Source organism: Melospiza georgiana, chromosome 1 (genome assembly GCF_028018845.1).
Source record: "Melospiza georgiana isolate bMelGeo1 chromosome 1, bMelGeo1.pri, whole genome shotgun sequence".
In the NCBI taxonomy this organism is placed as follows: domain Eukaryota; kingdom Metazoa; phylum Chordata; class Aves; order Passeriformes; family Passerellidae; genus Melospiza; species Melospiza georgiana.
In genome coordinates, this window is record NC_080430.1 from 48659826 (window position 1) to 48731914 (window position 72089).

The 72089-nt window shown below is 41.1% G+C and overlaps 1 protein-coding gene across 1 annotated transcript; it reads left to right on the top strand.

Moving 5' to 3' along the window:
- The first annotated feature begins 6800 nt into the window (after window positions 1-6800).
- Window positions 6801-37962, top strand: DCLK3 (doublecortin like kinase 3). The gene is made up of 5 exons (XM_058029625.1): window positions 6801-6964; window positions 19939-21800; window positions 29869-30001; window positions 30910-31077; window positions 32032-37962. Exons 1-5 carry the CDS (start codon window positions 6904-6906, stop codon window positions 32226-32228), a joined length of 2421 nt encoding a protein of 806 aa, XP_057885608.1. The 5' UTR covers window positions 6801-6903; the 3' UTR covers window positions 32229-37962.
- Window positions 37963-72089: the final 34127 nt, after the last annotated feature.

Consider the following 72089-nt stretch of genomic DNA (forward strand, 5'->3'; position numbering starts at 1 on the left):
ACCAGACTGGAGATTGCACAAAAGACAGTTTTCAAGTATTCTTAAGGAAAGCACAGTAGAGGATTTTTCTTATAACGACGCTAAAGTCCACATTTTGTATTATTTTGAAAGTTTCTCAGATAAAATCTACAGTTTTCAAATTCTTTCTCTTCCCACCAACCACAGGCATTGTTTGCATGAGAAGTCCTTATTTCAAAAGAGAAGTGAGCAAGAATTTAAGGAAAATCTGCAGCTATATTACACAGAAGACTGACTGCAGTATCTTGGCTCCTCCCTTTTGCATGTATGAACATGACAGGTTGTGGCCACATTTCCCAAAGGTGCAGCAGAGGCTGGGCACCTGGAGTCCTCCTCAACCACTCCTGAAAACAGAAACACATTCCTTGCTCTGGCCTTTTCATTCAGTGCAGAAGTGAGGAATAGAATTTATTCATTAAGCCTAGCTGCTGAACATGGGGAGAGAAACATGTATTACCCCTCAGTTTACCTGAAGAGGTGCCCTGAAAATCGGTGATGCTTCTCTTGCCTTTCCCAGTAGAGCCCCTTTGCTCTGGCGTCACTCACAAGTCCAGCCTGTTCATCAGTACTGACCAGTGTAGATTAAATGACCTTGGGGTAAAACATTATGTCAGATTGGTATTGCTGTTTCTGGCTTACTGATCTGTTTTTCCCACCCATCTCTATTTTTCTGGTAGTGTTCCATTTCTACAGTAACAATACAGACATAATTAGTAAGTATGAGCTGCCTGCTTCCAAACACTATGAATTGTGTCATTTAAAAATGTATCTGTACAAACACTGTCTCACACTGTTTGCAGCTAAATTTTCTGTTGTCTGAGCCATCAGTGGCAGTGAAAACCAGTGTCTCCAAGAAGCTAAGGTTCCTCTTCACTTTACATGAGGCATGAAATAAGCTGATATGTAGCAAATATAAGTATTCACAGCAGGAACCATGTTCAAAACTTCAAAGCAAGGAAGGGAGAATAACTTCTAAGCAAGGAGAGGAATATATTTTTAAAGCTATACTGTCAGCCAGGGGATGAACTTCTAAAAAATCCATAGAGAGCTTATGTAGGTGTGTAAATACCCAGGGTATTTTCAAAAAAAAAACCCCACATTCAGCATCAAATATTGTAATAACAATGGCGAATATTGAGGCACTCAAAGTCAGGCAGTTGAGGTTTGGATTCTATTTCTGTGACTTGCTATATGACCCTCATTGAGTGTCTCCATGTTTGAAACATTTTGCTTTTAATATTCATCTAAGGTACCTAAATACAGTTTATGTACCTTCACTATTTTTCTCCAGCTCTAGGTTTTGATCAGGTCATCTATTGATGAAGTGCCTACGTGCCTTATTGTGCATTGTGCAAGGTTTCACTGAATGTTGATGACCTTTGCAATACCTGAATGGAAGACATTATTAAATGTAAAATATAAATAAAATATAAAATGTCTCCTTAGAGAAGTGTCTTAATGATAAGCATGCCATTCTCTGAGTTTTACTAGAAGTTGTAATTCTGTATGTATTGCTTAGCACAGGTAAAGCTGAAATCTGGAGTGTCGGGGGATGTCAGGCAGTCGCAATTTCTACTCATTTGATACCAATGAGTGTCTCTTTAATACATGAACACTTCCCAAAACGAGTCATGGAGAATTATCCTACATCATCAAAACATTGCCATTTATAGTACACCTATTATCAATGCCCTTTTTCATTGCAGTTTCTAATTATCTGAATTTGACACTGATTAAGTATTTTCATGACTTAGAAGCTGAAATAAGGGAGTATGTTAGAGGAAGATAACAGACCTTACTTTGGTGAGAATACAATTCTCTTTTCTAAATATGCCCTTTAAATAAAAAGTTAATTCTGGCAAGAAGTAGTCAATTGTGTTCATTATATTCTTTCTTGGTTAGGTAATAAGTTGCCAAAGTCTAGTTTTCACTTTGGATAGCTGCTGGCCTGCTGACTGTGGCTGAGGAAGCTTTGAATACTGAGTTTTTAATTTGATCTTGTGAATTTGTTCTGTGCTGTTGTTATGCAAATGCCCGTAGTATCACTGTTCTGGCAAAATTATACATTGTCTTGATTCCACTCTGGTATTAGAATTTGGTTTCTATTGGGAACTCTTTCCTTCATGGCATTTAAGGAGGAGCATGCATATAAACAGATTTTTTTTTAGATTTAGTTTTGAGAGTGGAGGGTAAATCCTGTGTTGTTAACATATAGCTTGGCATTTGTTTTTTGTGATTTGAATAATGCCTGTCATTTTTGGTATTTTACTTGTGGAGAGCCTGGTTCAAACATGGCTTAAAGAAAGAGGCCATGAAAGTATACAGCTGATGGAAAAGTAAAAGGCAGCTGTAAAGCAGCAGTTCCCAGGCTTGATTTTGTAAATAACTAGGTTCTCAGGCACATTTTTTATAAACAGCAGGATTCTCAGACAGTCTTCTCATAACAGGTAAACATTCTGTCCTTGGCTGCTCTGGGAACAGATATGAAGGTTTTGAGAACTTTTCATATCACGGTGAGAACACAAATCTTGGTTTCAATAAACAAACCACAGGTATTGTAAACAAAAGGAGGGGTTAGAGTTTTCTCTGTAACCTATCGTGAGCTCAGATTTTGCAATATGCATGAAGTTAATTAACACTGTTATAAAAGGTGACTGATTTGATCAATAAATCGGAGTCGATGCTCATCAACAAAAATGGGTCGTCTCCCTTCACTTCAACATTTACTGATGGCTTTTGATTTCTTATTGAAGAGGTCTGAAATATTAGCTTATGGAGCTCTAACAGCAGCAGACTGTTAGCTACCCTCACCTTCATTTAGATTAATTCCTTCATCTTTAGCCCCTTGTATTTCATATACTCAAGCCATAGAAGATGAGATAGAAATGTGGTTTAGAGAGAACTCAGTATTATTTTTAGTCCTCTGTAAAGGTCAGGGGTTTTTTTTGTCTCGTTCTTATATTAAATGCACTGGGTTTCATTTTTTTTAAAGGAGCTATATTAACTGCTGTCTTATTTACAATATAGGTATTTTTGGCAAATATGAAATAATCCCTGATGGTTCTGCCAGAAGCAGCAGTGTCAGGTTGCCAGTCACAGCATTTCAGCCTCTGTATTTCAGCCTCTGTGTCAGTGGAAGCTGCCTTACACCACATGATGTGACAAAGTTTAATGCGCCCCAAGCAACCATTGGCTCCTGGGTGTTTGGAATATCCCAGTGCCATGGGATATTCATATTTGTTTGAAAACGATACACACACTTTTCTTTCTAAACTAAAGCAAAATTACATTATAGCATTGGGCTCTGAGACTTCAAGCCTAATTTGCCACCCCAGGGACTATTAGCAAGTTGGAAACCCACTGTGTATGAATGACTATCACATAAAAATGATAGACTAACATTTTTGGTTTTGAAACCACATTATGAAACTGATATTTCTATGCCAATTTATTCAATATCCTAGATTAGATTTCTAGACATTTGGAAGACAGCTCTCATCAGACTTTGTGAATAAACTGATTAAATTTAAAGTAGCTGATTTTTTTCTTGTCACAAAGCAATCGTAATATCTTTTAAATTATGCAAAACAGAGGCAAATAAATATATATAGTAGCTCTTGCGACTTCTTCCTCACTTGGTATGGTGTGTATAGGTGGTTTATTACTTTCAAAGCAATGTATTGTGATAGCAGAAAAGATGATCCTATCTGGAGTATAACCAGATGATCCTAATTGGTAAATAGGTCCACTGTGAAAAATGTGGATTTATTTTTAGTGATATATTTATAAGAATACAACAAGAAACAAACAAAATGCAATTTCCGAGCATGATCACCTAGAGAGAATAATTCCTCAAGAAGATCAGGTGGAAATTTTGTTTTACATATCTCCTTTAATTTAAGCACACCCCTTGAAACAGAACAGGTTCCAGCAGAATCCTGAGTCTCGAGGGAGGAGAAAAGGGAGACGAAGAGGTGGTTTCTAAGGCTGAAGAAAATTGCTGATTTTAGGACAAGGCCAAAAGAAAGCAGGATTTCTTACTAAAAGAGACTGAATATCCCATTTCCAAGGGTGTACCACCACATCTGTTGTCAGTCATAGCCATCTGTAGATACTATGTGTGAGCTGGTGGGCAAAACACAGAGACGTGTATTTGGCAATTTCCTGCTGATTCATCTGTGAAATTCAGCTTTCTTACAGGTTAAAAAGGTATCATTGAGAAGCAAATCTCGTGGTTCTTGATTACACTTATTAAGAAATGGCAAGGAAGCAGCAGATAGTTTAACAGAGGAATGGAATGGTTGAAGTCACTGGCTGGTTAAAAAGTGGATTAAAGGAAAAACCCCTTCACAGAACTCTGATGAAGGCAGAGATGACAATTTTCCAGAGCTAAGTAGAAATGAGGTGTCTTCAGAAGTCTGTATTCACTCCTCATCTGTTTTTCATTTTAGGATAAGAAATGAGGGTGCCACTGACCTAGTGTTTATTTTTGGGTCATGTTGCATTCTTGTTTTGGAAGCCAACTGCAGAGTGATACTTAGCTGTTCTAAGGATTTTGCATCCAAAAACAGCAAATCCCTTTAACTGATGTTATTGACATTTCACATTGAAAAGGTCACACACAGAAAAGTTGAATGACCTGGTGGAGGAGTACCAGAGAGAGGAACTGAACACAGTCCCTGATTTCTTAAGACAGGGTTAATAACTGAGATGCCAACAACTGCAGAAATCAGCTGTAACACTGCTTGAAGGACTTGGTGAAAGATGGGGAATAGCAGAAGACACCTGCATTGCCTTTACTGCAGCCAGGATTTCACATGGGCATGGGGTGTGTCAGAAGAGGTGTGAGAAGAGGTTTGTGTTATGACACAACACAAACTGCACGCGTGAAAATGACTGAAAAGCAACACCTTGGTTATGCTCCTCCAGGCAGCTCTAATCCTGAAGATCTTTTGTTCAAAACTAAGATAATGATGATTGCATGACTGTAGCAAGCAATGAGCTCTAGATAAGGAAGTAAGGCAAAAATAAGAAAATAAGTTTGGGATTTGAAAGTTTCTGAGATTTTAAACAAATATGAAGATTTCAAAAGATGGTGAAATTATGCTATCTTTTTGGTATTATAATGTGTTGCAGGGTTTTGACAAACTGAGTTTTTACTTGTTTATAAGACAGCTTTTTTCTATGGTTTTATTTTACATAGTTTCACTTACTACATAGTCTAGCCAAATACTAATTCTCCATGTCAAAGAGTGAGTAAAGATATTTCAGCTTTATACCCATTTCTTTATAAATGCAGTGAAACACATTTCAGGGAAGATATTGTTCAAGATCTACTTTTACAAAGGTGGTTGTGTTAGACTCTGTTGCTCCCAAAATGATGAAATACCCTGGAAGTAAAATCATAGAAGACAAGCTATTAAAGAGGGCAGCTTTGCAATACTTTCAGTAAATGCAGTAAATGACAAAAATAAAAGTATAAGATAATATTTAGCATGTTTTGCTTCATTCTGTTCAGTTTGAGGCCAGAATGACATAACACTACATCTTTTCGTCTGACCTACTGGATATCTCGGGCCACTAAATTTTAGCTGTAAGTCCAACTTCTTTGTTTGGATACTCTATTTACCAGTTATTCATACAATATTTACATATTGTTTTCCACAGAGACATCTTATGTTATTAGGAGGTTTCCAAAGAATAGAATACAGCTTCCCTCCAAATTTGTGCCAGTGATTATTCACTCCCATCGATAACATTTCTTATTTGAATTTACCCACATTCAGCTCCCAGACATTGACTTTCTTGTTCATTTCAACTACAAATATGAAGGGCCTTTTAGTTTGTGGTATTTTCCCCTATGAAGGTATGTGTGTGCTGTTATTAAGTTAAGTTGCATCTCCTTTTGTAGCATGGTATGGGGACCAATCTCTATTTATACAACCCTTAAATAAGCTTAGTGGCTCATCACTTCACTTGCATATCTTTTTAGGTGTGCCGGCCATGTAGCCAGCATCCATGGGCAGTCTGGATGAAATAAACTCCTTCTTGTATTTTATATAGATGTTGGGCAACCAGTTGTTCATGCATCCAGCATGCACTTTATTTACATTGCTTAGTGATTGTCTTTTTTAATCCAAGCGAAATTGAAGTTGTGTCAGGGGAGGTTTAGGTTGGGTATCAGAAAAAGGTTCTTGCCCAGAGGGTGGTTGGGCACTGAACAGGCTCCTCAGGGAAGTGGTCACAGCGCCAGCCTGACAGAGCTCAAGAGCATTTGGGCAATGCTCTCGGGCACATGGTGTGACTCTTGGGGATGGTGATGTGCAGGGCCGGCAGCTGGACTCGATGATACTTGAGGAAGGATCTCATCCAGCTCAGCATATTCTGTGATTCTGTGAATGATTTACCAAGTCTACTTGGCACCTACAGGGCGACAATAAAAGCGTTTTCACTCGTGAGCGGGCTGGGAGCGATGCCCCGTATCCCGCCATCTGGGGACACCCGCGGGAACGGAGGGAGCCCCCGGGCACGCAACAAACACCGGTGCCCGGCGGGCGGGCACCCGGCTGGGGGGCAAACGAGGACACCCCGGCGGCAGGGGCCGAGCCGGGCGCTGGGGAACGGCGGGAGGCGGGCGAGCAGCGGGGCGGGGGCGGGCGGGCGCTGAGGCGGCGGGGCGGTGCCGCCGGCGGGGCAGCCCGGGAAGGGCTGCGGGGGTGCGACCGCCGGTGTGCGGCGCCGCCTCTCCTCTCCGCCGGGTCCCCTCCTTCCTTCCCTGCCTCTCTCCCGCTCCCCGACTGCCCTGGCAGGCGGGAGGCGGCGCGGAGGGAGCGTGCGGAGCTGTGCGGGCAGCCCCTGGCCGGAGCCGAGCCGAGCCCCCGCGCCATGCCGGCCGCCGCGCCGCCCCCGCTCCACCCCGCGGCGGGCGCCTGCTGCCACTGCCAGGGTGAGTGCCGCTGCCCTCAGCCCCTTCCCCTTCCCTCAGCCCCTTCCCTCGGCCCCTTCCCCGCGGGCAGCCGCCCCAGCAGGACCCTGCTCGGAGAGGTTCCGGGAGGAGGGGGCGAGCTGGCGGCGCGGCGCCCCGGCTGAGGGGGACGCGGGGCGGCGGCCGAAGTTCCTGCCCAGGTCCTTGCGGGGAGCGGGGAAGCTTTCGCGGGCGATTGGGCTGGAAAATAGGGCTGGAGACTGACGAAGGAAGGTGGGATGCCTCTCGGCCCGAGGGCTTTGGAGGGGGAGAGAGGTCCCGGAAGGTCCGGAGTTGGGGTGGCTATTTCACCGTGCTCCTTTAATTGCTGTATTTTGGATTCAAGAGGAGCCCCTTCGCCCCCACAGCTTTGTGTTGTAGGGCGGACTAGCGGAGTGGGCTGGCTGGGAAGGAAGCGGGTTGCTTTGGGAAGCCGCCGCGGCAGCCCGCCGCCGGTACCGGGGCAAGCTTTGGAGGCTGAGTGCGAACTCAGCGTTCGCCGCTCGGAAAGGCAGGCACGGTGTTGTCTGTGCTGCCGTGAAAATTGAGGATCTGAAGTAACTTGCACTCCTGATAGTCGGCATGAGAGTACTTCACTGGGAGCGAATGCTCGCGGGCTGCTCAGAGCACACTGATGCTCTGCAAAGGAAAGTGAATAGAATGCAGTGTAAGGGCTTTAAAGCATTGCACAAGTGTGTGTTAAAACCCGCTCGAGGCTGATCAATCTTCCCGCAGCTGGGAAATCACCACGGCTGGAGGTGCACGGGTTACAGGCAGGGGCTCAGAGTGGGGAGGGCTCTTGTGTCAGATGGAGATGCTCTGTGATATGTGGTAGCCAGACCTCTATCGGGGAGAATGCTGGCTGTGCCCTTGCATCCCCTGGCTTCTGTAGTTATATCAGTTGCTTCTATTTAATAACTGAGCAGGTATTTATAGGAGAACTACTCCATAACTTTTCCCTGTGCAGCATTATTTTCTGCCTTCCTCAGGGTACATTGAGTATGCAGTGTCAGCAGGACAGGACGGGCCACTGGTTTGAGCTAATGGAGCAGTTTTCAGGTTGTGAGACACAGTACTTGAGAACAGCCCCATAAACTGAAACTTTTGCTGCACTGAGTACTAAGAGGTTTCCTTTTTTAAAAAAGGACAAACCCCAAACCAACAAAAAATCCCAATGCCTTGCAATAGTGTAAAAAGTTTCTAGCTCCTTCCTCTGAGCATTAAGATTGAAACCCATCCTGTGTGAGAGTATAAACTGAGAGTTTCTCCTTGAACCTGATAATTTGTTATGCATGCTTTTGATATTAATTTTATATAGAGACATGAAAACATGCATCTATACAAGTTTGTCTTCCACCTTCTTGTTTCCTTTTCTTCTAGCCCCTCTTTTTTTCTGTTGTTGCTTCTTGTGGTTTTTTCTGTGATGTGAATGCAGTTTTGACACTTTGAAATGCTGAGAACTCAGCAGACTCCCAAAACAGTCAGCAAGTGAAATGAAGCTTACAAAACATATTACAGCTGCTTTATGTAGTAGAAGTGCAGTTATTATAGCGACTCATGCTCTTCTCAAGAGGTAACTGAATTTTGTATCTCAGGAAGGCACCCTTCAGCTCTCCAGATAAAACTGATCCTGCTGTGTTTAGTCCCTTTCTTGCAGCATAATGGGTGTGGATCTTCTGAAATAGCATGACCTTTTCCATGAAAATTTTTGTAGGATGTTCAGGCACATCAGCTGAGAGTTAGCTTCTGATAAATCTCCATCTGTGACTTATTATCCTGAATTGGCTAATTGGACTTAAACTGTCAGCAAAGATAAGTTGGTTTAATTCAAGTTAGTGGCAGCTGTTCCAACCTCTGAATTTGAGTGGTATTTAAGTTACCTTGTCTAGATTGGGTTTTTTTAATACTCAGGTTAATTCCCTTGGGCGTGCTAGGCTGACTTTTTTGAATGTATCTGGTAGTGTCACTACAAGCTTTGTATCTATCTGTTTTCACTGCTGCTTTTTCTGGTCATGTTCCGCAAAGCGTCACGATTTTGGCACCAGCTGGACTTACAGCGCGTGGTGACTAAGGGAAGTTGTGTGGGATTCATTTCCCCATTTCCAGGATTACCTAGCTTGGTTTGTTTTCTGCAGAAACATCTATAGTTTTGTAAAAATAAAGGAAGTTCATGGTCCTTCCTTCTCTTCCAACAGCTCTAGGGCGAATAGAATTGGTTTCTGTCACTGATTTTCTCATTTCCTTTAAGTTAATGATTCCTTGACATTTAACAACATTTGGAATTAGTGTTACATAGATTTTCTTGTAAATAAAATTAGAATCTTTCTTGTAAATATAATTAGAATCAGAACAGTATGGTGATTTTAGCTGCCTCAGATCTCACTGAAGCTAATGTGAAACTTTTAATTAGCTTCAATGCAACTTGGATCAGAGCTGAAAATATGGTAGTTGAAGAGGTGAATGTGACATTTCTCTTTATAACAGTATGCTGTTTTCCATGTTTTTCTCAATTTCAGGATATGGGCTCTGTCCTTTTGGAGTGTTCACTAGATTCTGGAAACAATGAGGAAAAACTCCTTGTTTTGAAAAACTCATTGTTTTGAAAAAAGAGTGGGAGTTACTGCCTTGATTGATTCTGATGTAAATTTGGAGTTTTGGTAATGCTTGCACATTGTCCCCCTTACCTAGCAGTAGTTGGCTTTCAGTGCAAGTGAAAGTCAGGCATGTTTACCATCTTCTCTCTGTTGCTAGCATTGTTTACACAGTCTAATTATTGTAAGAATACAAAACAATTGTGCCACATGTTCGTGGAGGAAGCTCTCAGCAGACACTCTGAAAACACCATCTCCCACTCCATCAATAGTGCTAGGCTGCACGTATTCTCCAGGTTTTAGTTTTCTCATCACTCCAAAGAATGTAGTTAATGGAAATGCTGGGAAATGTCTGGTGATGTGAAAATCATGATCTGCTTGTCATCATGCTTTTGAGACTAATTAGTGCTGGCTTACAGTTTTCCCTGAGAAACCCATCTTCCTTTAGAAGTCCTGTGAAACAATTTGTTTTGCAATGTTGACTTCAATATATGAATCTCTTCTGAAAAAGTAGTTCTGTAATAATGGGGTTGGGAATTCTGCTTTTGTATGTGAGTTAACATCTCTTAAATGTGCCATATTTACAAAGAAAAGTTCTGTGTGATTTCCCCTTTTGCAAACCAGATGGAGAATCAGACTCTGGTGGGTCTTTCCTTTAGTTATGCAACGAGGTTATTGGTAGTAAAGGATCTGGAAGCTTAATTAAACTCTCAGTGACACCTCTGCAGGCTCTTTTATTTTCACTGGGTTTGCTCAGTTGCAACCGATTAGTCATCAAGTTGAGATTTAGGAAGCAATGCAAATAATGTCTCCCACAAGAAGAAACAGAATCCTGCTCCTTTGACTGAGGCATTGTTGGCTAACAGGACTAAAAAGCAGCTGAAAGCTTACTTTGTAGTGAAACATGAATAATTAATTTGAAATATATGGTACTTCAGGAGTCAAGAGCATCAACAGTCAAGAGCTCCCTGTACAGTGAGCCCTGAGAAGCACATGGAGGGCTTTGCCAGATGGATTCTGGCAAATGCCACAGTTGTGTAAGATGTTTTTGTTTCCCTCTGTCAGTTCTACCCCTCTCCTGAAAGATCCTTGATGGAAAGTCCTGGACTGCAGAAGTGACTTCCCTGGTTACTGGGGCAAACCCTAAAGCAGGAAAACTACAGGAAGCAGCCATGCCTGTTCCAAATAAAATACACAGCCTGTCATCTTTGAAAGAAATTAAATAAATGAGCAGTTTCATAATATTCTTTTTTTGGTTTTATGCAGCTTAAACCAAGCCTCACACCTCCAAAGGCACTGATTCATTTCACGTGCAGTCTTACATTTCACATAGTTCTTTACAGATTATGCATCTGTATACTTCTCTACAAGACTTCTCTTTATGCTTGCTTCTTAATTTGCTACCCTTAAAATGTCAGAAAGAAGATAATGAAAGTGGGATTCTGCTCCAAAAAAAAGTAAATATGATGGCACTTGTGAGTCATTACCAGTCTCCATGAAATCTTTACCTTCATCTGCTGCTCTGGGTGTGATTCAGCTCAGTTTAACACTAACACATGGCAGGAACCATCTGTGTTTGCTGTAAATATTTTATTTTTTAATTACAAATGGCTTGATTTAGAAAACCTGCAGCGGTACAGTGGGGTGGCTGTGGGCCTGCAGGGGAAGAAGATAAAGCACCTGGGAAAATAATTTTTGCCCAAGCACTGTTGCAAGGTTGGAAGGGGGAGTGTAACACAGAGAGCAATCTGCAGCAGTCCCATCCCTGCTGCTCCCTTCTTGGAGGAGCCGGGCAGGAGAACACCAGCACAGACTCCAAAGGGGCTCTGAACATTTAGTGAGGGAGAAGGGGGTGGGGGGAATAAGGCAAAGCAAACTCTAAGTTTATCTTTGAGGAGAAATAAGGAAAGGTGGTTGCTAAATGTCACTTCTCCATCGTGATTCTCACACAGTAAATACGGTCACATGTGGTGGCATGCTGAGCCTCCCACAAGTGTTTGGCTGTGGGATGACACACTGGGGCTGAGGGTGTCACAGAGGCACATCAGTCCTCAGAATGGAAAAGTCCAGAGCTCCCTTAGCCACGAGGGAGGGTTTTCCAATGTGGGCATCCCTCAGGCTCCCTCCTCTGCTGAAGTGCAAAGTTTTTCCATCGGACTGTCATTCTAGACAGTCCTTCTCTCATCTTAGGAACTTCTTTGCTGCAGTGTCTGATTTTAGCTGCTCTGGTGCTCTTTGTCCTCCAGGGTCTCCCATTAACTCTGAGGTCTATGTCCCAAAAAGGGAGTGAGATAAAGGGCCCGGAGGAAGAGAGTAGACTCGCTTCTTTCTTTCTAGTGTGGGAGACTGGGGAAGAATGAGAATGGACACTTATGGGACTGAAGGATTTAGGGATCTCCGGTTTGCAGTTTGCATAACACAATGTATGTTTGTTCTTAAAATAAAAAGCAAATGTGCTGAAGATAAGGTGTACAATGCAAAGTTTTGAAGTCTTCTTGCATGCCCTCATGAGGCCAGAGGTGCATGTCTCCCGTGGTCCTGCAGTCCAGGTGTAGCCACTAAGAACATTTTCTTTCCTTACAGCTGACACTTTGGAAACTCACCTAATGGGAGCAGACACATTTGGCCGGGAGAAACTTTAGTTCTGTTGGTGACGTGTGGGACAGAAGGAACCCAACTTGACACATAGCTGAGTTTGCAGGGCTGACAGTTAAAGGAAAAATAATATTGCATGTGAATTTAAGCATGCTTGATGTGAAATTGTGAAAGATAAAGAACTTGGAATCCCATCATACTAATTTTATATGATCTTTTAGGGCTAAGACTGTATATTTATGAGATAGAGATATTATTCTGATTTTTTTTTTCTTTTTGTATGTGAGCCCAAATTAGTTTTTCTTCAGTGAACTTAGAACACTGTCTGAACCGCTGAGTGATTTTCATTTTCTACAAATTGGGTTAGACTGGGTCAGTGATTGATCTCCCCTACGCTGGTGCATATCAGACATGGAAGTGCTGGCATGAGTATGACTGGAAATGCCCATTAGGGTAGCAGAAGGGATGTTATAGAAATTAAACTGATCCCTCTCTCCTCCCCCCCCCCCTTTTTTTTTTTTTCATTGTTATATTATTAAAATTGTTTTTGAAAGAATCCAGCTGATAAATGATATTGAACATGATTTTGTTTTCCTTCTGCTGCAGCAGCTAATGTGGATAAGAATTAATGCAAATACGATTGTTTGGGTTTTTTGGTTGTTTTTTTTTGTGGTTTGTTTTGTTTTTGTTTTCAAATTCAGTTAACATAATTGAATAAAATACACTTTGGTCTCTAAAAAGAGTGTGCATCTTTTATTTTGTTTTGTAAACTATGTTTATAATACCATATGCTTTACAATAATATTTTATTGCCTAGTATAGTTTATAACTGCCTTACCATCAAGTGTATTCTGAGCACGTAAAGCTTATTTGATGTATTTCTTCAATGTATTAAAAAGTCTATTTCTATGAGGCCAGGTAGTTAAAATCTAATATTATTCAGGTTACAAAGTCAAGCTTTTATGACTATTGATTAGAACTGCTGTTCCCCCAACCCATATTCCTATGCATTAAGATGTATGCATTATTGCATTATCAGGTGCTGCTTTATTTATCCCCAGGGACTCTGTCTCCATCAGTGTATGTGATGGACAAAGCTTTCCTAATGAGCCTCTACTCTACTGTTTACCCTGGCTCTTCATGCCTCCTGCTGTGTGGTTTTTCAGCCCTGCTGTTAATACAGGCTTAGTTGCTTCTGGGCTTTTTTGTCATGGTTATTTCTACAGTAACAAATATGAATTAGCCTGTCTGTGATACCTCCAAAGGGAAGGTTTGTACTGCATTCAGTGGCAGCCAAGGTGCAGAAAATAAAGTCAAAAGTACTTTAATCTGGGCAAGAAAGCAACTTGAGATGCCCAGGTCCTGAATTTCAGGATGATTTAATGTTATCTATGTGTTGTGTTATATTATCTTGTGGTCTGAAGTACCTCTTCCAGTATATGCCCTTGCAGCTGTGAACACTGAGCAGGTTTGTGAACCAGGTCTCAGAATCTTGTTTTGGCTACCAGACTCTGATCCTCTCTGGAAAGTATAGATTAAGTCTATTGCTTTGAAACTCAATGGAATTGGTTGAGACAGAATCCAGTTCTTCAGGGCTGCAGTGCCCTAAGCAGAGAAACTGATCTTCCTCTGTTTTTCACACACTTTCAGCTCTTCCAGTTACATAATTTTCTCTACAACACAGGCCTTAATCCAGTTTACCTGAAAAAGAGGGTCCAGTGTACAAGAAAAATTGTGTGTATATCTAAACTGTCTTGTATGCAAGGAGGAAGTGAATTCACAAAAGAAATTACTTGGGTTGGAAGTTACCCCAGAGATCATCTAAGTTCCAAGCCCTCTGCTACAGGCAGGGCAGCCTTTTACTGCCCCCAGCTTGCTCGGAGCACCATCTTGAACACTTCCAGTGATGGGGCACCCAAAGCTTCTCTGATAACCTGTATCACCACCCTCACAGTGAAAATTTCTCCCTCATATCTAATCTAAGAATCTCCACTTTCAGTTAAAGGCTACTCCCCCTCATCCTATCTCTCCATGCCCTTGTAAAAATCAATCTACAGCTCTCTCCTAGGTCCCTTTAGGTACTAAAAGGCCATTCTAAGATATTCCCAGAGCTGCTGTCTTCTCCAGGCTGAACATCCCCCACTCTGTCTCTATAGGAGGGGTGCTCCAGCCCTTTGGCCATGGTCATGCCCTCCACTGGAGTTGCTCTCCAGCATGTCCACATCCTTCATGTGTCAAAGGCCCCAGAGCTGGGTGCAGCTCTCCAGGTGTCATGAGAATGGAAAAGCAGGGGAAAACTACCTTCCTGCACTTGCTGGCCATGCTGCTTTTGATGCAATGCAGGATGTGAGTGATAACTCTTAATTTTCTCCTGTCTCACTGAGGACCTTGCTAATGTTCTCTGAATGTATTCCCCTCTTTGTGTGTATGTAGTTCTTCCTGTTATTTAAAAAAATATAAATTGGTGTAAGCTAATATGGCAAGTGACAGCAAAAGCAGGTAGATGTTCTTTATTGAGAATTGCAGAGGAGTAGACCATTAGAGGATAGTTCTGTTGCTGACTTCCAATCCCATCTCTTTGTCTAAGTTTGGCATTCTATCTGACTTCTTGATCCACTCTTATTTTCATGTTTTACTGCTTCCCTATTACAATCTCCATCTGCTTCAACTGTGTCAGTAAAGGCCAGGGGAATTGCTATCAGCAGGTATAAAAGTTTGTAGGAACTACAGTGTGTCAGACAGTACCTGACTATAGCACTATTGGCTTCCTTCTCTGCAGTCACAATTCCTCTTTGCTCTTATCCTCACCATTCAGTTCTTCACTAGGTTCCCTTTTCTATTTTCAATTCCAAGCCTCTGAACTGAGTGAGCATTTGAGCTGGCTCAGGCTGGAATTAACAGCAACTGCCCAACTAACAGCAACAGTAACAAGACATTTGATGCTCTCTTCATCCAGCCCTTGTGAAATTTGACTTACTTTTTCTACTCAGGGTTTTATGTGGTCAGAACTGATGCAGTGTGTCTGCCTTAAGTGTTATTGCTGAAATAACCACCAGTCCTGACTCAAACAAAATCTCTGCCCTAAAATGATGTAAAACATGGCAGGGGAGGAAAGATAGGGTATGAGTCTTGAGAGAAAAGTTCAGCAGTAGTGTTTCCAGCAGTGGGGCTGTAGATAATGTAAAATTTACTTGCTGTAAAAGGATGCCTGCGATCATGTTTTGTTTCTGTGCATGTGATCTAGTGAACTAAGACTTGCTATGTTACTGCTTCAGTCTTGGGCACTAACAGTGTGCACTAGCCCTGGAAGTTGCAGCTTTAAATAATTTACAGCAAGGAGAGGAGATCAAGATGGCACATTTCTAGAGGACTTGGATTGCATCCTGGAGCTGACTGCTGATGCACATTGGTAACCTGTGTGAGCTGCTCCGAGTTCAGTACCAGAGGCATTCTTCATACTCAAGTACTTGAAGATACTTGTTAGTACTGTGAAAGGAATCAAATCTTTTTGGTACCAAGTAAGATCATTTCCTTTTTTCCCCCTATGGTCTTTGTTTTTCATGCCCTCAGCAGGAATTTTCATAAGGAAAAAACAGGCATTTATACTGCTGTCCTTTCTCTGCCCACTTAAGCAGAGTTTTGTTTATCCTATATTTGGACCAGTATATCAAAACAACTCCCAGACACAGGGTTTCTGTCATGTGCAAGTTTAGTTGCTGCTAATGCTTTGGGGCATTTTTATAATTGCTTTTGTAAGTGGAAGCCTTCTAAAAAAATTGGAGGGCTCAAATAACACCATCTTATTCACAGCAATGCCGTGCCTAGATCCTATTTCACTGCTGCCTTCTGTTTTGTGTTGTAAAACTCCCTGTAAAAATTTAATTCCCCTTCAACCTGTGACTTTATAGCAGAATGGTGAACCATTCTGTTAATTACTGAAACTGTGATATCCTGCAGGAGAGCCAAGAAGAATGCAAGCTGAGTGGCAATATTTTAATTAATGAACAAAAGCTTGTGGACTGGCCAAGGGAAAGGATAAGTTTTGAAAGACAAATGGCAGCAATGTGTTTTTAGTTGTAGTGGGTGACCTCTGGCAAACCCTGTTACTCTGCTGTTTTAGCTGGTGTAGCCAGGCAATTCCTTAAGATATAGATGTTGATGCTCTGTATACACAACTTCTTTGGAGATTAAGTCTTCAGAATTCATTTGATTTTACTCCATGTCCAGATTATGATCCAAAACACTCCAAGGAAATGTCTTCTAGAGGAATTTTTGTGACTTCTCCCGGTGTTTTCCCACCCTTCCCAACCCCACAGTGGGATGGACTGTGATGATCACAAGTGATTTGTAAATTTTAAAAATGAGTCACAGAAGCTGTGCTCCCTGCAGGGGGGCACATTTGCTCTTTAGGGAGCATCTGTTCTTTGGTCATAGGTGCTAAATTTCTTGCTTCTGCTACATGTTTGAGCCCCCAAATGGCAGTTTGTTCCATCCTCCATGCTTCTCTAGAGAGTTGGTGTCAGTGTTTGCCCTACAAGACCATCATGTCTTCATCATGTGGAGCTCCGTGTTGCTCCATGGGCTCTAGTTTTTGTTTTCCTGTGCCCATGTGCACAGTGTCGGGTGACCAGCTGTGCTGCCTTGCCCCTGGCCATCCACAGCAGCAGCCTCAGCATGCTCCTTGGCCTTGCTGCACCACTGATAATCCATAATGTGCTAGAATATATGGATAGGTGTGTATACAGATAAAGCCAGACACACTCATCGATCCATCGTAACATTTCTAAGGAATATTTATATTTAATAATCATTAGCTCTCAGGAGGACAGCAAAAGAAAAAGCACATTTTATTCACAGAGGTATAATTTGCCAGTGCTTGAACTCATTGAAGTGTGTTTCTCATACCACCTCCCTCTTCCTCCTTCTCCCACTTGTATATAAATATGGAAACAAGGTTTTGAAGCAATATAAATTGTAGCTATAGGATTTGGGTATGTGTGTGACCTTTGAAGGCTTTCTAGAAATGCTTGTTACCGCTCTAAGCATATGCGCTTTCCTGACAGATTGAGGCTTGCTTCTTGTGTATCAGTTAAATATAGCATAACTGGAAAATAACAGAAATTATGACTGAAATAGTTGTTACAGGCAACTGAAGTGAATTTTTAATTGTATGTAATGTATAGTCATTGTGACCACCACTTTGACAAAATTTGACACTTCCCCTTTTCTTGGAAAATATTAGAAGATTCTTTCATGCAGTGATTTAAGCAGTTATTTCCTTTCTCATCATAGAAGAATATGCAATTCTACTCTTACAAGGAACATTGTTATATATCAACTTGTGGCTTTTGTCAAAGTGTTTTTGGCTAGGAATCAAGTTAGTTTAGAAAGAACAAAGCATTCCTGTATTGTTCTTAATAATGACATAAAACTGCTCTTACTCCATTAGTTACAGAATTAAAAAATAAGCTTGTGTTCTCCTTAAGGCTTAGCCAATTTAGCGAGGAAAGGAAACATAATTGATGCCTGGGTAATGGAAACAATCAACAGTACAACCAAGCACTTAAAATCAATGGTTTATAGAAAGATATGATAATAGCAGCATATCTGGGAGGAACATAATCTCTGGGAAAAGTCATTATTTGTGCATCACTGTTTTTATGTTGTACCAAGATTATGAGCAGTAAAAATGTCATTCACAGCTCCCATAAGCAAGATAAAGCTTTGATGGCAGTGGGTACGCAAGAACCTGGAAATGTTGATTAAATTCAGAGCTTCCTTAGTTCCTAGTAACTAACATGTTGTGGAGTTGATTTAGATTTCAGAGAACTGTTATTACAGCTGATTTTTTTTCCCTCCATTCACAGCAAGCTTTATTCTGGGTGGAATGTAAATACGTGAATGTTGAGAAATCACTAACACGTACGTAGTCATCTTTTGATAACAAGAGATCATCCTTAAAAAGCAGAATGAAGACAGAAATAACCTGTACAACCACCAAGCATTAGTCACACGTAGCTCTTATATAATGCTTACGTCTTCAATCAGCATGCTGGCAGCTGGGCTCCTTTGTAATATTTGTTTGGAGAAGAACATCTCATTTGGCAGGGGAAGAAAATGAAGCCAAGAGTTACAGGACATGCTGGGGGGCACACAGTGCTTAGCTGGTGAGAGTATTACAACCAAGAAGTGTCCATCATCCTGCATCAAGCAGAGGCAACAGCAGAGTGGATTCTATAGTTGTGTCTCCTCCTGTGATTTCCACAATCAAGCCCTGGCCTATTGGGTATTTTTTGAGGAGGCGCAAGTAAATGCTCTGCTGCAGCACTTCTGCAGTTTTCCCTTTTGTTTGTTGTTCTAGGAAAGGAGGTGTATTTCTTCTTCACTCTATTATGCCTTGAAGGGAAGGACAAATAAAAATATGTATCGTGAAATACCGAAAATGGCTTTTTGCACTTGGAACCCAAAATGTAGTAGGCATGAGCCTAACACCAAGAGAGATGCTGATATGTGCAGATTTTCCTTTGAGGATTTGGCCCCTGCACTTTGACTTTAGAATCACAGTAATTATGAAAATGGACCTGATTTTCTGGGGGATAAGCCATTGGTGTACAGAAATTTCTTTGTCATGATTTGTTAAACATTCTGGCTGTTTCCTTTTGTCCTGGTCCTGTTAGCTTGTATGTACTGAATGTTTGTACCCAGCTGAAGAGCAAGGCTATTAAATGGAGGTGGAAACACTCTGCAATCTCATTCTGAAAGTACATTTCTTGAAGCTGAAAATAAATGCATTGTAAGCAGGTTTTAATCCTAGCAAGTACAACAGGTTAGAATACTTTTGGGGGATGTTTTTATTCTGAGTTTATTGTTGATAGACAGGGAATTGTGTTATGGCTTGGTTTGTCCATAACCATATGTTATGTTTTCAGTTCTTCTGTTTTGCAATTATGCGTAACAAATGGTGCCATTTTCTTGGATGATGTTCTAAGATGAAATGTCAGTGTCCCCAGAGAATACTCAGAACTTTGTGTGACTTCACATTATTTTTAGAATAAAAAAGTCAACCCAAAATTTTGAAAACCATGACTCCAATCATCAAACAAAAATAAGATGGCCTTTCTTTAAGGCAAAAGATTAAATTGCATTGCTGTTAGATGACCTATAAAATTACGGAAAAAATTATAGCAAAAGTAATGTTTTTTAAAAAGAATTTATTTAACTTGCTATAGAAGGTCCAGGGAAAATGAAGAGAAGATAATTATTTATAAAAATGTAAGGTTGCATACAGAGTGCCATCTGGTAGTAATTTTAAAACACAAGTAATTAGTTTATCTTACTTCATGCAGTGTAATTGTGCAACTTGTCGCCACAGGGTTTACAGAGGCCAAAATTGCAATTGGGTTCAGAAAGGAATTGAGTGAGTTTATGGGAGATGTATTAATAAGAGAATACTAAACAATCTGGATGCAAGTCTTTGAGGATTTCTGAAAGATGTGAGGATTTAGAAGAAATATCTTTTTCTCTTCAATATTATTATGTTTTAATGACATTCTCCTGTCACAAAATGAATGTAGATTTTCTCACAAAGTTGACAATGTCGGAGTTGCAACAATGTGGAGATACTCCTTAATGGTAGCTAAAAGTTCTTTATAAAGCTTGAAGTTACCTATCCTTACTTTCTGAGGTCACATGCACTGACATGTAGAAAACTTGCTGCAAGAGGTCTGATGATGCAAAATGATAAATATTTCTGCTTTTTGTTTGCCTTAGGACGCCAAGGCTTGTTGGACCATTTGCCACGCAACGCAGGCTCAAAAGTAAAAGAGAGGAAGCTGCATGGGACTTGTCCTCCTGTTGGTCGTGGAAACTATGAAAAACCATGTTTGGGTGAAAGCAGCCACAGGTCCTCATTTTTCAGCCCCCACAATGGTTTTCACACGATACATTCAGAGCACAGTCCTGTGAAGCCAAGGATAATTACAGTGGTGAAACCCGGGGGACGCACGCTCCGGAGGATAACCTTGCTTCTCAACAGGAGATCAGTGCAGACCTTTGAGCAGCTGATGGCTGACATTTCAGAAGCTCTGGGATTTCCTCGCTGGAAGAACGACCGTGTGAGAAAGCTGTACAATCTGAGAGGCAGAGAGATCCGAAGCGTTTCTGAGTTCTTCCGGGAAGGCGATGCGTTCATAGCTATGGGGAAGGAGCCCCTCACTTTGAAGGACCTGGAGGTGGTATTACAAGAACTTTATCCTGAAAATCCTTATGCTGCCAGTGCTGCCATTCAGACAAATGAGGAGCAGTCCCAAAAACTGAAGAGCAGGCTGTATGACAAGGCCTCAAAAGTAGACAGTGGCTTTGATGAGACAGAAATGACCAAGAATTGCAGTGATGGCTTGTCTTCCCAGCTGGTAGCTGGACCTGAAGGAAAAAGTCAAACCAAGACAAAGCAAGAGGAAAAAATGAGAACCAAAAAAAAGTGGACTAGAGAGAGCTGGGGTGGTGAGCATGGAGTGAAGCCTTCTAGGAAAACACGGGAAAGTGAAAGGTACCTTAAGCATGAGAGGAGTTCTGAGGAAGGCTTAGAAGACAGTTCTGAGGAGGTGCTGAGGTGTGAGAAGTGTGAACAGGAAAGGCAGGCCAGAGAAAAGTTACGGAGGGAAAGGCAGGCTGAGGCCTCGTTTGAGAATAGAGACTTGAACACAGGCGTGTGTCAGAGGTACCACGTGGAAAGAAATACAAAAGTCAGGAACAGCCGAAAGTCTCCCGAAACCTGTCTGGAGGGTGAGGAAGTTGGCTGGAAAGATAATGGCAGTAGGAGGATGTGGAAGCCTCTACAAAGGATTGTCAATGAAGGGCTTGAGAAACAAAAAAGGAACATTGAGAAAGAAAGGGATGTCGAGAAGCATGAAAACCATGGGAAGGAAGTAGTAAAAATCAGGAAGAATGCTGTAGAAGGGCTCCAGCTATCTCATGAGGTGAAGGAAGATAATGGTTGGCTAAAGAAAGACGCTCTGAAAGATGCTGAGAAAATGTCTAAAACACATAGAGAGGGCAGAGAGGGACAAAGGGCTAAAGAGGAAGCTGCCAGAAGAGAGGGGAATGGCACATGTAGAGAGAGTGACGTGACTCGACGAGAAAAGACAGGGGAGCGCAGGGTGAGTAAGGAGGACAACAAAACTCAGGGATTGGAAAGCACAAGCCGGAGGCATGCCATTAAAAGCAGAACAGATGTGGAAAAGCACTATGAGATTGGCAGAACTATTGGGGATGGGAACTTTGCAGTGGTGAAGGAATGCCGCCACTGTGATTCCAATCAGATCTATGCAATGAAAATTGTTGATAAATCCAAGCTGATGGGGAAGGAGGACATGATGGAAAGCGAAATCCTCATTATTCGGAGTCTCTCTCATCCCAATATAGTCAGCTTAATTGAGGTGTATGAGACAGAAGCTGAGATCTACTTAATCTTAGAGTATGTCCCAGGAGGGGACTTATTTGATGCAATCATAGAAAGTGTGAAGTTCACAGAGCATGATGCTGCTGTCATGATCACTGACCTGTGTGAAGCCCTGGTTTATATTCACAGCAAGAACATTGTCCACAGGGACCTCAAACCAGAGAATCTCTTGGTAAGTATTGTCAAAAATTTGCATTTGTGCAGGAATTGAATTTATTTTCCTTCCAATTACGGTTCTTTGAATTGTTTTAAGCAAATCCCATACAGAAATAATGTGCTGTGGCAGGACTGTTTAAAAAAATGGACACAATTTTGGAGTGAAATTACAATTGCAGTTTGCTTTACATAGATCTGCTGTGCATTGCAAATAGAAGTGGTGGTAGAAAGGAATTAAAGTAAAAATCATCAGATGTTCAGGGGTACTTAGCATCTGACTTTTAGGTGTCAAAGGATGAATCATAAAGCATCTTCCTTGTAGACTAAAGGTTATTAAAATTGCTAAATTATCTTATTTATTTGTGGGACTTTTTGTCCACTGCATTTGTATATCTTGCAGACTAGTGTGCTAGTCCTCTAATATAATGATTTCTATCTTGTGACAATTTCTTTGCTTAGAAGCAGAAATGTTATGCAGTTGATTGAAGTGATCTGACAGTAAAATGTTTTGGTGAATACATCATTAAAGTCAGCTCAAACAGTAACTTATGCCAAAGAGAAAAATTCTTGTTTCCATCACATTTCTGAGGCTGCATTCTTTGCATCCAGCACTAAAGTCTGATATAGAGATATTGACATGTGTGAATATGCATAGAAATGTTTGTAGTATTGACACTTCACAATTGTAGAACTTCACATTGTGGACTCTAACACCAAACAACTCTCCCTAAGTGTGTGTTACACTTTTGTATTAGGGTTCCAGATTTCCTGATAAACAGATAAATAGCAAGTATTTGCCAACCTCTAAAAAATTGGATTTTATCAACTTTTTGGAAGTTCAAGGTTAGCCAAACAAAAAAAGTAATAGATTATTATAGTCCTGTGGGCCATTCAGTGCTTTTAAGAGAATTAATTTTGCACAGAGATCAGTGTGAATTTCTGGAGAAAAGCAGCAGTGTAGCCTCAAGGATAATGCAGAGGCTGCACAAGGCAAGGCTGGAACAGTTTGCTCCCAAACCTTTAAACTAAGCAATAGCATCTTTATTAGGTCCTGCTATGAATCCTGCTTAGTTTAATGAAAGTCTTTGGTGTGTGATCTCTCTGTAAATAAAAGAAGGAATGCAACTCTGAATGAAGTAAATGCAACTGGCTGCTTTGCAGAAAGAAATGGGCTTGTAGGCCATGCCTTTGTGTTTTGTTTGCACAAAGTTTGAGCAAAACTTCACATAGAAATGCATGGCTTTTTCCAGAAGCTGATTTTACATTATGAACCAGGTCCTGCTTTTTCCTATTTGCTGAAAATAAGCTAGGGCTCAATGAAACACCTGAGATCTGATGCTTCATTTCCCCCTATAGTACATAATCATTACAGTGATGTAGATAAGCAAAGAAGGGCAAGATAAAGGTCTGTTCCAGTTGTTTTCACATTTAGTTCACAGAACTGCAAAATAGAGAATGCTGGGCAGTGGCAGCATTGTGTAGCTCTGAAATATCATGTTGCCCCTTCTGAAAGTCAGAATACAATTTTCAAGGACAGAGCAGCTCCCAGACTGTAGGTATTTTGTCATACAAGAACAGTGTTACCTAAACACTGCAGGAAATAAAATTTTACCTGTTCTAGTTTCACATTGCTATTAATTTTCTGTGCACACCAGTATTAGATACCATGTACACAAAGTATACTTTTGAAAAGCAAATCTATTCAACCATGCAAAGGAGTTTATAAGGTCTTGATAGTATTGGATAGGTCACTTGCTATCTAATAAGTATTCCTGTAAAGTCAGTCCATTTGAGCAAGATTCTGGGGTTTCTTTCTTTTTAGTGTGCTGCCTCTCTCTCCTTAGAGTGGCTGGGGCAGTAAAGTAAGAAGGAGAGCTGCCACTAATCTTACCATCAGCCAGTGCTGAACTGTAACAAACAGCATTGAAGCAAATGTCATGGGTTCATTGGCTGTTGGTGGAGCAGGAGCATCAGGAGATGAAGCAAAGTGCTTCAAGTTCCAGCATCCTGCAGAGATGTCCCTGTTTGTGGGATACCTCTTTTTACACTGAGAATGTTTAAATTTGAATTAGTCTACCTAGACTTTGTGCACAAAGGTCAAAATGTAAGTGTGTACTTTTAGGCTGTTGACTTGTTTGTCCTGCTTTGGGTCTTCTTTTGGCCAGGTGATCTTGTAGTCTTCATCTACTGTTTTTCCCCTTCAAGAAAATGGAAAGTGGAAGAGTAAGGATCCTTGGTCTGTTTTACTAAGGAAATGTGTATGTCTATTCTGAACCTGCTTTGTGTGAGAATCTAACCCTCTTCCTAATGACTTTTAAACATACTGGTTAATTGTCATAAGAGATGACAAAAAAGCAGCAATCTGCAAAAAAATATTTCCCTAAGTTTCATGAAAATTAGCAACTAGGGAAAGAAGGAAAACCATTTCTGTCCTTACAGAAGAAAAGATAGAAATATACTTTGAGTCTAGTAAACTGTAAAATTATTGGCACAAGAGAAAGTTGGAAACCTGGTTGTAGCTATTACTTCATTGCACTTCAGTTTCTCTTATGGAACTTTGCTTTAGTTATAAACTTCTGTGCCAGGCCACCATCATCCTCTCTGCTTTTTCCCCTCCCTCTTTCACTGCCGTGTCTGCCCACATTGATCAGGCTCCTCGCAGCGTAGCTGTGAGGCAGAAGGGTGGTGACTTGCGCTACAAAAACAAAATCTGTTTGACAGCTGGTGTGAAGACAGCTGCTACGGCTCCCTCCCATCTGCTAGCCGAATCACCTCATCTAGGACTAGGTGTTCAGCAAGGAAACCTTTGCTGCCAAGGATGGGCAGTGTGGTGTGTTTGGTCTCACAAACGAAGCCAGTCACTTCTTTCATGCTACCTGATGGAGCAAGATTTTCTGGCAAGGTTTTTGGTAAGGGACTGTTTAATTCTACAGCTGCTGGCATTTCTTCACTTGTGAGAAATTAATGCCCAAAATGTGGTGTTGTTGTTCCATGTTGTAGCTGTAAAAGACATAAAGTCACCCCTTTTTAGGGGGAAGGGAGAGGGCTGTATTTGTCATTGTGTACTCATCTCATTGTACGTTTCCCTCACATGCTAATGTACTAATTCTTCAACACTCAATTTCATAAATGTTATAGCTTTTTATGCATTTGAGATTGCCCCCCCTGCAGCTTTTTCTGTCTTGCAAGTTTTCATGTCTGAGAACTTCAAGAATAGCCTTTCTGCCTTTGAACTTTGAGACGCTATTTACATATATACAAAGGACTGTCCATTTTCCAGCACTATTTACATATATACAAAGGACTGTCTATTTTCTAACACTATTTACATATATACAAAGCACTGCCAGTTTCCTGAGTGCATGTGAGTCAAACTCCTGTTTAACCACTTACCTGTCATAACTTCCAGAATTTTCTGTAAGATTTTTCATAGAGATTCTTCTAGCTAGCAGCAAGGGATGTCTGAAACTCAAATGTGTAAGCAGTAATTTTTCTTAAGCTCTTTCTGTTTTCCATATACAAAATGTCACATGGGCTAACTGGCTTTCATGGTGTCCATAGGAAGAATCTGTGCTACCATATACATGTGCATACAGAGAACTATTAATGTCTTAAGTCATTATCTTAAACACACTGATGAATTTCACAAGGTAAATATGAAATCAAACAAGAAGGAGAAAGATTTCTTTTTCTCTTTGAAGATGAATTTGCCCTTATATTATAATCTTCTTCTTGTATGGCTGGCATAGCTAGAAATCCTCAGGCAATATTCTAATATTCTGACATGTCATCTGTATTTGAGTAAGTAGTGTGCAATTGACTTGACTGCCTGTAGTCCCAAGGCCACCAGATGCTGTATTTGTATGGCCTAAGTTGGCTGTCTATAGAAAGTGTGTGAAGTGTACTGGTCCTTCTTTCCTCAATTAAGTCTATAGGCAGGCAGCTCTATTTTTGCTTTGTTCTCACCATTGCATGGAACGCATACCGTGGATGTCAGGGGTTTGATTTCTCTTGAGCATGTTGTTCATTTCTGCAATACTGCTATGAGGAAGTAGTGTGGCCTTGGGAATGATTAAAAAGAAGCTGAGAAGCTTTTGTTCTACAGTGAAGCGTATTTGCATGCTCAAGGTGATGCCAGCTGATGGAAAGGTAAACCGGACAGTAGGAAGTTTGGGATGAAGGGAATTCACTGAGCTGAGTTGTTCTGAGCACAGTGTTAGTGAAGCTGCTGAGAGGTTCTGGGGTGAGATTTTCAGGCTTGCTGACAGGCTACATGCTGTCTCTGAAGTGATTGTCACAAAACTGTGGAAATATCCCCACCGTGCCCGCTGTTCCTACCTGCTCCCTTGTGAAGTAAAGTGGGAGCTCAGTGGTTTTGTCCTGAAAGAACAGATGGTGCTGTGTTGCCACCTTGTGCTGTAATGGGAGATTAGGAGTTTGACATTCTGAGAAAAGAAAAAGTGCAATGGTGCATTTTACAAAGCAAGAAATCTCCTGAAGATTTTGGGATTAAGACCATTGTGTTCTCCACCCTTCCCACGACCTTGCTGTTTTCTAAAATTGTATATAAACGTTTCAGTATTGTTTGTCGTAGTACATAGCATGCAGGGAGTTGAAATTCCATGTGACATGCTTTTCTTATATAATAAAATATATATATATATATATAGAATAGGAAAATACATTCATGCTCATATTTTTGTATTGTGTATAAAATTGAGCATTTCAATTGGGAATTTTTGTAACATCTTACTACTATTACCCCTATTGGTAGAATATAAATTCTATAGATGCATGTTGTTCTACAAAGCAAGTGTTACTTTTATAATTTTTTGGTCATTTTTGTCAGTTTGTGTCCACAGCGCATGATAGCAGAAGATTGTCACATAGTTTCCTAATATAATACAGAAAATGGCTGTGGCATTTCAGCTTCTTCTTGCAGAAGTTTTGACTGCATGGTTGTAGTAAACTTTATTTTCAGTTTCATACTGAAAAATATTTTTTCATGCAAGAGCAGCAAAAAACCCCTGCCAAAATATTTTGCTTAATCAAAACCAGAAGAGTACACAAGGGCACTGCTAGTTCATGGAAAACTTCTTGTCCCCCAGGACCCCCATCTCCTTCTCTGCAGAGCTGCTTTCCAGCTGGTCAGCTCCCAGCCTGTACTGATGCATGGGTTGTTCCTGCCCAGGTTTTGGAGCCTGCATTTGTCTTTGTTAAATTTCAAAAGGTTTTGCCTTGCCTGTCTCTCAGGTATTTTGAGATCCTTCTAAAGGGCCACATGGCATTCTGGGGCATCACTCACTCCTCCTACTTTTGTGAATTTTTTGAAAAAAAGGTTACAATGGATTAGTAGGCTTCACTGTATTGTTTTGTAATGCAAAACTTTTTTATCTCTTAAAAAGAAGAAAAGAATAAAAACCACCAAGAAGTCTGAACCCATCTTGCTCAATCAAAATTGGATGCGTGCTTACAGTTTCCATAAAGATGATTAATGGGGATTAGTCAACTGTAATGTATAAGAGCAAATGTTGTAACATCTGTGCCATTAGTTATGTGATAATAGAGACCATCCTGAATTGAGAAAGCCCATCATGGCTTTCTTCAGCCATGATGGTGAAGTATGAGGTGTTAAAGCACGGAGTACACCTGTCACATTATATTCCAGTTTGTCCATTCAAAACCAAGTCCCGGTTTACTTGGCTTTTTTGTAGACATTTTAGCTGCTGATTTGTTGCCCATAGTTCCAGGGACAAACAATTTTTCATTTAAAGGAAATTAATGACTTTTTTACCTCTCAAAAATATTTGAGTGTCAGTCACTGGTATGAAGCATACTGATTTATATAATTATACTGCTGCATTGTTAATGACTTTGCCTTTGAATACGGAACCTTAGAATGGTTTGAGTTGGAAGAGACCTTTAAAGTCATCTGGCCCAAGCCCTTGTTATGAGCAGGGACACCTCAACTAGACCAGGTTGCTCAGAGCCCTGTCCAGCCTGATTTGAATGTTTCCAGGGATAGAGTATCCGCCACCTCTGTGGGCAACCTGTCCCGGTATTTTGCTGCCCTCACCATAAAAGATTTCTTTTTAGCACCTAGTCTGAATCTGCTGTCCTTCAGTTTAAAGTTACTACCCCTTGTCTTATTGCTGCAGACCCTGCTAAAAAGCCTGTCCCCATCTTACTTTAATTATTGAAAGGCCACAATAAGTTCTGTCTGGAGCCTTCTTTTCTTCAGGCTGAACAACCACAACTCTAGCAGCCTTTCCTCACAGGAGGGGTGCTCCACCCTCCTTCCCGGCCCTCCTCTGGACTCGCTCCAGCAGGTCCATGTCCTTCCTGTGCTGGGACCCCAGAGCTGATGCAGCCCTGCAGGTGGGGTCTCAGCAGAGCAGAGGGACAGAATCCCTTCCCTTGCCCTGCTGGCCACGCTGCTCTGGATGTAGCTCAGGATATGGTTGGTGTTGTGGACTGCAACTGCACATTGCCAGCTCATTCCAGTTTTTCATCCACCAACTACTCCAAATTGCTCTTCTCAGGGCTGGTGTCAATCTATAACACAGTCTGTATTGATACCAGGGATTGCCCCAGCTCAGTTGTAGGACCCTGCACTTGTCCTTGTTGAACCTCACAAGGCTCAACCTTCTTGAGCTTGTTCTGGTGCCTCTGGATGACATCCCATCCTCCAGACATGTCAAACTCATCACTCAGCCTGATGTTGCTTGCCAGCTTGCTGAGGGTGGGCTCAATCCCACTGTCTATGTCATTAACATTTCATTTCTTAAAATAACCCTTCATTAACTGCTTTATAAAGTAACGCTAAAGACCAGTGCATACAAAATTAGAATTGGAGAAGGTGTTTTGACTACTTGCCAGGTGGATGTAGGAGATCAGAACTGCTGAAAAGACCCAATTAGAAGGTCATTCTGCATGAACCTATTTCTGTAACTCTTGCTGTGTGGTGACCATTAATAACCTAGTTTCAGGGCAGCAAGTAGAGTAGCAGAGTAATTTCTAAAGAACATGAACTTCTGTTGGTCTGTATTTTGTTGTTAGACCAGCATGATGGAGATACACTTTCTATGTTTCTTGGTTTCAGCTAGTACAGTGCTGTACTTTGGATTTAGTATGAGGATAGCATTGATACCACACTGATGTTTTGGTTGTTGCTGAGCACTGCTTATCCTAGGTCAAAGAATTCTCAGTGTCCCATGCTCTGCCAGGTGGCACGTGTACCAGAAGTTGGGAGGGAGCATAGCCAGGGCAGCTGACCCAAAAGCATATTACATGCCATGGAACATTATGATCAATAAATAAACTGAGGAGAGTTGGCCAGGAGTTGCTGGGCTGTGCTGGGGGACAGGCTGAGCTGGGGGTCAGTGGGCTGTGAGCAATTGTATTGTGCAGCACTTGTTTTTCTTGGGTTTTACTCCTTTCTCTTGCTCTTGCTCTGACTCTCTCTCCCTGTCCCCCTTCTCATTATAGTTGTTACCATTCCTACTGTTATTATTATTATTATTATTATTATACTTTAATAAATTCAATTATTGAATTGTTCTTATCTCAACCCACTGTTTTTTGGGTTCTCCTTCCCATCCCACTGTGGGCAGCTGAGGGATGAGTGACTGAGCAGTTGTCTGGTACTTAGTTGCTATCTGGGGCTAAAAAACAAAATCAGTAGTTTACATGGGCTCATTGCATTTAAGTCCACAGCATTCTTCTTTGCTTTCCCAGGAAAAAAGAACAGTTTATTTTCTCAAGAGGAAATAATTGCATTTAATTGACTCTCAGTTATTTTTTGTGTTCCTTCTATTAATTTCTTAGAAATTGCAGTGTGCCAGAGTTTGTAGAGCAAAGTTTTCTTTTTTCCATAATTGCTTATGCTCTTAAATAAATACTTATCCTCTTAAATAAATTCACCCTCTTAGTGTATGGGGGAAAAGAGCCATGTTCTGAAGACTGTTTCTAATATTAGTACTATTATTAGAACTCCCTCCTGTTTAATTTTCTGCTTCCTTTATATTTTGCTGTTTTAAAATGCATCTGGACTAAACGTGTATATATATTTTGTTTGGACATAGGTTCAGCACAATGCAGATAAATCTACTACACTGAAACTGGCAGATTTCGGCCTTGCTAAGCAGGTTACAAAACCCATATTTACTGTCTGTGGAACACCAACGTATGTTGCTCCTGAAATACTTGCTGAGAAGGGTGAGTGTATATATTTTTAATTTGTCGTAAATCTTTCAATTATGCTGGACTTTCTAATAATGGAAGTAGTCCAGAATGTTTCAACCTACTGAAATATCTTTTCAGGGTAGGAGGTTGGCTAGCAGTGTAATTTGGGAAAGGAAACTTCTTAGTTTTTAACAAACACGAGCATGACATCAGTTACATTTGCATTATTAGTGTCTGTGCTAATATATCACTGACTTCCAAGCAGATAAGCCATAAAATATCATAGATAATAATAGCTGAAGGGGGGCAAATGACCAAAAGTTCATGTTATAACCTAAGAGTATCCAGCCCCCTTTCATTACTGTAATCCAAACAATTTCCAAATCCCCTGATGATGCAAAGTCATTGTGAACATGTATGTTAAAATTATTTAACATTTCAAAACATGTTTTGCATCACAAGGAATTTTAAAGATTTCATCTCCAAAAAGATTCAAACCTGAAAAGAAGTCAGTTTTGTTGGTGACTCAAACAAATCTATTTCTGGCTTTTGTTCTGTGGAGCTGGGTCGCACATCTCCAGTTATATCCAATTTCAATGGAAACTTGGCACTCTTAGTTCTTTTTTGAAGGGAATCTGAGGATGACTATTTTAGAAATACGTGCCCTGTTTTCTCAATTAGTCCCCAGTTGACACTGGCCTTGTGAGACAGTGTTTGTGAAACATGTTGTGGAAAAGAGAGACTCTGTGAGTGCTGTAGCTAATAATGGGCAGCTTGTAAGCATGGTGTACCAGCCACTCTTTCATTTGATCACCTCTTCTTTTTGAGGAACTGAGCAGAGATTCTGTGTTTCCTTTTCATTCTGTTTCCAAGAAACAGTTCCCTTGAAGTTGTGAGATTTCTTTCTAAAACAAGACAATGGTTTCTCCCTTCTTCCTTAGGCTATGGCCTCGAAGTAGACATGTGGGCAGCTGGTGTGATCCTTTACATCCTGCTCTGCGGTTTTCCTCCCTTCCGCAGTCAAGACCGTGATCAAGAGGAGCTGTTTCAGATCATACAGCTGGGTCACTACGAGTTCCTGTCCCCTTACTGGGACAATATTTCTGCAGGTAAGATTCTGCACTTACAGTAGATCTGAGAAGTGGTATTCTCCTTCCCTTTTTTTGGGGCAGTGAGCTTGATCAACTTGGGGTGTTTTATGGATCTCTCTTGTGTGAATCTGTGCTTTAAATGTGAATTTAGTGCTCTGGTGCTATCAATGGCTGTGTTTCTGCATACTATTTCAGCATGCTGTAATGGAGTCCTCAGTTCTTCCCTCTGTGAGCAAAAGCAAGGATTTTCTCATCTTGTTTATGTGTCTCTGCAGAAAAAGATGTCAAAATACTCTCAAGGGCTATGTTAGATTTTAAAGATGTTATAAAAAAATCTCAAAAGTTGAGAATCAAATCGTTGTCCTGGAGAATACAGTGTCAATTTCCTATTGACAATGGGGTCTGCACATAGTATTTTTTTCTTTCTCACAGGCCAGTACAGTGTCTTTTGTGCACTCTTCAAAATCAGAAACCCAAGGACTCCTCTAATCCCTGTACAGTCCTTTAAAGGACTTGTTCCACAGCGTTTTACAACATTTATGCCTCATAATAGATGAGATAGCCAGTGCTCATTCCTGTGAATGTGAACACTCAGCCAGATGCCTCCAGCACACTTTTGAGATTAAAGTCCCTTCACTTTCTCCTCTGTTTCTGAAGGGAAGAATGACATCAGTCATGGAGATTTAATATTTTCTGTCACTAACTCTAACTGCAGCTTTTAGAATAGCTCCTGGGGATAGTTACAAAAACCGTGGTAAAACTAATGAAAAAAGCAAGAAGGACATTTTGTGTGGGTATAACTGTCACCATGACGGAATGGTAAGGTTGGAAGTGACCACAGTGGGTGATGTGTTTCAAACACCCTGCTCAAGCAGGGTCGTGCTGGAGCACATTGCACAGGATTGCACATCCTGGAGCATGTTGCACACCACCGTGCTTCACCCCTCTCTCCTTTGCTTCCTTCCATAATAGCAGCAAAAGACCTCATCACCAGGCTGTTGATAGTGGATCCCCAGAAGCGCTACACAGCACGTCAGGTACTTCAGCACCCCTGGATCAGGACAGCTGGGAAAACCAACAGCAGGAATCTGCAGAGGGAGGTGACAATCAACATCGAGCGCCATTTCCGGGCCCAGCGCCGAAAGGAAGTTGTTGATGAGGGCACATGAAATCTTTCAAGCTCATTTTGTCTTCTTTTTATTGATTAACCAATCATTTATGTTTTCTTTTCTAAATGAATTGGGAATTTAATGTGTACCTGTTGGTGGCTATTGCCATGCCTTTTTTTTTTTTGATTCTGAGATTCTGAAGGACAGAGATCACATTCACATCCACCTCCTCTGATGTTACTTGCTTTCTCTCTGTTGAAAGCAGCGGGGACTAGATGAATTCTGGAGGGTGTCTGTTCTTTTTCTTTAAGTACTGATTAGGGCTTTTACATCTTTTACAAACGTTTGCTTCTGTGACTCACACTAGTGGTGAATCTTCTCTCATCCTTTTTGTATGATATCCTCCAGGAGCTTTGTGTTTGTAATGTTTTCAAAATAGCTGTGTGCATACACGGCTTGCACTAATTCTTTAAAGAGTCTTTTCACTAATTCCTTCTAGCCACAGAGAAGGAAGAATAAAAAGTAAATAAATTGTTGAGCTGTAGGAAGTGTTAAATGAACAGCCAGGTACTGTATTTATTAGGTTGTGAGGGAATACAAACCCTTGACTAAATCTTATGTTTTGTGATATCTCCTTTGGTAACATCTTTCACACTTGTTGTTCAGGGTAATAGATGGTACAATGTTCCTTTTACAGAAGGTGGTGCTGTCTACTATGTAGGTTTCATTTGTTTTTAGAAAATGGAAGATATGGCTGATACCTTTTCAAGATTCAAATAATAACAAGTTTCAAAGAGGTTTTCTTCCTCCTCTGGGCAGTAGGAAGTTAAGCAGTTCTAAGGGCACTTTGCTTCTTTTCCCAAAATCACAGTTATGGAATGGTAACTCAGTCAATTTTCCATATTGAGTTTTTTCCTTCTTGGAGGCATCCATGTGCATCTGTGACTTTTCCATGCTGGTGGAGAAGAAAAAGCTTGGAACTTGGGACTAAAGTTAACCCTTGCCTTCATAGTTTCCCTTTCATCATCCCACTTTTCCAGTGTAATTTAGCAATTGTTTTGTTTGTTTGGTTGGGTTTTTCCATCTCTTGCCCTTCCTGTGACCTTTTCTCCTTGCGTCCATGAGAATAGGCAATGGGATGAAATTAAATGAAAATCCAGCTTGAGGAAAAACAACTTGTTGGCTGTGGAAAGGTCTCCCAGGGGAAGCGTCAGATGTTCTGTTGCATATGGTTTTTAATATTTTTATTTGATGCAGTTTTAAAGAAATTCTGTAGGGGAAAATTACAGCCCAGAGAGGGGCCATGACCTAAACCAGCTTTTGAATCTCAGAACTTTTGATTATTAATTAAATTGAAAAAGCACTTGAGTTTTCCATTTTATAATTCTTTGTCCTCAAGTTCTATGTGTTAGCAAATAATATTGATGTTAGAATGTCAGTAGTGTTGGCACTGAATACACAGCCTGTAGAAATGAAGGAAGGTATTTTACACTTGGAGAGCTGCTGCTCTGTCTATGTATTTCATAGTGAGAAATGTCAGAAGCATTTCAGAATCAGTGGAACATTTTCACAACTATATAAAACCAGAATATTATTTTTTGGTGAGTGCTAATATTTTGTGTGAAGTTGCTGAATAACCAAAAAGTGTAGGGTGCTGTCATCACGTTTCTGTTTCATCTTGTGACTGTTTTTCTGCAAGAATTATGTATAAAAGTAGAGATCACTTGACTCTTAAAGGAGAATTGCACTTTAAATTGAATTAGCTTATTTCTAATACTTACTGGAATAAGACTTGCTGTGGCGTTCAAGAATTGGTGAAACAAACCAATCAAATCTTTTCTGTATGCCCAAGTAGTAGCTCTGTGATATGTCATACTTCTGCTTTGGAGTCTCTGAGTCAGGAAGACTTTTCCTTTTCCTGAAAACAAGAATGGATTTAAGTGCTTCCCTGAGTGAAGGGAACCTAATGTAACCTAATACTATAAAAGCATTACATTGTAATTGAGTACTAGTAATAATGTATCCTCTGTCAATTTAAGTCTATTTTGGATAGGAAACTGTGGAAAAATAGCTTCTGATGTGCAATATTATATTTTGTAATTATCTTATTTTTAATATAGTTGTTTAGGAATAAAGTCTGAAGTGACAAAAAGTATTTGATCAACAATGAATCAGAGAGTTTGGAGATTGTGTTACAAGTTGCCTTTTTCACCTTTAAGAACCTGTCTGCAGCCTTATTCATAGTGCAGAAGATGGAGAATTTGCTTGTGATGATTATAAAAGTAATTATTCTTTCAATGATTTTGTTTTTCTTTCACGTTCTCTGTGTTCCAGACAGGCTAAACATGGTCTGTGCCCGGTGGTCACTGGAGGGCACCTGTAGGTACAGATGCTGCTGTGGCAGTGCTGAGGCACAGGTTTGTCACTGTTGCTAATAGATGTGTGGCATTAGGCCCTCCTCCTTCAGGTTGGAGGCTGAAAAAGCTTCCAGGTGCTTCTCAGGGTTTTTACTTCTTTCTTTCTCTTCTACTTCATTATTCCTTCTTTTCTCTTGTTGCTTCCACTGTTCTTGCTCTGCCTTTGTGTTGTCCAAGGGAGTCCAGGTCCCCAAACATTATGGTTTAATTTATTTGTAGCAATAAAAACCCATATGATTTTGGAGAGCTCAGCCTCAAGCTTTGCTTGCTGGTGTTGAAAGTAATATTAGGCAGGACTAAGACAAAAAAATGGTGAAAATCCCCTCTCATCTCCTACTGCCTTTTCTCAGGCTTTTCTTTTCCCTCTGTGTGACATTCCAATGCAGACCTGATCTTTATGCTCTGTAAGAGGGTTTCTAATATATCAACCATGTTCACACTCTGTTATTGAGGATTATCACTGTTCTTCCTTTCCTATGTAAGGAAATCTATATTTTTCTAATGTATATTGTCTCCTTAGGTTCTGGACTCATCTTCCCCTTTTTTTTCATTTCTTGATTGGTTCCTTTCTCTACAGTATGTCTGAGGAAGCTCAAAGCTGGGGGAGATTAAAGACTCAGAGCAAATTCTCGCTGATTTGTTAGGAAGAAGAAATATCCCTTCTTGCCCTTCCTTAAGTCCTTTTGGATTAGATTCTCATATGGCTTTGTATTCCACTGAAGATAAAACAAGTTATGGTGTCCTCATCTCTTTAAATACTAACAATGAAGAGAGTCTGAATATATCACCAGGAAAACCAAACCGACCCCCAAGAGCTAAGTACAAAATATTAATTAATATTGCAGACCTCAATAGGAAAGTTCTACTTCCAGAGGATTTGCTGGGCCTAAGGCAATAGAAGGCAAGAACCTGTTTGTTTGCTGCAAGCTTTAGCAAATCAGCTGAGTAAGAATCCTTTCACCCCTCTTAAAAGATATTGTTTAGTTCCTAACTCATAATGGAAATCCTGATCAAGTTCTAGTTATTCCAGGGTTATTTCTTTACCTGGTATTGACTATTCAAAAAATATTCTCCTTTTAGAAACCAGAGGCTCTCCATCATCCTTAATCATTGACTTGGTCCTTCTTTAGTCGGTTGCAGCTTTTAAGCATGATTGCATATTTTCATGTCCTCAGACTTGAAGCAAGCACAAAGATCCAGTCATATAGAATTGAGTCATCAATGTTTCATTTTGTAGTAAAACACATGCCTAATAGACAGAGTTGCTTTTTTAGCTTTTCAACTGCCTGAAGATGAAGTGGTCCCTGGATAATCCCCTCCATTTGCCACCATGGTCAGCTCCTTCACTTTCTCACGTGCTATCACATTTCATTGGCCCTAGACCTCACCTACATACTTTCTATCACCTGTCATCTGCCTCCTGTCATTGGCCTCTTATCCCCTTGGATCACTCCCATTATTGAAACCTGGTGAAATCTTCACATGTTAATATGCTTTTCTTCAGGAAATTCTGGCCTTAGAAATGGGAATGAGCAGAAAACTTTGGAAATGTTTGGGCATGTGAAACTGCAAAAGACTGGTGCTTCACACTGCATGGTGCATAACTGCCTGAAAATGTACAATGGGAATTTGGTCATTGCTCATATATTTAGTCTCCTAATATTTAAAAATGTGTGCCCAGGAGACCTGTGTTTGAAGCTTGGCAGTACAGCAGAGACTGTTTCCTCTGAGACACAGACTTTTATTCAGGGACCTTCTTAATCTAAGATTGTTTAGCAGTGTGTGCAATAGCTGAACTCAAACACCATCAAATCAGCCACTTCGTTTCTGACTGGAATTATAGGTGGATTTCCTACCAGAGTTCCTAATCTCTGTTACTGCAATTTTTGGCTGTAAGGTGATGGAGGGATAGTGGGATGTTGTCCCCTGAGCTTAGGCCTCTTGGGGTTTGGTCCTCTCGTTAAAGTGAACTTTCAGGAGTCAACTTCTTGCTTTTTGGCAAGTACCCAGATTTGGGGAGGTATTCAGTCTGCTTGAAATGATTGTAAATTTGCTGTGATTATAAAGTGATTTTCCCAAAGACACCTAAGTAACACTCTTAAATATTTTTCCTATAATATTTCCTATATATATTTCTTCTGTCACCTGGATTTCTTTTAATTTAAGCAACTTAAGGAAAATGCTTTTTATGTTTCTGGGCATGCATTTTTCTGTCTTTTTTAAGTCCACGACTAATACTTCACTGTTGACATTCTTGTACCTGAAAGGAATTATGGGCACTTTAACTGGGCTGACAGTGTATAATGGCACTGTTTGTTCTACAATATGGTTTATTTGTAACTTGGCTGAAGGTGTAATTTTCTAAATTAAAATAAATTGTAGTCTTCAGCAGAAAAGTTGTTATTCCTTCCCCTGACCTCCAATAAAGGTAAATTATACAGTAAATGTTATGTTTCAGTTCTTTCCAATAAATTGGGAAACAAATGTGTGGCCAAGTATTTTGAGTTGTTTTGTTTTGGTATTTTTTTTTTAACCTTCTGGCAATGTATCTAGTTGGAAATGCTTGTTTTAAAAGGTTTGCAATTTTGGTAAGTATTGTGTATACCTTCATTTTTGAGTAGCACAACCTGTTCTAATGCTGCAGTCCTTTGAATACTTACGGCTGTGTTTTTCTTTGCTGCTGCATGTAATCCCATTAAAACCAGCACAAATCTTTGCAGAACTGGAGCTGAGATTTATCCTACCACATTTTTTGTCCCATATTGTCTTATTCATGCAAGCTTGGTTGTTAGAGCCATCACAACAAGCAGACTCAGCTTCACTTATGCTTAATGCATACAGGATTGATTTCTCCTATCATTAAATCATTTTCTGTAAAATTCAAGTTTGTTTAGAAAAAGGTTTGCTTTCTTTGTGGAAACAGGCATTCTATTTGAAATGGAGTTGCTTGCAAAAAGTGGCTTTTTCAAAGGAGACTGTTTCTTAGTGGCTTGAGTACATTTCAGTTCTGTTATTAAAAATGGTATTTTCCTGCACGCCAGCAGTATCTCCTGAAGCAGTGGAAATAAAACTGTGTCTAGGATATTGATGGTGTTTTTGAAGAAGCTACCTTCTCTGCATGTGAGCATGTGTGACAAAGTGGATGCCAAGGAGAAAATTTTATTGCATATTGGTCCTTAAAGACACCACAGCCTCCTCGTTACTCTAAGAATAACCGTAAACTCTTTGGAATGACTGACTTTTATGATAATCACACAAATTTATTGCACTTCATTTTAACAATTTGTATAGGCAGCTAATTAAATCTAATTTAATGCTTTGCTGTTAGGAGTGGGATTCAGATGTGTTTTCTGTGTCAGAAGCAGTTGAAGGCGGAGTCCAGCAGTGCAACAAATTTGTGTGATTATCATAAAAATCAGATGTTGTATTATTGTAGATTTTTTTCTTTTTAAATTAGAACTGTTTTCAAAAAGTAGGAATTGGAAAATCAGAAAAAGTAAAGCTAATAACCTTAAACTGTCATTGGAAATATATTTTGTTTTCCAAATTCAGAAACTGATATGAAGAGCTGGAAGCATTTTGAAAACCAGAGAAATACAGGAATTATTCCCAGAGTGTTTCAGCAATTAAAGCAATAAGAAATAAAAAAAATTAAAGCAATAAGACTATTTGGTGCAGTGAGAACATGAAGTACCTTGGTAGGGCTGAGCAAGTGCTGCAATTGGAGCTGTGTGAGATTGCTAGATTGGATAAGGAGTGTAGGTCTGAAAAAGGGGTGCTCCTTATAACCACTGGAAAAATGCATTGAATCATATGAAAGATTATTTCTGAATTGTCATTGCTGTCTTTATAAAGCTTTCTAAATTTCAGTGACAACCATTCTACTATAAGAAGGCATTTCCCATGAAGAATTGCAGCATAAAACATTTTATATAGTGTTTAACATAAAGGATTTCAGCAATGAAGATAATTTGCCTAGAAAATGGAAGTGTATGATTGTTAACTGCTATGGTAAATTGTCAAGAAAACGTTATTGCTGGATTTTCAATAAAAGTTCAGTTTTGTGAACCTAAGCATTTGTAACTACCCAGCTTGCAATGTGGAGTTTCAATGACATGGCACTGCTACAGCATAAAAATGTATTATTTAACAGCTCAGAAGAAACTTTTGTGCCTAGTGTAAGGCTGAAACTAAATGGGTCGAATACATCTTAATAATTTCAGCTTGCCTGGAAACATATTGGCCAAAATATTGCTCACATGGTGAGTGATGGATGAAAAATCCATTGAAAAACAGTGTTTTCAATGGAAGCATAAAATTGTTCTTGAAAATGGGAGCATGTTGGCTGTTTGGCTTAAAGCCAGCATATGTCCTGTTAAGGTATTATTTCTTCAAATAAAGAAAGAGGGAGAGACACCATATTAAATAGCCCCTTGTGATTTGAAACAAACAAAATTCTGAAAGAAAGAAGTGGAAAATAAAACAGGAGGAAAAGCTGAAGGAAAACATAACCTTTTTGTGAAATGTTTTATTTTCTGAAGTAAATCAATGCTCTAGACAAATCTACCAGAGCTTCATGAGTGAAATTAAAAATGTCTGCCTTTGCCGGTGTGCGACATTCCTGTGGAGGTTCCCCAGTTACTTCTGTGTGTCTGGGAATAGCTGATTCCATGCAGATACTATGGCAACAACTGGATTATCTCACCTGGATCATAATTTTCTAATGACAGGATAGGAGAAGAATCCCTTAAAAGAAATAAGAGCAAAACTGCTCCACCATGTCAGTAACTTTTAGGAATTATTCATTCACAGGAGAATTTTATGGAAGTTTACTTTTACATAGTTTCATAACTCACACAGTTAATGTTGAAGGGACAGAAGTTAGAGAAGGATGTTAGTGGCAGTAATAAACTCCTCCCAACAGCTAAAGCCTGACATGAATTATTGGCTGATAACTGGTTGGTTTACAAAATCAGAATATTCCAAAACCTGTGTTTAGGTGCAGACTTACCTGGGGAAAGGCAGCAGGATATATCAGGAAAACTGGAACAAGGGTATTCAGATAAATCCCTTAATGACCAGGAAAAAGAATTGGTTCTCTAAACTCCAAAGAAACCACTGAATGTGATGGTTGCTGAAAGTGAACCTGTATTTATTTTATGATAGAATATTTATTTTAGTATTTTTTAAGCTTTGATGTTGGGAATCTTAAAAGACACAAACGTAGGTTTTAGATTATCACTTCCTGAGAAACAATGGTACAATTTATGCTTTTGCCTTGAGAATCCCATCCTTGTTTAGAATATTTTCTGCTGCTTGCTAATCCAGGTTTTAAGGAAAACAAACATTTAGTGTTGTATTTCTGTGACACTAAACTTAGTTCCAATGTACTTGCCAGTAGCAAAGATTCCTTCATGAGCACCTTCAAAAATGTATGTTTTGAAATTGAAGCATATGCTGGTGTTTCTGAGGGCATTCCTCTGTTTAAATGGATTAGAGCTGGTGATGGAGACTTTTTCCCCTTAGCTGGAAATAACGATTGCTTGAGGCTTTTCAGGTTTCCAGCTTGTGTGTGTGCTCACAAGTTTTAATGGTATCAATGTGAATTCTGTGTGTGCCCTCTGTTGTCTTGGTTCCTGGGGCTATCTGCCAGCATTACTACTTGTCCTCACAGCAGAAAAAATCCTCAGCAATTACTCAAAATGCACTGGCAAAGACAATGTCTTCAGGTTATTGTTTTAATGAATCAGTGACGGGACTTTTATGAATTCTACCACAACCTAAACAGCCTTCATCAGGGGGACTTGGGAAGAACTTTTGGACAGATCCTGTATATTGTATTTGCTGGGAATGTCCCGATGAAGGCAGGAATGATGCATCTTACTCCATGTTCTCAGAAGGCTAATTAATTACTTTATGATTCTATATTATATTAAAGAATACTATACTAACTATACTAAAGAATACAGAAAGGATACTTACTCAATGCTAAAAAGATAATAATGAAACTTGTGACTCTTTCCAGAGTCTCAACACAGCTTGGCCCTGATTGGCCAATGAGTCAAAACAACTCACACCAGAATCCAGTGAAACAATCATCTGTGGGTAAACAATCTACAAACACGTTCCACATGAGCAAAACACAAGAGAAGCAAATGAGATAAGAATTGTTTACCTTTTTCTGAGTCTTCTCAGCTTCCCAGGAGAAAAATCCTGGGCAGAGGGATTTTTCAGAGAATGTGAATGCTACACCTGTACAAAGGATTCTGGGAGGAGAACAGACAAAGAATTCAGCTTCTTCATTCTGGCAAGGTAAAGCACCAGGACTGACTGTTGTTCAATTTGTTTTCAATGTCAAATGGGCTGACAGAGAAAGGGTAAGAATGGGACACTTTGTGTTTTAGATGGAAACCTCCTTACTGGTATGCTACAATGGTTGGATCCCAAGGATTTATTTTAATGCCAGTCCTAACTATATTTTGTGAGTCCCAAACTTAAAAATTTTCAGTTCACATGTGTGTACACATTTGCAATTTGAGTAAGACAGTTCTGTGTGGGCTGAAAAAACCTACTTATTTTCATTGGTATATTAATTAATGCACTTAGTTATTTTACAGATTTTCAGGTGTAGTCTTTTTTGGTGAAGCATCCAACTTGCAAAACTAAATCTGTGTTTAAGCCCATATAACCAGAGAAATTTAAGTTTTCAGGGTGATACTTTATGTATGTTTCTTTGAAAAGAGATCTTTTGTATTGCTGAGGTATGCAGAGATTTTCTGTAAATGTGAAGCTTTCCTAGGTATGTGTTAGCTGGTAATAATACCAGTGCTGCTTTTGGGCAGCCTCAAAGGCATCCATGAACTTGAGCTCTTGTTTATTTATAGGAATGAGTTCCTTGATGCCTTAGGGAATGGCACTTTAAAAGCACAGACAACCTGAATTCCCTCCTGGGAAGAGTGCTGGAGAACAGGATGCAGAACAACTGGGATCCAGAATTCAATCATGCCCTGCCTGCTGATCTGATGCTGGTGTGGTTCCAGAGTGGGGAAAGTTCTGGTGTGAGGTCTGCAGGTCAGGAGCTGCTGCCATCCTGCAGAGAAATGGAAGAGGCTTCGTGAGCACAGGGCAGCAGAGATGTTTAGTTAGAGCAAAGCCCTGCCAGACATCATTGTCCTCTCCCACAGCTGTGGCATTGGGTCAAGGTCCCTGTCTGCCATCCTTGTTTTTGCCATGTCCAAATTTGAAGCCTCCATTACTAGGAACAGAGAGAATAACAGAGCAGGTACAGCACTTCATGTGTTCAAAGCTCTTCACAAACATTAACTAATTAAGCCTCAGCAAGTCCTTATGAGGCAGGTATTTCTTCCAGCTGAGTGTTTGTGTCTGCAATCAAGAATATGCTAGATTTAATCCTCCTGTCAATCACCCTAATTGATGTAAATGTCTAATTGGGTAGATTCCCTCAAGTAAGTTCTGTTTAAGAAAGGTTAGCCTGGGGAAGAGCATTATGCAGGGAGAAAAACATTGCAAGAGGAACTCTTCAGTCAAGGAAAAGCAAGCAAAATTTTCAGTGGTGGTTTTAAAAAGAGCTGGGGAGGTAGGAGCTATTTTTTCATTGCTGCAAATTATTTTCAAAGAGGCTCGAATAACCTAGAATTAAACAGTCAGTCTGTGTAAATGGGTTGGTTTCAAAAGGAGAAATTCAAAGAGAAAATCCCTAGTAGTAGCAACGAGCAGCAGAATCAAGGAGAGCAGTGAGGCACTGAGGGATGCTACTCTCTGCTTGAGTTCCCACTCTCTCATCTGCACCTTGTCTAGAGAATGACAGCTGCCCTCTGCACCTTGCAAGAGGCTGGCATTTTGAAACAAGATGATTTTTAGGGATCTCTTCTGACCCAAACCATTCTATGATTCTAACAACTTCTTTCTGTGGTGTTGAATGGTAGTTAATGTCTAAATGTGCTGCAGGCCCACGTTGCCATGGGGGTGTGGAGAAGGGGAAAAAGTTGCAAATGGGAGACCTGAGCTGACAGGTGTTGCAAAGGGAAACTCCCAGTCTCAAAGAGATGTTGTGCTGTGGTCTTTTGTGCCATGTCTCCTCCAGACATTTTCTGTGATACTTCAGGGAACTAAAAATTGTTTTAGGGAGTCACACCTCTATCTTCTGCCAAGGTAAGATTCCTGTGGCATTCCTTATGGCCACTGGCAAGCCTGATCTTGAAAAGGATCCTATCCTTGTCTCAGTCATTGACAGTGTTGATCAAGGCTGCAGTGGGACTGCTGTCTAAGCTGGAATTCATGTTTCACCCTCCTTCACTGTCTGTGCCTCATTACAGAGCTGTGTGTAATCTACAAACACTTTCCAGATTGGGTCTTTTTCCTCCTATTTTGCACCAGTCTCATTCCTTTCTGTGTAGGAAACACAAGCAAACCCTTATAGCTTGGGATATTGCTGCTGGAGAAATACTTCTGAGAACTGAGTTTTAGTGGTACTTTAAATGAATATTTTAGCTACTTTTCTTAGATGAGTGCTATAAGGTTTAAGAATAAGGACGTCTAACAAAGACTGTTTAAAATACCTTCTGTGGAGCAGCATCCAGAGACCTTCTTTATTGTGGTAGGGGATGTATAAGTAGAATCTAAAGAGCACAAAGAGCACCTTAGAAACAAAAAAACCATAAAATTCAATGCCATTCTTCAAAATTTCACTACTGAAAGCAATCCCTGTAGAAATCCACAGTGAAAGTAAACAGCAAGTAATTTTTTGCAAGTGTTGCAGAGAAACCATCTTCTTGCCTGCATCCCTTTCTACAATCTGCAATCAGCTTTGAAAAAGAGATATGGCTGTAGTTTCAAGCTGACAAGGATTACAGTATGAAATTCATTTCAGATAGAAAAAAAATTGAAAAAGGATGTCTACAATAGGACATGACCCACAAAGCTGTATTAACAGGTGAAAAATGCTGCTTTGCATATTGTAATATCAGGAATCTTTATGTCAAAGTAAAATCCAATAATGTTCCTGTGTTTTAAACACAGATGTTCCTTTTGTGCTCATCCACTTCTTATGAACAAAGGAAGGGTTGTTAAACAAAAATAATTGAATATATTTCCAAAGAGCTTTAAGCATAAGACAGATAATTTAGGTAATGTTCATCAAACATCTGGTAAACTTGGAAAAAAGTATGTACACAGGTAATATCACTCTAGATTTCTAATTAGTGTGGGCTTCAATTTCCAGCGCCTCTCAATAAAATTGGGCCCTTGCAATTTTAGGAAATTAAAGTGACACTACATTTTGTTACACAACACCTTCATGCACATGTACTTATTTTTTCCAGTGATGCTGACTTGTCCCAGAAACTATACCACTCACAGTACACAACAATTGAGAGGATTTTTCTATTAAAATGATAAAGGTTTACAGTGCTGTGGTGTCTTGAAGTGTCTCTGGAAGTGAAGAGCCTTTTCAGTAATTCTGTCTTTACTAAAGCAGGTTTGATATTTTAGCAAGAAAACACCTCTCATGGTGCAGCTATATTTAGACAAAGTGACATCCAGAAGATAAGCAGGACAAGTATTCATCCCACATTTGGAGTATTTGTCATAGCCATGGCTGTGTGACCTGCCAGCTGGTCTGTTTGCAGAGGAGACAAAGTGCTCTTCCTAAACCCATGAGGAAAATAAAAGAAATGAGAGCAGGAAGAGAGGTGAAGGATTGTCTCAGCTGACAGGTGGCTTTTGATCTTTGAGCTAAAGGTGCCTCGGGTGATCCGGTCCTACACATCAGGCTGTGCTGCCAGGCTGGGCCCATGGGCTTTTGGTGTAGGCTGCTCACTCCCAAATTAGCCATGTCTGACCCTTCCCTCCTTCCTGCTCATGTTGTGGTGAGCTCTTTTTATTTGTTAATATTTCAGGTAGCTGGTGAGTTCACTTGCCTGCTTGAGAAGGTCTATAGTGCCAGACAGAACATGACTTTTTTCAACACTCTCTAATTTTCTCTCTGATCCATTCAGCTCTTATATAAAACCTTCAGAACAGAGTACTAAAAGCAATGGACCTTTCTTATCCTTTGCACATGGGCCTCAAGGCATAGCTACTGGGAATTATTTGTTATATGGACAAGCTCCTTTTTCATCCATATAGAAGTGTACATTTTCCTTTCCTTCCCAAAGATTCCCATTAAGAGCCAATAACCCTTGTATAAATTGTTTCCCACAGGGCTATCTTCCTTGCCAGCACTGAATTATTTAATGTATTCCTGCTCCAGGCAGCAGAGGATGCACACAGAGATCCCACAGCGCTCAGGGAGGCCTTCTCTGGTGAGCATGCCCCAGGGAACCCAATGAGTGCACAACTACAGCCAAAGCCTGTGAGCAGTATGTGGAAAATTACTCATGAACTCGTGTTAAATCCTCACTTTTAGGTGTCAGGATCATCAAGGCTTCACAAAAACTTGATGTGACCCTGCTAAACACACTGGGTAGGAGTAAACTGATAGTGAAGGGAGGGTAGGAAAGGGGAGGTGGTGGCCCATCACTGCCCAGGTCAGCAATACCAGAGCTGTCGTGGCTGGCTGAGGGTGCAGGGAGCAGGGACAGCTGCTGTGCAGTGCAGCACCTTTGGGGGGCTGGTACTTGCCCCCCACGAGCAGCAGGGCTGCTTGTCTGGAGAGGCAAGGTGCTGGAGGAGGAGGAGGAGGAGGAGGAGGAAAGTGCCAGCCACAGCAGGACCATGGCTTGCTCTCCCAAAGCCTCTGCAGCCCCACACATTCACCTGGTCCCAGCAAAACCCACCCTGTGACACTTTCCTCTTCTTCAAGACACCTGTAACACAGGATTTTTAAATTTGCTCTTATTCTGCCTGGGTTTCTTTCAATAAGCACACCAGGGTTTCACCTTACCCATACAGCTCTGTGCGCAGCTACAGGCTTCTGTTTTTCTCTTCCCTTTCAAATGTTTCAGTTTTATCACGGTTTCTGAGGGAGAGATGGCCGGGGATGCCACCGGGTGGTGCTCTTGGCATAGAAATGAGGAGCCTGGGATGCTGCTCTCCACTCTGGATTGAGCTCCCTGTAAATGTTTGGGCTTGGCTGCAGCAAAAATTTACAAATGAACTTCGACACCAACAGCTGTTCCTCTCCAGGATGCACAGAAGTTTCCCGATTTTGAAATTAGTCCAGGAAAATAATTTTAAATATAGATATCTTCTTACAATGTCTCCCAAAGGGGAAAAAAAGACCAGTTTTGAAATGGGAATCTTCTTGACACCCCCTTAGAAAGAGTGTGGTGGCTCTGATGATGCCTTGACTCATGCATAAGAGACGTCTGGGAGATCAGTTGTGCTGGCATAACTTTGTTTTGTGCACCAATGCTGCCATGGGTGGTGGGTGTGGAAATTTGGTGGTTTTGTTTGAAATCTCCCCAGGGGAAAAATGCAGAGATGTCTTCCTTCTGCCTGTTTCCCTGGGAAAGCTCTCTGGTGTTCTGGCCCAAGGGTTTGCCCTGGGGGAGCTCCCAGCAGGGATGGCCCAGCTGTCCCTGCAGCCAGTGCTCAGTTACAGCCCTTGGCTGCCTTTGTGGGAGCTGGGCTGACACCCTGAATGAAGGTAGTCTTCTCTCCTTTTCCTACTGAGAATCCTTTAAGTCTTCCCGGCTGGAAAACTCTACAGCCCTTTTTTTCCCTGGAATGATTTCCCATTGCGAACCGCGCCTGTAGCTGTGACTGTGGTCACAGGGGTTTTCAGGATGAGGGGAGAGATGTAGATCTGACTCCATATTCAGAAGGCTTGATTTATTATTTTATGATATATATGTTACATTATAACTAACAAAAAAGAATAGAAGGAAAGGTTTCCTCTCAGATGGCTAGCTGAAAATAGAAAGGGATGAATGATAACAAAGGCAGCTGGCTCAGACCGAGAGTGAGAGCCAGCTCTGCCATGACTGGTCACTAAATCCAAATACCCACAGGAGACTAATCATGGACCCACCTGTTGCATTCCACAGCAGCAGATAACCATTGCTTACATTTTGTTTCTGAGGCCTCAGCCCCTCAGAAGGGAAAAAAAAATCTAAGAAAGGATTTTTAGTGAAAAGATGTCTGCGACATATAGTAGTCACCCTTTGGCAGCAAATGGCACCCTGTGTTTTTCACAATTTGAAGAGTTGGCTGTTTTGGCCACTGTTTTGCTCTCACCTCCCATTCAGCTTGTCTGTTTTGGAGATGAAATCCAAGATTCGTGCCTATGGCTGAGATGAGTAGAGCTGTTGTCACTGATGTGCCATCTGACACCTCAGAATACAAAGAAGGATCCAAGAGGAGATGAACAGGGGACAGTCTTGTAAGTCATGTCCCCAAGTGACAAATAGATTGAGGGTGGGTGGAGATGCTGGAGATAAAATGTGTTATTTTGTTCTCTGTCTTACTGAGCAGAGTGGGCTGTTTGCTTTCCTCTGAGTCAGAGCAGAGGAGCTTTGTTCCTCTATTACTAAAGCTGACCTCTGCTACTGGTCCTGGACCAGCCATTCCCTAGCAGCTGAAACTGCTGGGATAGGCAGGACTCAGCTGAAATGGGACCTTGTTGCTTGGCAGAGTGCCAGAGCAGGACTTGGGACCTCAGCAACCTCCCTTTCCTCAGCCTTTGGTTTTTTTTTTCCCCTGATGTTTTACTTCTCTTCAGGTGACATACTGAATTTTTATAGCACTTTGCTTCTTCAAGTTCCTCTCAAGTTACTCAGCTTCTTCTCATGGTCCCCAGCACCCTCACGAGAAGGTGAGGCACTTTGCTCAAAAGGCAGAGCAAAACCTTTTGAGGTGCTGGTGAGCAATTCTCTTCCTGCTGGCAGCCCAGTACGAGGTCACCACCTTTCATTTTAGGCATGGCACAGGTGCTGCAACAGCACTGGCCTCTCCAAATTACTGCAGGAACCAGCTGCCCCTATATTAAAAAAAAAAAACAAAAACCAAACCAAAAAACCCCAAACAAACCAATCAATCACTGGTGTTACTGTTGTAACAGGTGACACTAACAAAACCAAACAAGACACCAACATGAAACACTAGACTGACTGTGTGAAGCCATCCTTTAATGGCTCATTGCTGCTCTTAAGTGATGAACAGCCAGTCTGACAACAAATCTATTTCTTTATTTCCAGAGTGTATTTGGGGATCCTCAGGTATGTATTTTTCCCTTGCAATGTCTAGTAAAACAGTTACAGCCACCTCTGGTTCCTGATTATTTGGGCCACGTCAGGAATTCCGCTGGGTAATTTTAGCCAAAGTTTTGGGACCTGATCACCCAAGTCATGGATTCCAGCTGTTCTACTGCTGCTGCAGGGCAGCACTGAGGGACAGACTGCAGGTCCCTGTCCCACATTTAGTGCTCTTGATCCAGGGTTTGAGCCTGTGTCAGAAATGGCCTCACTGGGCTTGGCAGGGTACACTTTGCAAACGTACATGGGTCCGATTTCAAGTCTGTAGAAATAAATCTAAATTTTTATGATGGATTCATTCCCTTTCTTGAGTTAAACTGACATTCCTCTAGGGATGTCCTAACAAACAGGCAGACAGGGAGAAGTAGGAGGTTGTTTCATTCCGTTATTTGAGGACAAGACTGTGGTGGGTTGTTCACTTAAAGAGCCCATTAGTATGGAAAGAGGGAAAAGCCAAGGAGGTTGCCTGGAAGCTGTTCTGGTGTGTTTGCTTGCAGTACATCCTTCTTTCACAAGAGGTCTCTCTGCTGTCTTCCAAAGCTTGGGAGAGATGAATTTGCTAATAAAAAGTTCAGCTATGAGAGAGCCCCTCTGCAGATTATTATTATTATTATTATTTTTAAAAAATGCTTTGGATACATAAAATGGTGCCAGACTAGGACAGGAAAAACGTCCTATTATTTTTGTTTTTCTTTTCCTAGACCATCTTTTCTAGCAACATATACCATTAAAATTGCTGGATTTAAAAATCAAATGGAATTGAAGTGATCATGCTTGGAAAGGAAATACGTTATGGGATCTGTTAGACCTCTCCTTCTTACAGGAGATCAAAACTTTCCAGTTCCTGGGGTTAAGTGTACTATTCTGTTGCAACAACAAGAACAGAAACAACAATTAAAAAAAATTTGTCTTATTCCCAGAAACGTGAACTACCAAAATGACAGTGTTGCTGGCTATGCAGCAGCTGGAACTTGTTTGGGTTGTAAGCAGTTTCAAATATGCTGCATGGTTTTTCTGCACCTCTCTGCCTTGTGCTTTGCTGCTAGTTGTGGTATGTGCCAAAAAAGCAGAACCCAAGACCCTGGACTATCAGCATTTCTGGTGGAAACCATGCACCAGAAGGGAGTCTGATGTAGGAGTGAAGAAATCAGAGGCAGGAATTTGTGACCTAGGTGGACCATGGGCTGTAGCATTCCTCACGGGTAGTTCTTTTTCTTGTGAATGTGCTTGTCTCAAAAATAAAGGGGTAAGCAAAGGGAGATGAAGTTCCATGAAGGCACCAAGTAAAATGGGAATTATTTTCTTTATGTTTTCTCTGCTCACCTGTGGGTGGAAGTTGGAGCCCTTGTTGTGCTGGCAGTGCCTGAAGGACAGAGTCCTGGGGCCCTGTGTGACACTGGGAAGGCCCTGGGGATGAGCTGCTTCCCCTGCCAGAGCTGGTCCCCGAGCTCCCAGGGAGGTTTGCTCTGGGCTGGCACTGCTGTCTCTTCCTTGGTGTGAGTTTTCTTGGCACTACTGGCTGTTTCTTAGAAAAAGGCACAAGATCTTGGGCTCTCTAAATAGGCTGTTATCTGAGAAATCCTCTTGTGGGCATTAATAGCTATGGATGTGGGAGACTGTGTGTGCACAGGTAAGGGATTACACCAGAGGAATAATGGTATAAATAAAAGGACACTTGAGTACTGAAAAGGATGATAATTTCTCTAATTTTGTGTCCTGGACACTAAATGGGCTGCCTTGAATTGTTGGTAAGTAGTTATCTTTAAAGTAGATTTCCTGTCTAAAAAATATTTTATCAAGAACTTATTCTCTGAAGATGTTCTTGAAAGAGTTGCAAAAGCTGTTCACATGCATAGCTTGAAGGAAAAAAGCTACACATTAAATGCAATTTGCTTTGCACAAGTCAAGGAAAAGAAATGGCCAGAACTCCATGAAACCATGAAAAATAAAAAGTGTTTCTTCTGTTAGTGGTGGCTAGCTGGTCTGAATGTTCTGACTAAGAGAATAAGGATGAATTTTCTAGATCTGCTGTGCAGATTTTGTCCAAAAAGAGGTGATTTGAAAGTTTGTTGATAGCTGACAGGTGTCAGACATGACCTTGTGTCTGTAGTGGGCTCGGCAATGCATTGAGCATTTGTGTACATCCATGATCTGTGAGCAAACAGGGGGTCTGTTCCTTTTGTTCACCACTGAAACGTGGGTTTGGTATCCAGCTTTATAGACCATGCATAGCATTTAGTTGTGTAGGAAGCCAAGGGAGACATTTTGGAAGGAAGCCTTTTGGAAAGACACTCTCTTTTTTTATGGAAGTGCATCCAAGACTGTAGAGCTTTAGGCCTTACCTTAAGAAAGAATTGTGGGAACAAACAAATTTTGTTGCAGTCCATTACCTGGGGTCTGGTTACAATCTTGAAGGACACAGAGAAGCTTCAGAAGACAAACCAGAGCCTCCTGTGCTTTCCCAATGTTTATCCCTGCCCCTGTGATGCAGACATAGCCTTGAGCCAGATTTCTCCTGCAGTTTGTTTCCAACATGGAAAAACCTGCAGATATCACTGCATCACATTTCAAATCTGGGTGGATAGTTAGTGGATACACTGCCTTATGTGAACAAATTTCTCCCTTCCTTCTTTTTTTTTTTTTAATGTTAGTTTTATAAATGCCCTGGAAGGAAAACCAAAACAAAACACCCTAACAAAAACAAAAAAAGAAAACCCACCCAAAATATTGAGAGTAAGGAACTAACTGAAGGAAAAGAACCTCAACACATAGTTATGAGCCTTGAGATCAGCCACACTCACAAATTCACAAGAATAAAATTTTGAGATTGGGTCATTTATGTGTGTTTAAAAAGCCTGCCAAGTAGTTTCTGTTAGAGAAACAGCTGATTGCACAAGTCCAGAAAATGTCTGAATGGGAGCAATCTGTATTATCCAGGCCTTTTTGGGTTTGAGACTGCATCTGTCTTGCCGTGAATGGAGCATAAATGGTGATATGGTTCTACTTGAAGCTCCAGAAACCCCTAATGTTTATGTAGGTTTTAAAATCTGAGCTCTGAATTTATCTGTTCTCATTTGAAAAGACATCTGAGTTTATGTATCTATTCTACATATCAAATTCTTTCAGCTTTTAAAAAATTAAAAAAAAAAAAAGGATTTGAAAGAGAAATATAACGTTAAAAAAACCCTTCTGGGTTGTTTCTGGTTTTGCTCTATCCTATTTGCTAGATAAGCACTTAAATTCTGATTGGGTGACTCATAAGGTAAAATTGTAATATGTTATCCTGCCTACCACTCTGATTATCCTTTATGAGAAGGAATGTCACACCTGCCAAAGTGTTAAACATAAAATATTTTTATATGGCATCTTCTATCTTAAAGCACTCCATGAAGCACTGAAATGATGCTCTAAACTTCCAGATGATGGGGACAATTACTGCTGGGTGAGTCATGCTTTCAGAAATGATTAAGGATTTGGGATTTGGACCCAGAAGCCTGTTCCTCCTCTTATGCTGTCCCTTGCAGTCAGGAAAGTTTCTGGTGTGTTGTAGGGAACAACTTCTTGGCTCACATGGTTTAAATCAAATCAGGATCGAAGCACTGATGGTTATCTAGTAAACCAACAATTGGTGAGCATTAGTATCGGCAGCATGACAGGTAAACCATGGGACTAGGTACTTTCAAGATGCTAATTAGAGTCTAAAAGTGCCTAAACTTCCTCCTATAATTAACTCTTGTAACTCTCTGGCAATGCTGAACTGAAGTTTACCTGCTGCTGTGACCATTCTCGTCCCAGTCCTGTGAATTTCCATCCATCTTTCACAGTTGATTCCAAGCTGATGCCTTTCCTCAAGTCTATAGAATTCCCTATCCATTCTGATCCACCTGATGGTTGTCTTGGGCAAAATCTGTGGACTCTTGTAAATTTTCTCCTGGCAATGTGAGTTTTGAGGCCGGCACTTTCTCCACACAGGGTTCTCAGGACTTTAGTTGCAAGCACTGTTTACTCCTGCATCCCTTTCACATCATCCCTTGTCATCCAGGGGCAGGTACCCCCCTGCTGCTGTAATTTCTGCTTCCTAAGATTGGAAATAAAAAAAATCTCTTGATGGAGAATTCTAAAGCACCTCAGTGGCCTAGACACACCCTTTGTGAAACTGGGACTTGTGAAACGTCCCAAGATGCTGTTGAGAAAGATGCTCGCTGTGGTTTTTTCTAAGGACTCTTTCAGCAAAGAGCACCTGGATTGGAAAATGCTGTGAGGCCTTCAGCATACATGAAGAATGTGCAGCTTCAGGCTTTGTGAGCTCAGCTGTGGCCCACCAGCCCAATGAGCAGGTTGGATCCTGGAGCCTTTGAGATTACAGGAATGTAAAGAGGTTTCCCTCAGAAGCCAGGCAGCTCAGCCTGGCCAGAGCTGTGCACTGTCCTTTGGGTGGAGCTGGGGAAGGAGCTTCCTCACTGCAAACAGGGATTCATGGAAACCACTGGTGGCTCATGGAAACCACTGTGTCAGGTGGCAGAATGACCACTCGTGCACACAGGGAGCCTTGGCCCACGTTCCAGCAGGGATGAATGTGACTGTGGTCACAAGGGTTGCAGTTGAAGAGAGGAGATGAGAATGTTGACCTCATGTTCAGAAGGCTTGATTTATTATTTTATGATATATATACTGCATTATAACTATACTAAAAAGATATAGAAGGAAAAGTTCTCAGAATGCTAGCTAAGCTAAGAATAGAAAAGAATGAATAACAAAGATCTGCGTCCCGGCAGAGAGCGAGACCCAGCTCTGCCGTGAGTGGTCAGTAAATCCAGACATCCACAGGAGACCAATCACAGATCCACCTGTTGCATTCCACAGCAGCACATAACCATTGTTTACATTTGTTGCTGAGGCCACATCTTCTCAGAAGGGAGCAAAATCCCAAGAAAGGATTTTTCACAAAAGATGTCTGTGACAGATGAATTCCTCATGCCAGTGCCCAGTTAGTGGTTAAAGTGTCCTTGCAATCTTCCTCAGGGCAGCAATAAACTGTGAGTGAGATGGCTTCCTTACAGAACCACTCAGGCTCAGGCACAGAGTGTTGCTGAAGCCTGAGGAACAATCAGGTCCCCAGGCAGCAGCACAGTTCTAACAACTGCTGTCTCCTGCTGTATTTTTAAGAGAGAAGTTAGTGTTTGCAGATTGTCTGCGCAGGTGCTCTTGCCTGCATTTTCCTTCCTAGACTGCACGAAGGACACTCTCCCTGCTCTGGGCTGAGGTTGCCCTGCCAGAAAAAGCACTGAGCTTTGCAACTTCTTGGAAATGTGGAAACAAACAAAATGAGGGGCATAAAAAATGCATTTCCTTTGGAATTCAAATGTCAGGGAAATAAGCACATCTGATATGTATCAACTTGACATTCAGAATTGTTTTCTGACAGGATCCACAGATCCTTGCCTGGAAATTTAATCATAAAAGATATCCATTAAGTACACCCAGTATTGATAAAGCTATTTAGACACTAGTTCAATAAATATTAGGCCACTCTTTTGGGAGTATATGTTCCACTAATAAATATGCCTCAAACACTCAAATTCTTGTGGTCCAGATCAGGTCTTCTAAGTTATCTATTTTCCTTGAAGCTACTTAGAATTTTGTTTGTGCTTGAGTGAATCTTTCATTTAATTCAATGCCTGAGATGATGACAAGAGTTTTTAATACCTTTACAAAGAAACTATACTTATAATCATCCAGTTAGTGTGGTTCAGAGAGCCAAGGCTATATTTATCCTGCAATAAACTACTCAGGGCTTATGTAGTTGTGATAAGGCTCTTGATGGGTTTTCCTAATGTCTGTTCTGAGCATGGGGAGAAGCTGCAGGGGATGAGGCACCTCCCTGGTGTATTCATTTCAACATCCTGCCTTGGACATGTGGCCTCTCTCATGGTGGGAGCTACTCGTTTGTTGTCTTCCACCAATTTTTCTAACTGCACCGGGAAAATCACAGTTTTGCTTCTTTCTTGGAAAAAAAGGAGGTTGAGATCCTGGAGAATGGCAAAGGGGCTGCTTTCCTCCAGGCTTAGCAGCACAGCTGTGCAAAGTTCTCCATGTCCACCTCTTTCCTCTACATCTTGCTTTCTCTGTGGGGTTTGTGGTGTATAACCTGCTTGTGCAGCCTTCTGGGGGGCACTGTAATCACAGGCTGCAGGCAGGGGTGTCACACACTGTTGATGCTGCTTCCTGGGAAATGCAAACAACTCACTGGCTAACTCTTGTACAGCTAGAACTCCAGGAAAACGGTACATGGATGTGTACATGGAGAAGGAATGCTGATTTGTGAGATGCACAGCAGAGCCAGAAAGCAGACAACCTGTTTTCTTTAGGTTAAGCAGGCAATAACCTGAATGTTTGCCCCAAACTTGAACTGAGCCTTATCAGGAAGGGACAGTGCAGTTTGAGTACTTGCCAGCCTTTTTGCTGCTAAGCTGCTTTGCTAAGCTGCTTTACAATCCCCAGCCAAAATTAATAATAATTAAAGGCCTAATCTAGAAGCTGATGGAAATCAATGAACACTTTCTGTGACTAACACAGAGGTCCTCTCAGAAGACTCTATCTACCTTTTTCTCACTAGGAACCCAGCAGAAGAAGGGTGTGTGTTTGCTTTGCATGGAGTCATTACCTCTGGGATGCTGGCATCATCCTAGCCCAATCAAAAGCCATCTCTGCCCGTCTTTCTCCTTTCAGGACCTAACAAAAGTGGCCTTGTGACTTTGTCCCTTTAATGCAGGCTGGAGCATTTTGCAGAGCAATGACAATGTGCTTTCAGCCCAGACTTGCTCTATCCTTCTGGGGCTGCTAAAAGATTTTAAGCAGACTAGACTAGAAAAAACCCAAAACCAAACGGTCCCATTATATATATATGTATGCTATAAGGTGAAAATTGGGTCTGAGGACTGGTTGGAGTAGATTATTTGCTGGCTATATCTCCAGCTCAAAGGAGATAAGGAAGGAGGAAGAGCCAGACCTGGGGTTAGACCACTCCTGTACCTGGTAAGGTTTAGTCACTTGGACCAATTTTTCCCTCACTGGGACTATTTCACAGGTGGGTGAAAGCAGTACAGTCCCCTTGTCTCACCAGGACAGAGATGATCAGAGCCAAAAACTCTCAGCAAACGGAGTGGCAGAGCTGGAGATAAAACCCAAGAGTCAGACTTGCAGGATCAGAGAAGAATCCCTGCAGATGGAGGCTCCCATAAATCTGCTCTATGTCTGTTTCTTAGGATGTTCAGCCATCACTTGCACAATGTGAGGGCTTCTCTCTGCAGAGAGGCCAGTGTCCTATCCATTGACAGAGCAATTTAACCAAGGGAAATTAGGGAAATCTCTATTTGATGGGTAGCTTACTTGATCTGTTAAAATGAATACTTGCAGTACATACAATGACTTGAATTTTGACCTTGATATAAATGACAACTTATTACAATGTGTCTCGTGCTGGAGAGTGTATCTGAGCTTGGAGTACTCCTTCACAATCACTTCTCCTGGGATACAGGGGTTTTCAACATATTACTTTCATGGCAGTCAATACCCTATTAAGGTGATAGCAAACCTTAGTGACTGTAATTTAGCATCAAGTCTGAAGTGAGGTAACAAATTTGCTTACCTAATGATATAATCAATAGGCACAGAAATGGAGCAAGGGCAAGTCTGTGTTTTTCTGCCTGCTGCTGGCAAGACAAGCAGCAATGTAACTTAATGAATTACATGAACTGCCTGTTGTGTGACTTGAGAGTCATTAAAGATTTAAAAAAAAAATCACACCTCTCTTGGGAAAGCTACCAAAGTGCTTTGGAGGGAAGAGTAATATCTCAAATCAATTACCATTGGCATACTGTTGTGTTGGATTTCTTATGACATTTTTATAAGACAGATATATATATACATCGATACACACACTTTTTTTTTTTTTTGTCCAATCTACCAGTTCTGTTGTCAGTGAGAAACTTGCAGGAAGCTCTCATCTCAACAGCTTCTGCAATGTTGAGAATCTTCCCTGTAGTAGCTAAGATAGGAGTCAGGGCTTGTACTTTACTCCCATCATTTTATCACCCATTTTGTCAATTGTAATTACCAGTCTTGCCAATTGATTAGTGCTTCCACTTTCCTTTGGTGCCACTTCTATGCCCAGGGAAGTGGGCGAGCTCACAATTCCCACAATATCACATCACAATAGCTGCAGTGCCTCTGACCCATGCAGAGTGAAATCCAGTCTGCTGCATTTGTCCTTGTCCAAATCAAATCAGTGGAGAGGCAGAAGAGATTTTGAGAATGCCAGGAAAAGCCCAGACCTTTGACACTGAGTTGCTCTGTCCTCCCACGAATGACTCTCTCAGTGAGAACGGTTCTATGTGTTGGTACAAAGCCAGGCTGGTTTGACTATACCGAGTGCTTGCACTGTTTTGAAACATCTGCTGAGCAAACTTAAATTAAAACAGCTTAAGCAGGTGCAGCTGTTTATCCTGGGAGTTTACAATAGTGCATTTAGTGCCTGATCTGAGCTGGATTTGGGTACCTTGCAAACTCTGTGGTGGGTCATGCCTGAGTTTCACTCCCTTTTGTCTCAGTTCAAATCGGAAACATGCTGGTGAAACGTTGCCATCACCTATCTTCTCCGGGGGCCTCCTAAGGCTTCAATTAACTTTTTAAAGTTTCAATTGCCTTTGCCCCACCAGTGTGGAAGGTTGGCTGGTGCTCCTGTTCTCCAAAAGCCAACAGGCGTCTGACCATCTGATCCTCCTGGGATGCTGACTACTGAATTGGACTCTGACTGTCTGAAAACTAACAGCAGGGAAAGAATAATGTCAAAAATGTGTGAGTACTAGCAAGAAGTAATATTGCTTCAGTATCACAAAAGATCTTCACAAAATATACTGTTTCAGTATTAGATCTTCACAAAAGAGGTGGTGAAAATAGCTGGGAGATTCCACGTTTTGTTCCTTCCAGACTGAGTTGGGTGATTTAGCAAGGAATGGGGGGCTTAAAAATGAATGGAGGAAATGTTTGTCTGGAGTGCAGGCAATCACCTGCAGTCTGCTTTGCACATCTTGCTAATCTCCTTTGTGGTTCCCTGTTAGCTATTGTGTTAGCCTTCACTCCTGGCTGAATAAACTTGATGGAGCCTGCAGCTATTTTTAGAGCAGTGCCTCGAGGCACCCGGTCGGAAGCTGCCTGTTTGCCTGGTGTTAATGGAAGTCAGCCCCAATTAGATGCATGTGGGGGATAAGTTGTTTCCTCTTACTCATAATGAATTCTGACCTTTCCCAGGATCTGTCTTGTCTGTTTATTCAATAACACGCTACCCATCACACTAAGGGGAGAAATGGAAAAATCCCCAGCCAGCACAATGGCAGCCATCTGCCTTCTGTTTAAGCAGCTAATGATGATAGAGCACAGGTATGAGGCAAGCAAATATGACTGGATAAGTGGGCAGCTCTGACCCTTTGGCAGAGGGAGCATTTCAGTTGCAGTATTGGATTGAAATTCTCTCACATTCAGCCTGGACAAGCAGCTGTGGGCTTGGGGTGCTTTTGTGCTAAATAACTATTTAGTGCAGTACAACAGTCACAATGGTTTTTCTCTGTAGGGACCAGTCTCTGAGAAGATCCCATACTCCTGGGCCAGTGCAGTATGGTTGTGGGTGGGGATGTCCCTGTATCCTTTGTGCCTTGGGGCTGCAGGGCCAACAGGGGAACTGGATTTCTGCATGATAATTTTGCAAGAAAAGTGTCATGGAAATTCAAAGCTGTGCTCTTGGGTAGGATGTGAGTGTGTAAGCCACACAGAGTCTTTTGAAAATTTTACCCCTTGGCCTTTGTCCATGACACCTCTAAGGCCATTTTTTCTCTTACTGTTTTAATCCCTGTGTGTGTGTGCATGAAGATGAGGCAGCTGCCAGCTGCTAAATTACAGGAACAAAGACAAGTTTTCTAAAGCATTTTATATAACACTTGTTCCCTTCCTTTTGATGAATGATTCATTAATGCCTCTGTTTGAGATAATTACTACAACGGCTGTAACCTTTTTAATTATTTGAACGAACACAAAATATTTCAAAGAAAAATTCTGGAAGGACCTAATTCATGACCATCAAAAGAGGCGTGGTTCTCAGCAAGCTATGTGTGCATTAAACAGCAATATTATATTTGCCACAAGGGCTGCAGAGCAATAAATTCTCCCTAAATGTTTGTTTAAGACGCTGATGCATTTTTATTATGTTTAGGAAAAACCTCCATTGTTTTCCTTGGCTGTTCCTGGATCTGCCAGGCACAACTCTGCAGTTCAACAACCAGGGAAGCTCTAAGTTCCAGTGTGTGACCAGCAGAGGCTGTGTTTAGTTTTTGTAGTTTCCTCCTCCCTTGCTCTTCAATTCCAGGACTAGAAGTTTGCCTTGTGGAAGGCAGTGATGATATGTTATCCCCCAAAAAAACCTGTGAGTGGGAAGGGGCTGGCACAGCCCTGCAGTCTGTAGTAGGGAGTGAAAAGGGACTGACAAGGCAAAAAAAAGCAGAGAAGGGAGGGAAAATGGGTCAAGAAGGAAGACTAAAGTAGCTTTGGTAATTGAGAGTGTGCTGCAGCCTCATTCAACCGCCCTGGGTGAAGCATGGTGGAGGCAAAGTTCTTGAAGTGCAAGATTGTTCAGTGATGCCACCCATGGCCAAAAAGCCATGGCCTTCTAAAGGAGGATGATTTGCTCTACTGGTATTATCTGAAGTCAGCAGATATTGTGAAGAATAATACAATAATAATGTACAAGAATAATATATAAGAATATAATTTCTGCTCTGTTAAATCTGGACTGGGCTACTTTATTATTTTTCTTTGTTTAGTTTGTTTGGCTTTTCTGCCCTCACAGGAATCTCAGGGAGAGCACAGCAAGTTGCTTTAAACACAGTTTTCCCTATAGTGTCCTAGATATTTCCTGACAGTTCAGTTTTAATTTTGCTGTAGATCTTAATGGTTAGAAATGTTTTGAAACCTTCATGCCCTAGCCAGTTGGAAAAATGTGAGATAATGGCATTACTTTTCAAAACCTTATTTGAGGATCATGCTTTCTAAACTGCTGCAAATTTTTGCTCATTTGAAGCATTTCCTCTTCCTTTCCAATAAGTTTCTCAGTTAGCATCAGCTCTCGTTAACATATTGGAAGGATAGAAGGGCCTTTGAATTGGCTAAAGTAAGCCCAATTTCAATTTAATATTCTTTGAATGCATTATTTTTAAATACCGAAGCCTGAGAATGACAGCATCATTTCCCCAAGAATTTTACCATCATTTCTCAGAATTTCAAGAATCTTCACAAGAATGAATTCTCACAAGAACGAATTCTTGTGTCCATCAGGTGTTTTTATCATTTCATAGAAAATGCTGTTACTAAAGCGTCAGTAACTAACAGTTTAATAAGAGTTTGGCATGAGAGCTAGTAATTTGATGGATTGCTTGTGAGCTTGCCTCATAGCTGTGCAGTAATAACAGAAGGATGTGTTACTGGTACAACATCCCTCTAAAAGATCAGTAGGTGAGTTTAACAGTGTGTGGAGGGCAGGGTGATGGCACTGCCTGTTCAGCTGCAACATCACCCATCAACAAACTCTGGGTGAAACTTCACAGGCAGGATTAGTGTTCCCAGGGATTAGCCATGGGAGCACTGGGTGCTTGCTCAGGCAGCAGCTCTGGAGGGATCAGGGTCAGGAAAATACCTTCTGCATTCTTAAACCTGATAGTTGTGTCACTCTGACTGACAGCATTGAAGTTTCCTGGTGCACCAGGATGCCGTGGGGAGTAGGAAGGGCAGAAGCCATTTTGTGAAAGGGTTCTGTCAAGAACTCCTAGCCTGCCATCCCCTTTTTCTTTCTTTTTTCTGGAAAGTACATTATTAAAAAATAGTGATTTGTTCCACATTTTTGTCCCTGCTGGATGGAAACCTTCCATGTATGCCTTTCAGCACCTTTTATTTACTCAAAAAATGGGAGCAACTGCAAGTTAAAATCAACCATTTTATGTTTCCAAACCGAAATGTTTCTGCCTAAACTCAAAGCATTTCTGGAATGCCACTCTTCCCTACATTACAACCCTCATAGCTCCAAACCCCTCTCCAGTGCCACAGTTATTCTCTGGCTCTCAAAGCTGCTCTCTAATTGCTATCACTTCAAGTCCCTTTAGAGCAGCAAGAGATACTGTAGGGAACTTTGGGAGCTATAGCTTGATCCAGCCAGCATAGGCTCTGGGAAAAAATAAGAGGGCAAAACATCCAAAACACACTTTCTCCTGGGTATCACTTGGTATTTCAGTTTGTGGTTTAAACAAATAAAAAGGGACTTTTTAAAATTTTTTTTTTTTGTTTTTTTTTTGTTTTTGCTTGTTTGTTTGAGGTTTGATTTTTTTTTTTCAGTTAGTGGCTTTGTTAACTTATTTCCACGACTGGAGTTTTGTATGGAAGTACTTGTGGAAAACTACCTTAATACATACAAATATACATGCAGAACTTTGCATGTGCCAAAGGATGACAAAGATACTGCAGGGAAATGGGCAATGATTATCTTCCACCATGATTCAATGTAACCTTCCTCTGATGAAGGCTTCAGAAACCTCTACAGGAGGAACAGCAAAACTGGGGAAATATGACAAATATCTTGGAGTAGGGAGTTTTTTGGTTCCACTTTTATCTGAGCATGGTCAAGCCTGAGAAGCTGGAACTGTTTCCTAGAGGTGAGACAAAACAATTTCTATCCTTACTTCATTTCTTCATGTTAGATAAACAAAAAAGAGCAAAGAAATCTTCCACCCTGCTCCTCACATGCAGAGAAGGATTCATTTTGATCTTGTGTAATATAGAGGGATTGACCCTCTATCAAACTCTGGTTCAAAAATATTTCCATGAGGCCCAAGGAAGGGATTGAGAACTGGGATAGTCCCAGTTTGTTCCTAGCTCTTTGAGAAGGGGAAATCAGACAAACTCATTTGGTATTTTCATGCCTCTGCAAAATGGGGAAAGATACATTATTTAGAATGAATAAAGATAATTTGTGAATATATGAAAGGAGTTTAAGTTCTCTACATGCGAAGAGTGGTAGGACATGTAAGAAAAGTAGAAAAGAAACACTATTGTGCTTCAATAAAATCTTCCTTTCACCCCTTCAATCAACTAACTTTGCTCTAAAATACCTCTAACAACCTGAGTGAAATCTTTAAGTGGGCTAAGTCACCCTTGCAAGTTGACCTGTGTTCCTTGGAATAGAATGGCCAGTGACAGACAGCGACGTGTTGTATGGAGTAATGGGTGCTTGGTGCCCTTGGGGAAAGGAAAGTTTCTTAGAATAGTCAAAAATGTTTTCTGGCCCATGGTTTCTCAGCTGGAAAGAATGGAAGTGAAACATTAGTGGCAGGACTAGCACAGTACATCCCTGAACACATTCCTGCTTCCTAGCGTTACTCCTGGTCAGTTTTCACAGGCTTGACTAAATACTGGAAGTTCCTGAGGAAAAAAGGGAAATGAATAAAGTCTCACTTCTCTCACATGCTCAGAGCAGATGCTGAGTGTGTCTCTGTACCTTGCAGAAGGGTGACAGATCCAGCTCTCTCCCAACAGCTCTGCATGCACAAGTGCAGTGTGTGTGCTTGGATACTCCCTGTCAGCAGCTCTGTAAATCATCCATGGGAGCATCACAGGGGCTGTGAACTGCCTTGCTGCTGTTGCAGGAAACAAGCTGGAACAGCACCTGGACTGTGCCCTGATTTACAAACATTTCCTCTCTAGGCCAAGGACACGTCCACCTCTACCTCTACCAGGAGCTGATTTCTCTTCTGTCTACCCTCTCTTGGCTGTAAAAGTTCCAGTCATTGGTAGCTCTCGTTGTTCAGCTCCTGAAATTTGTTGCCATCACTGTGATGCTGTGGACCTTTTCTACATATTCATGTCCTGAGCAAAGACAGAATGCACTGACACTTTCAGCTCAAGTTGTTCCTGCATCTGTACATGCTCACAGTGTTCTCTGTGACTCCTCACTCACATCTGTTCCAAAGCTAATAGGAATCACTGCGAAGTTATTCTTCAGTGAAGGGAAAGAATGCACTCGGTTTTCTCAATCTCACGCAGCAGTGCAAGGAATAGAGGCCCAAACCTGCAAAATTATAGTATTAAAGGCACACCCCTACTAGGAGTGGCAGGTCCAGTGAAGGCAGGAAGTTATTCCTCCAAAGAGGTTATTCCTGATGGCAAAAACTTCTCTCCTTTGTGTCCTATGGCTTACATTTTTTCTTCATTTTCTCTAACGTGTGCCCATCTGACGCACTGACACAGTGAGCATCTTTGCTTATGAGTACATTTGCTCCCAGCCAAGGTCCAATGCAGGATAGTTGCATTTTTGAGTGTTTTCCATCAGGAATGGTTTCCCATTTTCACACTGGTGATTATATTGTGTGTATGGAGGTCACGATATACCCTGTAGTCTGGTATGTAGGGAGTCTTTTTAATCTTTGCTTTGTGTCAGAAATGCAAATGAATGAAGTCATCTTCCATAAAAAAAGACTTTTGGAAAAATCCTCACACCATTTAAATCTATCTGAATGTGCAAATGCACTACTAATCTGTGCACACTGCCTGTAGATACAAGAAATTGTACTATTGATGAGTTAGATATATAGAGAATCTGCACATGCTCTGAGTAAAATGTCACTTTTAATTCTGGTGAAATAAAGGGTACTTAAAGAAGTAAGATTGTGCAGAAGATAAAATGATGCTAGATGGTGGCTAGATAAATCAGTGAAATATCAAACTTTGTGATCCTGGCATTTTTTTAAAAATGTGACCCTGACCATCTCCTGAGGGAATTGTTAGATTCAGAATATTGTGTTAGCTAGACTTTTGGTCTGACCCACTATCCTCACTCTTCTGTATTTAATAGCTTCAGCATAATTGTTTGCACTTCTTGTTTGAAGAAGACTTGCAGAGTGTGAGCAGTCTCAGGCAAACAAAATGTGTCTATTGCTCAAGAGCACAGTTGCATTGTTATGTTAAATCATCTCAAACAGGGTGGGTGAATTTTTTTCCTTCCCAAAGGTAAAAGGGAGGCACTTTTGAAGAGCACTCTGGCAGAAATGCATAAAAGGAGTGGCACGAATTGCATTATGGAGATGATTCTTTGTCAGCTCTGGAGGGTAAGCAGACAGCTGCCTAAAAATAACTGCCTAAATTTTAAATCATAAAACCTAGGAGAGAAGATTCTTTTTTTTTTTTTTTTTTTTTTTTTTTTTTTTTTTTTTTTTTTTTTTGTAGTGACATTTGTCAGGTACTCTCTTTTAATGGCAGGGAAAAATCCAGCACAGGTCCAAGATCTAAGCTGTACCATGTTATGGATACAAGATGAAGAGCATGCCACTCAAATCATGTTATCCTTTGTGTTTCTGGGAAGTATTTCTGGTTAGTTCTTGTGTTATGTCAAGTATTGCTCTTGCCCCAGTGTTGAAATTTGCTGAACTGGAGTAAAGTGTCCTTGGATATATCTCATCTGTAATGCCATCCCCTGAATGTCAGGGAGAGGCTAGAGGCTGATGGTTGTTTATTACCCCCTGGGAAATTGCTCTGGCTAATTTATGTGTGGAGCTCTGCTAGATGGGTAAGAATGCAATCCCATCAGTCTCAGTGTGGAGGGGAAGGATTAAAAGACAGCCTCATCTGCCATGAGAAAACTTCTCTCTGACATCTGGGCCATTAAAGCAAATGACAGGTTTTACTGCAGTGTCCATCTCTTGGAGGGACATTGACAACTTGCTGCTTAAAACCCGAGTCACAGCAGAGCACTTAGGTGACAACTGAGACCTCGGCATCAATGGCCAATATTGATAATATGCAGCACAAACTCAACAGGAGAGGTGCAAAATGGCACAAAGACGTGCCTTCTTGAAGTAGGTCAACAAATAATGCTTCCTGTTGTGTTGTGCTCCAGGGAGAGAACCTTTTGCTCTGTGCGGGCTAAAGACAAGGAGGTAGAAGCCTTGCTTCTGTTTTTATTTATTCCTGACAAACAAGATTTATGAATTAGAACACTTGCTTCATTACTGAAAGGATCTATCTGCTCAGTGCCCCGACACAATGATTTCCTTCTGAGATTTTCTGCCCATGCATTTCCTAGCCCCATTTGTACACTGTCTTGTCAGTCCAATAAATCATTACAGATAAGTAAATCCTTCTCTTAACCTTCTGGGTTGATAGCATTGCTAACATTTTCTGAACATATATTAGTCCCAGCCTTTCTGAAAGGAAAGACATGTTGCTTTGTTGTGCAGCACAATAAATACAAAAGCATACTTGTTCCCCTTTTGGGTCAAATTGGTAGTTTTTAACCCTTTGCATTGGTTGCACTCAAAGTCTTTTAAGTGTGCTCCATCAAAGCTTTGAAACTACTTCTGAAGTGCATGTGTGCATCATCATATTTGAGTATTTTATCACTGAATACAAATACTGAACAGTGCATTAAGCTTAGCAATTTCACAAACTGTTAAAAAAAAAAAAGAAAAAGGAGTCTGTATTTTTAAAGCTTTTGAACTCCTCTCTCTACTAGCAGAGTAATTTGGTATACAGTAACATGGCATTCAAAGTGCTTTAGTTTTATCATAGTTCTTTTGCAAAAAGCTACAGGTCTGCAACATGATTAAATTAATTTGACTTCAAATAAGAAAATAAAGCCTGGAGGTTAATGCAGTTTCATTCATATGAAATGAAAATGGAAGTCAAACTGGACTGCAGAAAAATTGCAGCAGAGACAAAAACATTCTGTTTGGGAAAAAAACCTCAAGAAACATTACATTGCCTAAATAACCTTTTCAATATTTCTCAAAAAAATTTATATTTTGGGGTTTCAAATGATTTTTTTTTTCTTCCATAATGCTTGAGTGCTCAAAGAGTGATAGGATTCTATTTTTCTAGCTCACTGAAAGGCAGCCACAACTTTCCTCCTCTGTCCAGAGAAAAGATAACTTGTTTTAATTTCTTTCCTATGACCTTTTAACAAATATGCAAGACAAATCTCTCTTGGCCACCTTTCACAGTGATATCTCAGCCCCTCCCTTTGAAGTTTCATGTCTCCTTTGATGTCTGTGAGTAGCCAGCTAACCAAGCTGTGACATGAGTCTGTGACATGAATTTATTCATGGAGACAGGAAGAAGACAGGAATACAGACATTCCCCTAAGCATTAGTGTTTTATCAGAAAGCCAACCATGAGTTTATCCTTGACAGTAAGTTGAAGTGAGGCCTTAGGTATGTTGATTACCTCTTCCTTTTTGCCAGGGATTCTTTTGCAGCTTCCTGGGCTCAGATGGCCCACACAGAGATGCGCTGCTGCAGCAGTTTGCCTTTAGAGCAGTAACTGTAAATCTGGGGGGGGCAGGATGGCTGCATAGCTAACCAGGGGCCAGATTCCGAGATGCTTTGAAGGTGTGAGGACATAGCTGAGGTGATTTAATTAATTTCCCTGGCTTGCTCCAGTAACAAGGTACCACACACTGTGAGCACAGGTCACCCATAACGAGAGCAGTTGCTATAATTAGCTGTCATCATTCTGAAATACAAGCACTAAAAAAAGATCTCCAGGCAGGATTTTTTTCCCCCTCTTTTCTCCCTTTTTTGGCCTCACCCTTTCAGATGAATAGGTCTTCCCTGAAATACATCAAAAGATTGTCAAGCTATGTTCCACAAGGTAATGCAGCAGGTTTCTGATCATACTGGACTTTCCTAGCAGTGAATCTTTCAACCCAGTGCATTTTTTAAGGCTGAGACACATCACCTTATCTTTCTTCTTTCAAGGTATCCCATCCATATTTAATGTTTCCTGGGACTTCATCTGTATCCAATTTCCTCTGCATGGCTTGGCCTAAATAGTTGTCAGGTAGCTGCCATTCACAGGACTTTTATTCTATTTTCTGTCTTTTCCAATGTTGGGTGTGCCAATGCTTACACTTTAGGAGCAAAACTCATCCAATGGTGTCCACAGAAGTTGTAGAAATGATATTTGATATACTCCATCTATCTTAATCTAATTGGCTAGTGATGAGTGAAGAACGTAAAACATGCAATGTTCACATCTTAGAGATAATTTGTAACGGAGGATGAGTATGCTTCTAAAAAAAAAAATAAAAGAAGTAAAAAGGTAGATATGTGATACCTCACTGCACAGGCATCAACATGTTCCAGAGCTTGTTGAACTCTGGGCAAGGAGCCTTAACAAGTGAAAGCTGCTCAGACTGTGGTGTTGCTCTTGCCTGTGATCTATTTCCAGGGAGGAAATAAGCATTGGGTGTTTGAGAGAAGTGTTAGTCTCCTGTGGGATGCTGTGGCTCCTGATTGTCAGACAGCTAGCTAGAGCAAAGAAGGTGCTTGACTCTGTGACCTGTAGCTTTGAGCAGTAAGCATGCATTTAACTTTCTGGTGGCAGAGGAGATGAACCTCCATTGAAAACACAGCTATTTACAAACCTTATTGAAATTGCAGCAGCCAAAATTCTGAAAGTAGAGTAAAAAGTGCTCTTTACAGGGAACAGCAATCCATTCTACCATTACTCATAGCTAATTATTGCTTGTATTTTCTCTTTAAAAAGGAAAGATGAAATTAATGGCAATGGGATCAGATTTTGTAAGCTCTAATGCATGAAAATATCTACATGTGAGTCCTGCTGAATTTTACTGGAAAAAAACCCAGAAATTATATAAGGCAGAAGTAATTCTGGAGAAGCATTAAATCAATGACATCCAATGAAAGTTACTGCATGCTACTTTCACTGCTCAAGGACAAATAAGAAATAGAGATCTGTTCTGCACTGTCTGGGAAGGTCAAAGATGCACAAGACAGCAGTTGTGCCAGCCACAGCTGCAGAGATTTCTTGCCAGTGATGTAGAGGCATGGGGCAGGTGCCAGCAGAGTTAGAGAAGGGAATAGAGGTGCTCTGTGGAGGTAGGTACCCAGATGTTAGCCAGTGAGGCCTGGGTTGCCCTCCACAGCTAGAAGCAGAGAGGGTGAGAGGACGAGCTGGCAAAGCAAAATTCCTGGTGTACAGTGTGCCTGACACTTGTGTGTTTTGGAATGTGGACTGTTTAACTGCCTGCTAGACGCTCCACATCCTTCCTCTGGACAACAAATTAGGTTAAGGTCTGGTTTGTACTGTCAAAGACTGGAGTGAGAAAATTTGATATTGGTACCAAGAAAAAGAAGGTTAAAAACATCTACCATTTAACATACAGTGATGTTTTTAGCTGGCATAGTTTTTTGATGGTGGTAACTCAGATGTCTATCAAAAAGTGGAATATAATGCTCTCTAAAAATATGAAATCCTCAACACTATCATACTCTCAGAATTGCATTACTAGTAGCACTCCACACTAACATAATAATTGCCATGAAGCTGATCATACATGCACTTTAATAATTGTTATTGTGTCTGCTACTGCATCCATAGGCACACTAGGCTTATATTGGAGTTTTAAAATAAGTTTGAAGAATATTTGAGTCATTCAAGGCAGACATGTTGCACTAGCTGAGGAGGAATTTCTAATGAACTGTTTTGTGATAAAACTTGAAAGGTTCTAACAAGCAGAACATGACATTCACACTCTCTGACATAATTTTATAACTCCTCAAAACTTTTCTGTCATCTAGGCAATGGAGAGCACTGCTCTGTTAGTGTTTGTGTTCTTTATTCCTCTCCTAAGTGAATCTTCTGGTACTCATATAATTTTATTCCAATCTTTTTTTTTTTTAGTATTTGAACTGAACAGTCCAGTAAAGCCCCAGTGATGGGTCTTGGGTCAGGCACGTGCTCTGATAATTTTGGCACCATCAGCAGTATTGTGAACTCCTTATGCTTTTCCATTAATGCATCCTAATTTACTGCTTGACTGACTTAAACTCCTCCTCTCCACCCTCTGTTGAGGTTGTCTGTAGGACTCTTCTTTAGCACTGTTTTATTCTTATTAGCAGGCAAAGTCTAAAGTTGAAGATTCCCCTTTTTGTTTTGTAACAATAGTGAAAACCACTTGGGCTGTAGAATCAGAGGAGTATGTGACAGTGTGCAACAATCCAGAACCACAGAAGACATTGGTTGTTGCTCTAGGAACATATGAGGCTCTCTTTCACCCTTCCAACCTGTGTGGTTTTACCAGAATTTCTATTTCACTTATTCTTACTAGACACCAAAGAATTTCTCTCAAATGCGAAACATTCAAAACCCTTGGGAGACCAAATCAGGGATCTAATTTGGACATTGATCAAAGGTCATCCAGAAGAACCATCAAGTAACTATCTCCACAGCACTCCATGGAACAAAAATCCAGCAAAGATGATGGAAAAAGAATGTTCAACAGATTCTCCACATTTCCTTTCTACGAGACCTAACTCAATGTCTTTCTACTTTTGTTAGCAAATTCTAGGTAAAGACAGAAAAAGAAAAAGTAATATAGGCATGGAAAAACTCCAAATTTCCCTCTGTTCCAATGGGTACTCAAGCCTATTTAAGACAAGGTTGTTTCCACAAATCACTTATTTTACACTCCAATAATGGAGCAAATACAGCTGCATTAGGGCTGTCCTTTGCCTGGGTGAAATAGTTCCATCAAGATTAATTTGGGATCATATAATTTCAGTTTTACTGAGCCTGGGATGAAGGTAGGAGATTGTTTCCATGCTGCTTCATTGCACTATATGGTCTTTGAGTTGTGCTCTGTCCCTCAAGCTGTAGCAGCTTCAGTCTCTAATTTCCCTTTCTGCCCTTGCTTGACTAAAGCTTGGCCCTGATTTAAACAAGGCCAAGTGCTGTCATTAATGCAGCTGCCTGTTGATGTCCATGGCATGGGTAGTTTATTCTGCAGATGGTATTCAGAGTGGCATTGACTTTTGGGTTGCTCTCAGCACCTCATCCATCAGCTGAGCACTGCATCAGCAATGCTCTGACACTTATTAAATTTAGAGGGTTTGGGATTTTTTAGACAGCTTTATCTGTCTTGGTAGCTTACAGAGAACATGTGTTTTTGTCCTACCAACAAAACAACTACTCTGTTTTTCTCTGTTGGATGTCTTTGGGGAAGGAAAGGGCAGGACAGGATATCATTCTTAGGCAGAAGGACACAGGCCAGGTGACTGAGACACAAACCAGATTAGTGGACCCTATAGGACCCCTGTTTGTCTGTGTTGATGCAACAGAATTGTGGGGTAAAACTTTTAGAAGGTCTGAGTATGTCTCTTGATGACTTGACTTCAAGGTGAAGAGAATTTTCTAGAAACTGAGGAATGGAAATATTTGGAACCAGGCTGTAGAGCTGTAGTTTGCTAAGCAAGGAGCAGAGCAGGAGAGCCTTTCCTGTGATTTGAGAGGGAGCTGAGCTGGATCCTCTGTCTTAGGACAGAGCCTCTCAGGTTACTCAGTGACAGCTTTGCTCTAGAGATCCCCTTCTTTCCCTGACTCTTTCTTTCCTCACGTGCTCCCCTTATTTCATTCAGAAATGACCAGAAGAACAACAGGAGGTCCCAGGCAAGTAAACCCTTGCTCACATCTCTGTGCAGGGCAGTCCCTGCCCCCCAGCCTGATGTGCTGCTCCAGGAGCTGCATCCACGCTGCTCCATCTGTTCAGCTGCCCTCTGACAGCCCATCTCTCTCATGCTCACCCTCCCTGCTGCTCAGTGGCCTCACAGCTGTGCTGTGTTGGTCCCACTCTCATCACCAACAGATGTTCCCTTTCCAGTTTGCTGCCTGAGGTGGGAAAAGGCCACCGACACAGCAAAGCAGAGAGGGAGCCAAGTGATGTTATCTCTGACGGCCATTCCTGCCCCTCTTCTCTATGGACTCTGGCCAGTGAGGACACAGGGAGAGCTGTGACATGGGATCAGGAAGCCAATCCACCTGACCCTTTTTCTGCCTTGAACATGGGTTAGCTGAGGTCCAGGAGGCAAATTGCTTTTGATGCAGGCACTGGGATTGCTGTGAACAAGGAGGATTGTGGATTTCCTTGCACGTGCCAAAGCAAATAACAGAATCATTGCTCATCCAGACTTCCCAGCTTTTTTTTTCCTGTCCCTTTATTCTGTATTTTGTAGGTTCCCCAAGTGGCCAAGCTTTTTCAGGTGTCTAGGTTGATGGGGTGGCATCACAGTCTGGCTGCAAGTGGCTCCTGTCACAAGGGTTTGCCCTCTTCCATTTAGTCCCTATAGAAATGAGCCTGTGTGAGCACGCTCTCAGAGGATGTGTCCACCTACCTAAAAATTCTTTGCCAGCATCAGTCATATCTGACAGAGGTGCAATTGTCTCAAAGTGTCCTACAAGGCTTATGAAAGTGTCTTGTGGAGGAGAGGGGTGCATTCACAGAGGAGAGGCTTGTGCTACACTGGCATCAGAGGGTCACAAAGGTAAAGAGACACTGGAAACACTGTTCATGAGTTTTATTTCTAGTATTTTTAGAGTGGAATCATTGCTATTTAAGCAAGAGGGGAATTTTCCTAATGACTTGCCTACTTTTTTCTGCATCTATTCATAATATTGTTTATAGTAGTTATTTTTGTTTTGGTGTTGCAGAGTGGCAAAGATGAAAGCACATATTTTTAGCGCTGTTCTAAAAACAAACACTAAAAGCAAAGCACTCACAGGCTAAAGTAATACAGGCCTTGCACAGCTTCCTGCAAAGATGAGCTTGGTTTAATGGAGCACTCAATCAGCATTGGCTGTGTATTATCTAAATGCAGGAGTTCTGCAAAGGAGCCCACAGACTAAGGTATGTGTATCACTGGGATCTGCTTGAATACAGAAGCTTGTGAATAGTCCCCTCTTGCATCTGTCATCTGACCATTCACAACTTTTATTTTGTTTTTAACATTTAAGATGATCTACTGCATTGTGGGTTAGTATCTCTTCTATCTTTCAGGTCATCAAAGACCTCTACCATCATCTTTGGATTCTGTAGATGAGCCAGGGAGCACATGAGGCTCCTGATGGCTGGTGCCACAGAGCAGTCTTGAATTAAATGGGACACTAATGGGGTTCCCATAATCTCTACCAACATGCAAGAATGTAAAACTGGCTTTCTCTGAGTGCTTTGTGCATTATATCTGTTATCAATTTTTCCACCTGCCTGAGCTATCCTCATGGGACCTCCAGCTCCCCAGCTCCCCTCCCTGCTGTACTGCTCTCACTGACTGTCAGGCTGGGCCACGTGGGATCATGTCCACCATGAAATTCCAAGTGTTTGGGCCAGCACCAGGGCAGGAAGGTGAGGACAGAGGAGGAGAGCAGGACAGAAGGTTGTGTTTCACTCCTGGCACTGGTGCAGATGTGCTGTGCCTCCAATGACACCTTTTCTCCCTCGCCTTGCTGGGACATGCTCAGGTGGGTCTCTGGGAAGGAAGATGTGGCTCTGGGGATGTCTGATCCAGCTGGGGCCAAGGTTCCATGGGGAAAATGGGAGCAATGGGGAAATGAACTCCAACTCCAGCAGTGCTCACAGAGCTCAAAAGCAGCAGATTTTCCTTTTCATGTGGCTGCAGATACAATGTGTGTCTTTCTTTCCTTTTGCTAATTATAAAACAAACAGAGAAATAAACAAACATTGGGGATTTTTCTGATTCTCAGTTCAACAATTTACCATTTTCCAGTGGAAGCATATATAATTCCCAGAATTTGTAACCAGTTGTCTGCTATTTTCAATTTCCTTCCCATGATGTGGAGGTGCACCCTGCAGATGTGCTTTCATCTACTCCTTAAAGAAGTGAGTATATATCACTGTAAATTAGCCAGACTTTTTGCAATTTGTCTTTTGGAAATGATCTGTAGTCTTTTTATATGTGGCCCTTAGCTGCAAAATCCTCTTAAATCTCTGTCAAATAGGTAATAATGAAGAGAATACATTTTTATGCAGCATGGACCTTCTGACTGCAGCACACAGTTATCTCTTACCCTCCAATGTTCCTGCAGTACAGTGAGCTGTCAATCATCAAATGACCTGACGAGAAAAAGGGAGACAAAGAAGCTGAGGAAAATTCTGGTACCTGAGTGAAAGTACATTTTGCCAAGAGATATCTAATAAAGATTGCTACAAAATGTGCTTAATGGCAAACTAAATTAGCAGTATATGCTTAATTTGATCTGCTAAAACTGATGTCTTCCAAAGATGCATCCCTGCATGGAAAAATTCACATGCAGCAGAATGTCCCTTTTTTTAGCTGTCTGTGAAGGTACACAGCTACACCCTTATCCATCTCACAATGGACCTTGGTGTC

Excerpts from the sequence above, each read along its gene's own strand:
- DCLK3 (XM_058029625.1), top strand. The coding sequence starts at position 6,904 with ATGCCGGCCGCCGCGCCGCCCCCGCTCCACCCCGCGGCGGGCGCCTGC. Across the intron at positions 21,801-29,868 it reads TCAAACCAGAGAATCTCTTG|GTTCAGCACAATGCAGATAA; the intron begins GTAAGTATTGTC and ends GTTTGGACATAG. Across the intron at positions 31,078-32,031 it reads CTGGGACAATATTTCTGCAG|CAGCAAAAGACCTCATCACC; the intron begins GTAAGATTCTGC and ends CTTCCATAATAG.